The sequence below is a fragment of the Meriones unguiculatus genome, chromosome 5 (genome assembly GCF_030254825.1).
Source record: "Meriones unguiculatus strain TT.TT164.6M chromosome 5, Bangor_MerUng_6.1, whole genome shotgun sequence".
In the NCBI taxonomy this organism is placed as follows: domain Eukaryota; kingdom Metazoa; phylum Chordata; class Mammalia; order Rodentia; family Muridae; genus Meriones; species Meriones unguiculatus.
The window spans coordinates 128,759,352-128,831,440 of record NC_083353.1 but is presented as its reverse complement, the minus strand read 5'-3'; the positions used below and the strand labels follow the sequence as shown (position 1 = coordinate 128,831,440).

The 72,089-nt window shown below is 42.3% G+C and overlaps 1 protein-coding gene across 1 annotated transcript; it reads right to left on the bottom strand.

Annotated features, from left to right (window-relative positions):
• Window positions 1–24,013: 24,013 nt before the first annotated feature.
• Etnk1 (ethanolamine kinase 1) lies at window positions 24,014–69,977 on the bottom strand. Its single transcript, XM_021654378.2, has 8 exons — window positions 69,446–69,977; window positions 54,745–55,004; window positions 46,479–46,619; window positions 43,566–43,708; window positions 34,845–34,928; window positions 32,657–32,817; window positions 29,424–29,497; window positions 24,014–29,185 (listed from the first exon to the last, which is right to left on the bottom strand). Exons 1-8 carry the CDS (start codon window positions 69,851–69,853, stop codon window positions 29,113–29,115), a joined length of 1,344 nt encoding a protein of 447 aa, XP_021510053.1. The 5' UTR covers window positions 69,854–69,977; the 3' UTR covers window positions 24,014–29,112.
• Window positions 69,978–72,089: the final 2,112 nt, after the last annotated feature.

Below are 72,089 nucleotides of genomic sequence, written 5' to 3'. Positions count from 1 at the left end.
AACTTTTTGAATCTTGTCCATCAGTGGAAGACTTGTTCCACTACCACAAGAGATGAATTTCCAAATTGGCCTAAGCGAAGCGTGCGGGTTAGAAACAATATTGTCATTGGCCTCTCGTTGGCAGGATTGGTGGAAAGTCAGACAACTGTTATGTTCTGGAGTTCTTGGGCTAATAGTGCCCTCTGTTTTCTGTTTCTGCTCCCATCAACACAATTGCCAGATGGCCAAGACGCCAGTAGAACAGAAATGAAGACCCAATACAGCAGGAGACCAATCCAGGAACTGCTCAGAGCATCTAGTGGTTGAAAGCAGTGATCTGGATGCTCACAGATGAAAGGGGAAAGGGAAACACAGCAAAAAGCAGCGGCCTCATCCCCCTCACCAAATACATGGTCTATTTAGAACAGTGAACTTACCCCAGATTCACCAGCCTCAAAGCAGCCCACTCATCCCTTCATAAGCCAAGCCCAACAGAGACCACCATCAACAAGGAGAGTTAAAAGATTCCTCCTGGGTCTTCCCAGGATTCTCAGCCAATGAATCCGAGTCAATGAACAGGTGTGTACAGTCTTTAATAATCTTTCCAGAGTTGCTGGGATGGCTCAGCAGGTAAAACATCTTACCACCAAAACTGAGTTCAAAACCCAGATCCCACAAGGTGGGAGGGAACAGACTGCCACAAGGCATCCTGTGAGTTCTACATGCACACTGACTACACTGAAGTAGGGGCACACACACACAAATTAACTAGTTTCTTTATTGATAATAAGCAAACAAATAAATATTTTTTAAAAAAATCTTTCCAAGTGATTCTGCCAAGCACAGAATTCTGGGTCTACTTGCAGGAGGCATCTCAAAAGCTGTACTGAATGCACAAGTACTCAGCTGGGTAGCTCTTCAGCTTCCCACTTCCACCGCAGCTTCCTCCTACCCTGGCAGAGCCCCGGGGTCCTCCTGGCTCTGCCCCTCGGTGCTGGGCCTGGGAAGCACATGCCACCACAGTTGCCTTTTTTTAGTGGGTTCTGGAAGGTCAAACTCGAGTTCTCATGCTTGAAATGGCTGAAAGTCTAGCTACACGGAGGTCAGTGGGTGGACTTCCATCAGAGGTTCGGAGCAGGGCCTGCATTCAGCTGGCTCTGACAGGGACGTCTGGGCAGACCAGAGGCTCTCCTTGGCCAAGGCACAATTGCTTCTGCAGTAATTAGATCTGAAATCAAACTGCCTGTTTGAACGAGCAGCCGTCATCTGTACAAGATAACGTTCACCCAGGGCAGACGCAGGAGAGCAAATAAAAAGCCATGTGTCTTCCACCAGGCTGAATTTCAGTCACTAAAGACTCCGGGAATACTGAACGCTGCAACAGCACACTCAGAAGACTACCAAAGAGGCCAATGAGGAAACACTTGGAAACATCGACGCAGACCCTTTATTGTTTATACCATAGAGGGAAAGAAGCCGGAGTAAGAGGAGGGAAAGAATCTTCTGAGGTAAACTGGAAAGCAAAATCCTGAGACTGCGTTACAGCAAAGATTCTGAGCGTGAACAGGCTCTACAGCTCTGTAACGAGCAGCGGTCATTAGCAACCGCGGGGTGTGACTGTTTCACGCTCTCTGTGTCTATGACATTTGACCACCGCCAATGGCCATAGAAGATTACATTATTGCTTTTAGAGTCCAATTGTTCTTTGGGTCTGGGGGACAGGGTCTCGGGCTGTTGTCCAGACAGGCCTAACACTGAGCCTTCACTACATAGCACAGGCTGGCCTCAAACTCACAGCCATCCTCCTACATCAGTCTGTGGAGAACTGAGGATACAGACATGAGGGAGCACACTGGCTTACTTGTGCCTCCCTCTCTGGTATGTGAGCTGCAGGGCATGGCGATGAGACAAATATATTTTCTTCATCTCCCGGACCTTGGGTCTGACCATGTGACTTCTGGACCAACAGGATGTGAGCTGTTAGAGGTGCCAGTCCTGTTCTATGACCAGATTCCTTTCCTTTTGGTTTGTTTTATAAATTTGTAAGCTGAGTACATAAAAGTCAGATGAAGCTTGGCACCAAGACTAACAAACCAGTGAACACCCCGAAGCAGCTCTGTCCCCAGGAACACACAGACCTGTGAGCTTGGAGGCTCAGTGCCTGAGGTAAGCCTCTGAGCTTCAGCAACAGCTGATTGAGACGTGGGCCAAAGATACAGACTTTCCATGCTTCATTGAGACTGAAATAAATTTCCAAATATTCCATTGTCCTTATGGTACCTTTTGGTCTCAATTTAGATACATCAGCTCCTACTATTGTCACAGCTACAAATTAGACATTTTATTTGGAAAATGAGTTCAAAAAAGAACTCACAAAAAAATCTGAATGGCTCAAAGAACTAAAAATGTACAAAACATGCATGCACACACAGAGAAAGTACATGTGTGCACACATACATACAATCAGATACACATAGTCATAAACACAATCACACACACATACACGCACACACACAACATTTTTGGTGTTTACAGTCTAAAATAATCAGATAACCAAATGGAAACTATGAGCTGATTCAAATAATATGTCAGCCTCTCGATGGACACAATCATCAGGCTGGCGACAATTTTTGTCACAACCAACTATCAACTCCCACAATTAGAAATGTATTTAAAGAAAGCACCATCAGCCTTGATCAGTGGATATTTATGGGGTGTTTATCAGTATGAGGAAGGTAGCTAAAGGTGTTTATGCAGTGTTTATCAGTACGAGGAAGGTAGCTAAAAGCAAAGCCATGAAAGACAGAATCTCCTGTGAGTGACCTGTGAGTAATGCCATCCTCAGACTTAAGCTCCTCCGGACTCAGAGTTTCAAACCCCAAATAAACATCCAGATCTGCAGAAAGCCAGAGTCTGCTTCAAAGCAAATGTCAAGTTTGCTAATGAAAGCATCTATGCCTCCCTCAAAATACAACCTACAGCAAACATCAACTAAGCAGGTTTTTTTTTTAAGTGCTTATTTTAAAGCTAGAAACAAGACTAAAAAAAAAAAAAAACGCCTGATGTCGTGACTTACGTTCGTATCACAGAAGATAATAGAGCCAGTAAAATGTGGGCAAAAAAGAAACCCAACAGAACGGGGGAGATGGCTGAGGAGGAAAAGTGCATGTGTGAGAACCAGCCTTCCAAAGCCTCAGATCTCCAGTCAGCCAGCACTCAGGAGGCGAAGACTGGATCCCAGAGAAGTCAGCTAACTGGGCTAGTCAACTGGCAAGCTCTGGATTAAAGTGACAGAGAACTTGCCTCGATACATACGGTGAAAAGCAACGGAGGAAGACAGCACAGGGTCAATCTCTGATCTCCAGATGTACCCACCCACATGTGCAAACACAGATACACACTCACACACACAAGCCCACACACTGAAACACACAGTAAAACATAAGAGGTTGAAAAGATGGCCCAACAGTTAAGAGCACAGACTCCTCTCGAAGGAGACCCAGACTCAGTTCTCAGCACCCACAGGACTGCTCACAGCCACCTGTAACCCGGTTCCAGGGGATCTGATGGCCTCTTTTGTCTTCTTGAGCACTGCACGAACATGGTGTCCATACATATATGTAGACATTCGTATGCATAAAATGGAAATAAATTATATTTGCAATAATGATATATGTAAATAAATTTAAGAAACAGTTTAAAGATCCCTTTATCAAGAAAAATGTAAGTTAGGTAAGTAATATTTATCACGACCATTGATAATATCAACACATGTGTTACAGCAACAACAATTATTCCTAACTTGTTTATATATTCAAATTAACTTCAATCACAACGGTTTTCTGGGAACTCAAAGTTAATTTTCAAGAAATACCTGTAGATTAATGAATGAATAGAGAGACAGTTGTACGGTAGAGCAGTAAAATTGAAGTGGGAAGTTCAGGGGTGTTTGTGACTATACAGTATCTTTTAAAAAACTGTCCTCATAATCTCACTTTTACACTAGTCACAACAGAAACACAGGAAAATCTTATTACAACCAAAGTAAGGCAGACAGTCCTTAAAAGAATGAAGCGTGGATTGCATGAAGAAACTAGAAGTTGTAATAAATAAGAAGGTACAATAGTGCATGGGAGCAGAAAAGAGTCATTAACACAGTAGACCATCAATGAAAAACTGGTTTATGTCTGATCTGAAACTATAGACGGCAAAGGAAAGGGTGGACGTTTCAAAATTATATGAAAGAAAAGTTTTTATCAATTTTGAATGAAATATCATAGCCAAATTTCCAAAATGCAAATGCTAGACATCAGGAAAATGTAAATAGGAAAACAACATGGAAATTGCACATTGCCCCAGTCAGATGTCTGTTGTCAAAGCCAACAGGGCTAGCGGTGTAGCTCAGTGGTAAGCGCGCTTGACTAATATGCACAGGGCCCTAAATTAATCCCCATAACTGGGGAAGGTGGGAAGGAAGAGAAGAGGAAAGGAAGGAAGGAGCTAGCGAAGTGGAGGAAGCTGACGAAGTTGCAGAGACTGGCTCTGCGCCACTCGGCACGGGTGCAGCCACGACGGAAGTCAGAGCGGCCGTTTCTCAAACGACTAAGGATAGAATCACCACACGATCCAGCTACACAGCTCCCGGTGTGCACCTGCAGGAATCTAAGTCGGCCTGCTTGCTGTCTGAGAAGCCAAAGGCTGCATGTCTGCTTGCCCATCCATGCTTCCTACTGTACTAGCCACAGCAGGCAGCATAAGGAACCAGGCCAGGTGCCCATCAACAAAGGAATGGGCAACAAAAATCTCCCACATGTGCCCAGTGAATTTGTATTCAGCCACAAAGAAGATCAAAATTGCGTCATTTGCAGGAAACTTTGTACCGGAACCACCACATTAAGCAGAATAAGCCAAACCCAGAAAAGCAAACAGCACGTGTTTTCTTTCATCTATAGAAACTAAATTTAAATATATAGTTACATATACATGATAGGAAGAAAAGTAAAAACTATTGGCAGAAGAGAGGGGACAACTGAGGGAGAGAATGAGGGACACAAGAGGGTTGCGTCAGGCACGTGAGCAAAACACAGTGATGTACATTTGTATATGGAAGTGGAATAGTGAAGCCCGCTGCTTTTGTATGCTAGCTAAAAAAAAGTTAAAGTGTTTCTTAAATATCCTTACAAAGTTTTAAGATTTTTAATATAACACAAAAAGCATAAACTCTAAGGTGAAAGACTAGTCATTATTATTACACTAAAATTAAAAATTGCTATGTACCAAAAGATAGCCTTAAAAGAGTAAAATATCCATTCATGAAGGAGTTACTTTTCAACACACATAACCAAGAAAAGATTAATATATAATTAATATAAGATTAATATAATTACAAATACAATTGATAATATATTGCTAATTTAATATCATAAAATATATTAAGGATTCATATAATTAACTTAATAAAATATTTTACAAAATTTGCTTATAAATGCTTGACAAAAAAAGAAAACAACCTTATAGAAAAAAAATGAGCATGTGACAGACACATGGAGACATTCCTCAGAAAATGAAGAACGAAGAGGATTAATCTATAACCATAAGTTATGTGTAAAATGCAAATTAAGACCACAACAGCATTTCGTGTCATTCAGATCAGAAAGGAAACACTCACAAACCTGACAGTGAACAGTCCCGGAATTTACGGATGACTGGAAGTATGAGGTGGCACAACCACTTCAAGAACAGCGGGGAGCTGCGATCGGCAGGAACCAGCGCACTCTTTGCAAGCCAGTTCGACGGGTGGTGTCGACTACCAGCTGGACAAAGGTCTGAATACCTGGGAGACGAGCCTCTGAACACGTCTGGGAATTTCCTTCTTTATTATTTCTGGGTGGGTATTTCGCATGACGTACGTCTGTGCACTGTGTGCGTGCAGATCCAGTGGAGGCCAGAAGCCATCAGCTCCTCAGGAGCTGGAGATACAGAAGATTGCAAGCTACCATGTGGGTGCTGGGACCCAAACCCGTGCAAGCGCAGCCAGTGCTTTTCGCCCAGGAGCCGTCTCTCCACTGAGGCAGGGGTCGTTCTGATCACCTTCACCCATGCAGGAAGACCCTCTCGACTGTGGGTGTGGCCATTTCCGGGGAGGGGGATCCCGGACGGAAATGTACAGAGCAAGCTGACAGGCGGCTTGCGTTCGTCCCTCTGCTTCCCGAACGTGGACGCAGCGCGACCGGATGACCGGGTGCTCCAAGCTCTGCCGTGGCTTCCCCATCATGACAGGCTGTGCCTTGAGCTGTGACTAAAATAATCCTTTTCTCCCTTAAGTTGCTCTGTCAGAACGTTTCAGTGCCGGGAAAGGAAAGGACTCCAGGATGCACAGAAAGCCCGTCCCTACGCTTACGTTACAAAGAAACGTGACTTAGGCTCATAAACTTCCCAGCAGCTTTGCTTGGAACCAATACCAACCCCAAGGGCTGGAGAGAGGGCTCAGCTGTCGAGAGCACTAGCAGAGGACCTGGGTTCAGTTCCCAGCACCCACCTGTATTAGCTCAAAACCACCTGTAACTGCGGTTCCAGAGATCCAATAGTCTTCTGACCCCTGTGTCAATGAGCATGTGTGACACACACGTATATATGCATGCACACACACAGACCTTAAATCAAAACAAATCAATCTTTTCTTAAAAGCTCAGCTCTGGGGTCTGAAGAGATGGCTCAGCAGTTAGGAGCACTGCCTGCTCTTCCAGAGGTCCTGAGTTCAATTCCCAGCACCCACACCCTGGCTCACAACCATCTATGAAGGAATCTGATGCCCTCTTCTGGCATGCAGGTATATATGTAGACAGAGCACTCATACATTAAAAAAAAAAAAAATGAATAAATAAGTCAGAGTGGTCAAGGACACAAGAAAACCTACAGAATCAACCATCCTGGTCCCATAGGACCTCACAGAGACTGAGGATGCATGGGACTGACCGAGGTCCTCTGCACATATGTAACAGTTGTGCAGCTGGGCCTCCATGTGGGACTCCTAAATCAGGAGCAGGGGCTGTCTCTGACTCTGTAACCTGCTTTTGGATCCCTTTCCCCTAATGGGCTGCCTTGTCCCGCCTCAACAGAAGACCATGCAGCCAGTCCTACTGCAACTTGATAAGGCAGGGAGGAATGATTCCCATGTCAGGCCTCCTGTTTTCTGAGAAGGGAAGAGGAGGAAGAGGAGAGGTGATAGGGAGGGACCAGGGGAAGAGGAGGGAGGGGAAGCTGAGATTGGGATGTAGAATAAATAATTAATTGAAAGAAAAAAAAGCTCAACTCTGATATAAAAAAACTAAGCCTAATGTCTGTTAGGTAGGATAGCTAAAAATAGTTAATTTTCATGTATACACATCTTTTAACAAAGGGAATGTTTGGGGACTGTATTGTTGGGTAAATTGTCCATTATGCAAATTATCATAATGTGTAATTATACAAACAAATGGCAGGGTCTGCTGCACGCCCAGGCTGGCTGTGCGTAGCCTGACATAACATATAATACAGAGCCATTGCCTCACAGGAAGAAATAATGAGAAATTAAATCAAGAACAAGAAAAGTGCAATCAAGGGAAAGGGGCGAAGGAAGCATTACACAGTGTTCTGTTTCCTATTTGTTTATTTTTTTAATCTTTTTTTCTTTTTAAGTTGGTTTTTTTGTTGTTTTTTTGTTTTGTTTTTTGTTTTCCTTTCTAAAGATCTTTTTAAAAAAATGTAAGTGTGTGAGGCCTGGAGAAATGGCTCAGTGGTGCTCACTGGCTGCTCTTCCAGAGATCAGTTCCCAGCAACCACATGGCGGCTCACAACCATCTACACTGGGATCTGATGTACATGCAGATAGAGCACTCAAATACATAAAGTAAATAAATAAAATTTTGGCCAGGCGTGGTGGTGCACACCTTTAATACCAGCACTCAGGGAAGCAAAGGCAGGCAGATCTCTGTGAGATCAAGGCCAGCCTGGTCTACCAAGCAGGTCCAGGACAGCCAAGGCTACACAGAAAAACCTGTATCAGAAAATATATATATAAGTGTGTGTGTGTGTGTGTGTGTGTGTGTGTGTGTGTGTGTGTGCAGTGCCTGTGGAGGCCAGAAGAGGGCACTAGGTCCTCAAGAGCTGAATTTATTGGCAGTGGTGAGCCATGTGATGTGTATGCTGGGAATCAAACTTCTGTCTGCCAAAATAGCACACAATCTCTGCCAAGCCATGTCTCCAGCCCCTCCTAAACTTCTTGTAAGCAGAGGTAGATGCTAAAGTAATGATGAAAAGTATAGTAAGCAAATGATGCTGTGACATAACATCTCAGCTGAGCACCTCGGGCAGTCCTCCTGCATACGCTCTCTGCTCTGGGACAGGACTGGCAGGCAATACAGTGGCAGTGTCACTCAGCCCCAGGAACCTCTCAGCTCCATCATTGTTTACCAGGCTAGAGAAGACAAGGCTCAGCTGTTAAAGGTGCCTGCGTCTGGGTTCAACCCCCAAGTTTCACATGGTAGGAGAAAAACGACTTCAGAGAGCTACCTTCTGACCTCCACACGTGTGTTGTGGCATGTGCAAGCTAACACTCATACACACATAAAAGGAAAGATATACTTTATAAGTAATAATATGGGTGGAAGAGATGACTCAGTGGTTAAGAGTTCAGTTCTCTAGCCAGGTGCAGTAACACAGGCCTCTGATCCCAGCACTCTGGGAGGCAGAGGCAGGCAGGTATTAAGGATACAGAATTAAGGATACATAGAAACTAAAGAGAAGCAAGATGCTACTAACACAAAATTTATGGAGCATAGGGATGAAAATAAAATGTGAGATGAACACACAATGAGCTATACAACAACTAATGATAATGGTCTTGTTAATTGGGTGTGTGTACCTAAATGTTCGTTTTCTGAGCACCTTGTTAAAGGAATACATACTACTTGTATGTAACTTACAGCTTTAAGAGCAAGAGAGAGAGAGGCTCAGGAGGCTACCAAAAAGAGAAAGACAGAAACGAAAACCTAAAATGTTTATCAAACCAGTGCTGGGAGGACAGTGCAGCAGATAAACCACTCACTGTGCCTGCAGTGAGGGTGTGAGTTTAGATGCCCAGATGGCACAGAAAAACCAGGCGCTATGGTGCACCTTGGTAATGCCTGCGCTCACAGTGAGGAGGAGGGCAGAGGCAGGAGAACGTGCCTCAGATGCTCAACGTCCAGATAGTAGGCTCTGTCCCAAACAATGTGGAAGGAGAGGACAGAGCTCCCCCAGACCCCAGGTTGACCTCCACAAGTACCCCTGGCAAGAACACACATGCACTGGAGCACACGCACACACACACACACATTTATCAAAGAGGAAAAGTGAAGCTAACTCCTTTGCAAATATTAGTGCTTTTCATACCCTCAAGTTTAAAAGAAAAAAAAATTTAACAGGAAGATGTCAGTGGCTTACACTCCACCAAAAGCTAAAGCTTTTGGGAGCTGTTGCTTAGAGGGTCACAGAGCACATGGAACTTCAGGAACTTTCTCCATCAAAAGTGTATAAATCATCACCATGTGTTCCTGACCTAGGAAACAGCACAAGACTAGAAAGTATGAGCACAGCTGATGTCACAGAGGTCAGCCGGACTGTAACTAAAGACAGGTGTGTCCACGAGGTGACATAGTCCCTCGGTAGCGCTGTCTTTTCTGAGGAGATTAAAAAAACTTGGTGATGTGAAAATAAATACATGTTTCAAAGTTTAAACAAAAGTAGCAAATGACCACATCTCTGTTCCCAGATTCCCTCTCTCCCTTTTCCTTCTCTTCTGCTTCCCTGTCACGTTTGCATCCTTTCTCTCTGTCTTTTCATAATGTTGATCTATCCATGCACAATGAATTAAAATAAAATCAGCAGCCCCAGCTAAAGACAGCCCCCTTCTCCACTGTTTCTGTGGGGCAGGCACCTAAGAGCAGATGGACTAGGCTCTGAGTTCGGGCTTCTGCAGGGTGGGTGGAAGGTGTTAATGAAGAGGGTTTGGGGCTCTGTCTCCCAAGCTCCTTCCCTCTCTAGCTCTTGTGGCTGTACCGCTGAGCTCCCAGGTTCCTGCCGGGACTTTGCTGAGGGTCACACTGTCAGCCTTAGAGACTACCCTCGGGGCTTAGCTGCACAGGCCTCCTACCGCACACAGCTCCTTCCAAGCCCTCTGAGACTCCCTCTGCTGTTTCCCCGTTCTCTCACTTGCTGTAAGCCTTGCAGTCAGGTCAGGCCCTTTTTGGATAATCTCTCTTGTGATGAACACAAAATCAACTGACCTGGGGACCTTAACGACAGCCATAAACCGAAAATGATTCAGCATGCTTGCTGCACACAGTTGGCAGGTGGTACTGAGTGGGAGCAAACTAGAGAGAAAGAGGCCATCCCCTAGGACTCTAAACCACATATGGAATGGAGCCTTTTTCCTAGCAACAGTGAGAAGCCATTGAAGGATTGAAGGGTTTTTTATTTTTTTAAGAAAAATGTTGGACTCAAATGAACTGAGTCTGCATTTTAGAAAGACATTGGTCTTCAGTAAGAAAAAAGAAAAGCCGCACACTCAAAACTTGAATAAAAAAGTGCACAATCTCAGAAACCTTTTAATTTGAAAACTCATTACTGAACATCTACTGTAGCCTCCCAAAAAAATACATAATCAGAAAGCAAAAAAACCTAAGACTTTGCTTGAGCCAGACATGATATACATGTGTGACTTCTCCCTTCCGGGTTTCATTTGATTCTGTTGAGACGGGATCTGGTGTAGCCCGAGATGGCCTTGAATTCACTACACAGTCAAGGATGATCTTGAACTGCTGATCCTCCTGCCTTCCACCTCCCAAATGGTGGGACTCAGGCACGTGCCTTGATACCCAGCTATATACAGGCAAAATGCTTAAGACACAACAGAAGTCAAAACGCAAAACAGGCTACAGTATGGGGGAGACAGATAGCACACTGAAACCCACGCCATGCCTTCAAGCTGTGGTTTTCAGTGCGGACAAAACGCCATTGCTTCCTTTTTGTAAAATCCAAGTGATGTAGTTTACTTGGTAAAGTGTTTATGTCCATGGGATTATTGTTTAGGAGGAAAAATTCTTGCCAGGGAGATTGAGAGACACTTTCCCATGGACTCTCCATATTATCTTAAGCAGAATCCTAGGATCCACAGAGGTCAGAACTGCGAGTGCCTGGAACTCTGTGGGCTTTACCCAAAAAGGTCCCTCGATAAAAGCCTGGAGGGACCAAGTCTAGTGATAAATTTCCCTCTAGCCGTGGCATCCGATTACTGCTCATTTGATTTGTCAAAGGGCTTAGGGGGTGACTAGAGCAGCCAGAAAGTATAATAAATTGCTACCTTCATCTCTTGACTGACTTGTAAATCCTGAACCTTTTCTGGGACTAACCACTTGCTAAATTCATTTATCAAAATTAAAACTAGGTTTTCAGAATAGTGCCTTACAAATCCCAAGGAACTCTAGGAGATTAACCTTTCCGAGATCCCACTAGGCCAAACACCAGTGGGTGACAGCAACAGCGGTGATTAATGGCAGGTACCTAAGGTCTGGGAAGGATGCTGTCAGCCACTTCCCTACTCGGTGCCATAAGTCAGCCACTGATCAAAGTCGGAAAATGCACTCCCAGTGCTCTCTGTACAGATGGGACATTCCCGGCGAGCAGTTAGAACATCCTCTGTTCCATGAGTGGCAGAAGGTTTTTTAAGTGTGCTGGAGCTCTTCTGTGGTGACACAGAATTATTCGTAGTCTCGGCTCTTTGTTTCAGTGTGCACGTGCGGTGCACGTATGTGTAAGCACGCGTGTTTCCGGTGCACACGCACAGAGACCATCCACTGAGATAGTCTTCCTCTGTTGCTCTCACCTTTTGATAGAGCCTCTCACTGGACCTGCAGCTCACTGACTCAAACTCCCTTTCCTGGTTAGTACGATCCAGTGAGCCAACTGTCTCTGTTTGCTATGTGGGTGCCTAGGATTCAAACTCGGGTCCTTGTGCATGTGAAACAGGCACTTTATTGACTGAGCATCTTTCCCCTCCCTGTGTCATACCACTAAAGACTGTCCCTAGGGGAATCCATCTCAGCCAGAGAATAAGGCCTGAAATCCAGAATAAATTGGTCATAGCTTTTCTATGATGCTGTTCTGGGAAAGAGGAGGCCTTTGGTTAGCATTTTCACCCCCAAGGCCCCTGCACCGTTTTCATGGCACCAGGTCTAGACACCCAGCAGTGAAGCATGCTGTTCTGCCTCTTCTCCCCTCACTATTTATAGCCTCCGGTGCTATCTTAGGCCTCCGGGACAGTTCATCCAGCCACATTCACACAGAACGTTCCAGCACCTCCCAGTGTCACTCTTGACCTATTCCCTTCCCGGGAGACACACGCTGTGAACCTGCTTCTTGCTGCATTGGAAACAGCAGCTGAGTGAGTCAATGGTCCCTTCAGATCCTCTGCCACACCCTCCCCCCCAAAAAATAAAAGAGTGTTCCTGGCTCTGAGCAGGTCTGTTGATATTGTCAGCAAAGTGCCACCTCGACTCACTACCCACTCAAAGGCACAGGTTAGACCCAGATGGAGACATGAAACAGCATTTGCCCTACCAGATTATTCCAGACTCCCATAACCACACTTCATGAAATTTTCCCTTCAAATTCTTCAAACTGATGAAGAAACAGCTTTTCCCTTTGGTGGGCACTAGCTTATGGTGTAACCATTAACTGGAGGTCATAAGAATGTGGGCCATACACACCCTGTTGTTTGTTTGTGCTTGTTGGGTTTTTGGTTGGTTGGCTTTTCAAGACAGAGTTTCTCTGTGTAGCCTGGGCTATCCTGGACACACTCTGTTGACCAGGCTAGCCTTGAACTCACAGAGGTCAGCCTGCCTCTGTCTCCCAGACTGCTGGGATTAAAGGCGTGCCACCGGTGGGCTGATCCTATTATCAGCATCTAGTAAAGCCTCTGCCCTTACTAAATTACTATGTAATGGAATTAATTCACCTACTTTTGTCAATATTTACAGCTGGGAGATGTACTCAGCTACTGGTGTCCACTGGAACCTGAAAGACAGACACTGGGAAGGCAACTTGGGCCAAAATAGTGAGAAACAAGGTCATAAATTACACCCTGGTCTCCCAGATGCTGGGCTCCTTCACAGACTCCCTTCTCCATCACCACCAGTGAGGCACTGGACGACACCAAGGGGCAGGTGGCAGACACGTCCCGTGGCTTCATTCAACAGTACATCCATTCCAGCCCCACCTGGGCTTCCTCTCCAAGACAAAGATATTCACAGTCACTGCAGAGTTAGAAGCTGAGTGGTGAGCCTGCATGGGAGTCGGTGAAGGTAGGTGGGCAGGAGGATTGAAGAAAGTGTCTCCTGAGGTCGGGTACCAAGGGTGACCCTCATGGAGAGGATGGTCAGGCCAGGTACTGAAATGCAGTGAGAAGAGGACATGAGACATGAAAAGTCAAGACAAACAAGAGCTGAGGAGCCTAAGGACCTGAGTTCAAATTCTCAGTGCCATTAGGACGCCAAATACAGTAGTGCTTCTCAGTAATTGGGAGGTGGCTATTCTGGAGAAGATCCAGGAGCCGAAAGGCCAGCTAGCCTGGTGTGTGCTGCAGTGGACCACTGAGAATGTCCACCTCAGATAAGGTGGACGGCATGGACCTAAGGCCCAGTATTCAAAGTTGTCCTCCAACCTTTGACGTGATTGCCATCCAGGCTGAGAGGGAAGGGGGGGTGACAGAAGGCAGAAAGGGTTAAAGACTCAGAAGTCTAAACATTATTGTTGATAGAAGGGCACCCATCGCTTTTGCACTGCACTATTAGAGCTGATTTTTGCTGAGTTTTTTGGAATGCTAACCAAGTGGGAATGTGGGTGACCGATTGGGGCAGAAACGCAGCAGAAACACCTGCTTGGAGGCCAGAAGAAGAGCGACAGGGATTCACAGGTTCACCCCTGTCTGAACCGATGGCAAAGTGAGGGGAAAGCAAAGGCCATGATAAACTGTGAAGATTCCCCCACGTCCTTTCTAGCTGTCATTCCTGAGAGGAAACGTCCCCGACGTCAAGAATCCGATGGGGCTGCTCTGCGGGGTTCTATCTGCTGCAGCCGCAGCAGCTCCCTGCACGGCCAGGAAGCAGAGACAGCAGGAGCCAGGAGGCAGGGCCTGCCCCGGTGACGCACTTCCTCTCTCCCGGCCCGCGGGCCTCAGGTTTCCAGGAGGGCCCAGGAAGGGGCTTTCGACCAGAGCCTCTGGGTCACCGCGTGTTCACCCGTAGCGCAAGTTACTGTGTGGTTTAGTTATTGTCACTGCTACATAGGCTCCGTGAGGGCGAGGCTTTGTTTTGTTTTTACTTTCTGAGACAGCGCCTTGAGGCGTAGCCGGGCGGGCCTGGAACTCGCGACGTGGGCACCGCCTCACCTGACAGGGCTCGAGCTTTTGCCGAGTCGCCAGCGCCCGGGACGCAGAACCCGGGACGCTGTGTGGAGAGAACGGAGCGAACCCCCGAGGTCGGAGAGCGGGCCTGCCGAGGGGATCGCTGGGGCGTCGACCGTGGCCGCCGGCGGGATCGGGCCGGCGTGGGGTCGGCGGGAGGCGCAGGGGAGGCCTTCGGAGCGAGGCGGCGGCGCGCGAGTGCGGGCGTGTGCGCGCGTGGCGCGCTGAGGGCGGCGGCCGTCGACTGCACCCGCGAGCCTGGCGTGACGCGGGGCGGCTTCGATCCCCTCCGACCCCTCGCCCGGCGCGCAGAAGCCCAGCAGCGGGAACAAAGAGAGAGAGCCCAGTGCTCGCTTTCAACCTAAACTTTATTTAGAAAATTACCAAATGTTTCACTACCCGTTTTAAGAGTTGACAGCAATCAGGAAAAGCTAGACTGCGGGAAGCTCACAGAAACATAACTTCGCCCTCTCAACAAATAAACTGCAGCAGGGAAAGACAGACAGAGGGAAGGGGGGAGGGAGGGGCCCGCAAACCAAATCCCAGCACAGTGGGGCGGGGGTGGGCACGAAATTCCACCCACAGCCGAGCCGCCCTTCACACTGGCAGCCTCGAGGAAGGGGAGCTTCAGCCTTCTTTAAGTGTGTGGCCCCCGCCAGGTTGGTCACCCTCCGTGGATGAGCACATACCCAAGACCTCATGCGCAGCACAAATTGGTCTCAATAGATTAAAAGAAAAAAGAAAAAAAAAAATGTACAGAACTGGGGCGTTGGGTATAGGAGGAACTGAGGAGGGGCGTGGACAAAATACAAAGTATGAATTTCTCAAAGCATCATTAAAAATATTTTAATAAAGCCTAAAAAATAGTTTGAAAACAAAAGGGGGGGCTGGTGTGATCAGTAACTTGTAACCCCAGTACTCAGGAGGCTGGGGCAGTAGGATCGTCATCAGTTTGGGGCCAGCTGTAGTGAAAATTTGTCCCAACAACAATAATTAATAATTGAGAAAATTGACTAATCTCAATATGTGGGCTTTATTCAGATGTGAATTGCAAGAATCAAAATATATTCTTTTTAACGTATGAACTGTTGGAGCTTTGGATGCTAATTGAATTTGTAGTATTAAGGAATTGATAATATTTAATGCTGACATTGTTATGCTGAAGCTTCTTCACGAATGAGAGGTGGGCTTACATACCAACCTGAACATCCTTCGGAAACGTGGGAAGTAGGGGTGCGAGGCAGGGCCACAGAGCTGCCTTGGGTTGGGAACTCGGAAGCTGAGTGATGGTCTTGGAAAGCTACATTTTGCTTTTCTCTGCGTTTTCACACAGGTCTCAATATTCTGTAATAAATTTTACTGAATTTAAAAATTTAATGAATTCTATTCAGCGAATAGTGTAAAAATCATGATAGTTTTAATGGACAGCTAAGGAGAAATTTAAAAGGAGAAAACAATTTGAAAGGGTGCAAAAAAAAAAATTTGTTTTTAAAGGACTAACCCGCAGATTAAAAAAGGGAGGAAGCATCCAGAATGAAAGACTCCAAGACAGACTTGTGACATTATATCACCACCTAGTGGTCTGTCGGGATACTACTCGTGAGTCCTCGAATTGGGGCACTCATGTCGTTGGCTGTGTGCAGATCCTAGGCGCCCTGAGCACAGAGCAGCACCTAAGAAGCCTCAGTCTGGGGAGTTCTTATCTGTGCGACTCTCTCAGTCACACTTCATCTCTTGTCTTGTCATGAGCCTCAATATTTACTAATCTTTATGATTCCACGTTCCCACTTCAGTAGTTCCTAATTTGACATTTCAGAATTCTGTGAACAAGCCCTTGCTCACTTTGTAAACCTTGATGACAGTTTGCCTATGATTTTATCATATCTTGTCACTGCAAGCCTGGTTAGCCTTCAGCTCCGTTAGCTCCTTGAGCATTCCTCTGTGTACTGAAATTCCAAGAGAAAAGGCTGCACCCGTGCTAGACAGCATGCAACACAAAACTTATGCAATTGAGAAGAGTTGGAATGTTGCAAGTCTGGGGTCTGTATTTGAACATGAGCTATCTTTAGCCCCTCAACAGGCATTCATTGCCCACCTCTGTGTTTGGTCCAGTATCCATATGATTATCAGGTGAAATCCTTTTGGAACCATCCAGCAACCAAAGACTATGAATGCCAGTAGATAGCATCTGAGGCCCATTACAGATTTCCTACTCTTCTATAAACCTTTTACCATAGGCTGCAGATGTACCCCAGCAGACAAGTGCCTCCCTAAACATGTGAAAGACTCTAGTGCATGCATGTATACACACACATACACAGAGAGAGAGATTGAGAGACCAAAACTTTCGAGAAGAAAACAAGATACCATTTCTAACAAATAGCGTCAATGACAATTAACTAATATTAACCAGATGTGGCAGTGCTCCCTTAATCCCAGCAAGTCCAGATCCTCAGCTACAGCTGATTTAAACCAATTTTATAAGCTACAGCCTGAATGTGAAACCTGAGCCCAAGACTTCAGTAAGTTCATCAAACTGTGCACATTAAAACCAAAACTGAAAATGGGAATGTGTACAGAGACGTAGAAGCAAGAGTGTGTGTCCCAATCATGCCACTATCCACAAGGAAATTCAAAGGTAGGAACGCATGGAGCTCAGTGGCCAAGCATCTGCTTAGCGTGTGCGACACACATTCAGTCTCTGAAAACAGGGAAAAAGGAGAGGGGAGGAGGGATTGAAGGGGGGAGAAATGGAAGGAGAAAGAAGACTGAAAGTTAACCTTGTGAAAAGGAAAAATGGGGGCTGGAGAGATGGCTCAGGTTAGGAGTGTGTGCTGCTTCTGTGTTGTTGAATATTTATTAATTCTAGAAGCCTCTACTAACCCGACTAGCTCCCAGAGAGTTGAGACAGAGACCCATTGATTTGTTTAAACAGCTTTAGCACACTCACTAGGCAGATTCTATTTAAACTAATTTTCTAAGCTAGTTTGCCTACCTCCCAGCCACACTCCCCAAATTACTTGCCAATGTTAGTCCTTTCTGGGCTAGATCTGCTCCATGAGGCCACATCCTTTCTCTCCATCTTCCTTTCCTTCCTCTCCTCCCTCCTTGTGGTCCCTACCTGAAACCCCAAGCTGAGGAAGCCGAAGGCCCACCTACTTCTCTTCTGCCCAGTTACAGGCTGTCCAGCCTTTTTTATTAACCAATCAGAGATGATTAGGGAGCAAGATTTACACAACAAAATCCAGTGTAGTGAGAATGCACTCATCTGGACTGGAACCAGATCATGGGGCCCAGAATTCAGCATTTTTATAAACACACCACCAGACCAGCCCCCAATACTCTTGCAGAGGAACCAAGTTCTGTTCCAAGCTTGTATGTCAGCCAGCTTATAATCAGCTGTTTCCAGCTCTGGGAGCATCCCAAGCCTCTGGCCTCCATGGGCACACACATTCACACACATTCATTCCTACATACTCCCATACACACAGTTAAAAAAATTTTTTAAATAAAAAAGGCCAGTATGAAATAACTGTGGTCTATTTTCTAGTTTGTGTGTTTATTTCTATTAACTATTGAGATACACAGAAATGTGTACTAATATACAGATGCCTGTGCATAATGAAAACCTGAAATCTACACTATGATGTTTTTACATAAGGCTACAATTTAACCTTTGATTTCTCTAAAGTCGCTTATTTTTCTATAGTGAACAAGTACTGTGTTTTTAATAAAGGAGAAAAATAAATATTTTAAGATAGAAAATTGGGATCTAGAAAAATAAAAGAGAATACAGGAAGCTGGTCCGAGTTTTTAAAGCCCAGCCTCTTAACGGAAAGGCCAGTGGAAGCCGTACAGAGGTTAAACCAACTGGTTGTACATATCTGAGTGTCAAGTACTCGGATCAATGTGTCTCTGAGGTCAATGTCTGTGAGTGGAAATTGCTTGGAGAGAAGGGAGGTGGGAGGGAAAGGGGTTCCCTGAGTTGGGTCAGGTTCCTCCCATAACCCTTGTTCTTGTGTTTCCACACAACACCTGACTGCAGGACTTGGAGCATGCTCAAGGACATCCGTGCAGAAGGCACAGGGAACTCGACGCTGTGCGTCCCCTCCTGGTGGCACTTCCCACCTCTCACCAGGCAGATTTTTTGTAAGGTTAGATTTCAGCAAAGAGTCCTACTGATTGGTTTACAAGGAAAACTCCTTAGTAAAAAGAATCTCTGGGGTTGGGGTAATGGCAGTCAGTGAGTTGCTCCTGGGACCCCAGCTGGGGGCCGGTTTGCCACCTTCCTTGGCCCCTTACCAGGAAAGTGCACATTCGAGGGCCTTTTCCTGGCAATAAGCACGTGTTTCCAAAACTAAAGGCTCACCCTTTAGTTTTCATGTCCTTTTTATTTTAGTTAATTATCTGATACAGCATTTCAGGTACCTCATGAGGGCTGAGTCACTGAATCAAGAATGACCTTGAAGCTCTTCTTTCAAATTTTAATTATTTATTCAGCATGGGGGGGGTGACACATGCCATATTGCACATGTGTCTATCAAACAGCAACTTGTGGAAGCCAGTTCTCTCCTAGCACATGGGCTCCCAGGACTGAACCCGGATCCCTAGGCTTGGCAACAAGCACCTTCACCTGCAGGACCATCTTGCCCCTGTGAACTTCGGATCCTCCTTGGCTTCAAAGGTGCTTAGGACTACAGACATATGCCACCATATCCAATAGATTCAGTGCTAGGAACTGAACCAGAACATGCTAGGCATTCTACCAACTGAGCTACATATATAGTACTATAAAAATTAATCTGTAAAATATCATGCATAGTAAAAAAAAGAAAATGAGAATGAAATGAATGAAATAACATCAGTTAGGAAAACTACAAGGAAAGTGAGGGGATGAAGAGATGACTCAGTTGTTTAAGGAGAACACTGTCTCAGGGAAAAAAAAAAGTGAGTTGAGCTGGGGATAAACCTTGATGACAGAGCATTTGCTTAGCATGTACATGGTCCTGGATTTGACCCCCAGCACTGCTTCCAGAGACAACAGCCAAGTGTGGTGGCATGTGCCTTAGCGCCTGGAAGACAGAGACAGATTTCTATATGAGTTTGAGGCCAGCCTGGTCTACAGCCAACACTACATAGTAAGACTGTCTGAAGAAAAAGAAAAGGAAGGACAGAAAGAAAAAAAGAAAGAAAAAAAAAATCTTGTCATTGACATGTCAGCTGCCTTCACATGAACAGATGGGGAGACAGACATTGGGCACATCCAAACCTGTTTTCTAGATGTTGGTGAGAGAGAAACATTGGTGAGAGGGCACTTGTTAAAGATGCTGGCAGGAGGCCCCAAGGTGGCACATGAGAATCCAGGATCCCTAAAGGCCAAAAGAAGGAAACAGAAATAAGAGGTCCCTGTCGTAGAAATCAAAAGGGCTATTAACATTTAGAATTAATTGCCTGTAATTATTTTGGTTATTATTCAACTGCCAGCATTTAAATAAAAGCCACAGTCTCTACCTGATAGATTTTTAATATGCTTGTACACTGAAACTGGGCAGAAACTAGCCTCCTAAACTACCCTTTGTGTCCCAGTCCCAGTTCATGCATTGCTCTAGGCGCCCCTACCCGGACTACTTCCCATCCAGCCACACTTGCACATGCTTTCCATCGGGGCAGCTCCTCTCCAGCCACACTGATCCTCAGAGCAGGCTCCTCCCCAGCCACGCAGGTCTGCCTTCTCCTCCCCGTACCCAGACTCCCTTTCCTCTGATCCTCCTCTCCTCGCAGCCCTCGAACCTTGGCCCTGCCCACCTCACTTCTGCCCTGCCCAGGTGTAGGCATCTATTCAGCCAATCAGAGATAATTTGGAGACAAGGTTACACAGCATCGATTTGGTACTCTTGATGGTAGAGGGGAGGGTGTGGAGGGAAGCAATTAACATCTGAATATAAAGCACCAAACAATGCTTTTAACAGATCCCCAGTTGGAGGTCTTAAAAGCAGAGTGTTTAGCAAGGTAGGGAGAATATGGCAAAAGCTGGATAAACTAGACTGTGTACACAAAGACTGCAACAGTGAAGGCTTCATATTTTCGAGATTCACACAACACCCTGCCCTAGTGTTTCATTTTTATTTCCAAAGATAAATGAAATAGTGCTGTCAACACTTGGGACAACCGGAAGACAACAGGATTCTGTTGTTCTGGTAAGGAAGTGAGCACTGGCAAATACTGGCGTGTACTTAGCATTTTCCTTCTCATTAAGTTCCCTTAGACTTCAAAGTGGGGACTCACAAATCTTTGAGTAGGGTAGCTTTAAGGCTCTTGTTAGGGATGTCAGCAAGACAGCCTTTTTCATGGCACGTACACAGCCTTCTGCCACCATGCAAAAAGATATATGCAAGAAGCACAATAACATTTTAAATTTTACCCTAGTGTTACAAAACGAGAAAAAGAGAGCAATTTGAATTATCATCTTCAGTGTGGTGTGAAGATTGAAATAGCATTCATCACCAACTAAATACTAAATATAGTATTTTTGTAAAAAGGATTAATTTTTTTCAGCTATTAAGATTCACAGTACAAAATAGTTGAGAAAACCAACTAGAGAGATCTAGTAGGGATGGGTGTTTGATTTTGATTCATGGTCTTACGCTGAATTATTTTTTCAAAATGCCAGTGTCAAAAGAAATTTTAACAGCCTTGTTAAAAACCTCAGTTGTCAACTTTGTGAGATCTAGAATCACCTCTGGGTATTATCTATGGGGAATCATCTCCATTAGGTTAAGTTGGGAAGACCCAGTCACTCGCTGGGATGGAATCCTGGGTATGAAAAGGAAATGAACCTATCACAAGCATTTTTCTCATGCTCCGTGACTACACATGCCACGTGATCAGCCACCTCAGCTTCTACCACTGTGACATCATTGCAACGATGTGCCGTCCGAGTGTGAGCCAAAACAAACTAAGTTGTTTGCCAGGGAACTTTAAGATAGCAACAGAAGTAATGAAAACAGGCTGGCTCCCCACCTTTGTATCAAAGGTGATCTTCCAGGAGGGTGAAAAGGGCATTTACTGCTTTCACCTTCTTAAAACTAGGCTGAGCCAGGCATGGTGGCACAAGCCTTTAATCACATTTGGAGACAGAGATCATGGGATCCCTGGGGGCTGGATGCCAGTTTGGTCTAAATGATTCTAGGACAACCAGGGCTACATAGATACCCTGTCTCAGCACAGGGTAGGAGAGCACAACAGGTACAGCACTGTGTCTCCTGACTTGACCAGCAACTCATGGAAGAAAATTTATTTGGGCTTATGGGGCCAGTGAAAAGGCAGGCATGGCTTCTGGAACAGCAAGCTAAGAAGCTCTGTCTTGAACCATGAGCAGAAAACAGATCTAGCACTGAGAATAGTGAGGTTTTTGAAAATCACAGCCCATCTCCAGTAATACACTTCCTCCAGCAAGGCCACAGCTCCCAAACATACCCAAACAGTGCCACCAAGCAAGGACCAAGGATTCAAACATGAGTCTAGGGGGTAGCAGTGTGAGGACATTCTCATTTAAACACCACTGCACACACAACTGTCCTCTTACCCCCATACAGGTGCAGTGGTGCATGTACCCACGTACAACACACACACAAATTTAAATATGTATTTAAACATGTAAACTTCACTTTCTGTAAGCCTACTATATACATTTAAAGTATATTATATATATTTAACATATATTTGTATATTTAATATATTAAATATATTATACATTAAATACATATTTTATATATACTTATTAGTTGAACGTTGAAAGCTGTTAGAACACCAGAATCTAAGAACACTGAATTCTGGTCATCTCTGGAAACTAACTGCAGTTAAATATATATATTGCTCTCAAATAATACCAAACCAAGTAGACGGGAAGGGAAAGAATATGCTCAACTAACTTCGCCTTTAGGTTTTCTCCCTGTGGGTATAATACTGACCCAGAGAAGCTATCCTGAACAACTTTGCCAAGGTTTATGCTCCCTGCAGTAACAAATCCTGCTTTCCCACTGTTTTCCTGGAAAATGTTTCTCTGCTTTTTGATACTTTTGTGTGGGAAATGAAAGTTCATTGTGTACCTCATAGCACTGTAATAAGACTACACAAATAAAATCTTGCTAGGAAGCATGGCTGTCACACAAGAAAACAGGTCCCTAAAGCAGAGGACATGAGTTAAGTATATTGACAGGAAGTGTCTATGGGCACTGCAGCAAGGCAAGGAAACAGTGACAGAATGAACAACTGCCTATGCAGAAAGATGGCTTTCTCAAAGTGAAACTTCCCAAGTAGTTTGGGTTGAATCTTCAGAGATTTTAAGGGAGTAAGAATTAGCCTGATAGGGATCCTGAGACCAGACAGATCTAGCAGCTGGGAGGTGTGGCTCAGTTGAAACAATCCAAGTTTTCAAAGTTTTCACAACATTCTGCAAAACCAGAATGAGTGTGGTGGTTTGGATGAGCTATGTGCTGCCACAGGCGCCTGTATTTGAACACTTGGTCCAGCTGGAGGTTATCTGGAGAGGTTCTACAGTCTTTAGGAGGTATAGCCTTGCTGGTAGAAGTCTGAACCTTGAGAATGTATGGCCTCGTCCCACTTCCCTATGCCCTTTTTCTGTGACTGAAATGTGATCAGCATGCCTTGATGGAGGGCATCTTTGATTCCAGCACTTGGAAGGCAGAGGCAGGCAGCCTGGTTTACAGAGCAAGCTCCAGGACAGCCAGGGCTTCAGAGAAACTTTGTCTCAAAAACCAAAAAAAGAAAAAAAGAAAACAAATACGAGATAAAATGTGATCAACCAAGCTTCCTGCTTCTACCACATCTTCATATAGGAAAACAAAATTCTTAGGTTGCATCTGGCCATGGTATATTATCATAGCAACAGAAAAGTAACATAATAAGAAACATAAATCAACCCAAATATATTTACATGCTACTAAAAAAAAAAAAAAATGCTGGGCAGTGGTGGCCCACCCATAATCCCAGCACTCGGGAGGCAGAGGCAGGCAAGCCTGATCTATAAAGCAAGTTTCAGGACAGCCAGAGCTAGTGAAAACCCTGTCTTAAAAAAAAAAAAACAACACAAAATTACATGCATGCACATGAGTCCATGTGTCTACACATGAGCAGGCCAGAGGTATTCCGTGTCCCATCATACTTCATGTGTTCGAGACAAACTTTCTTTGAACCTGAGCTCACATTTTCTTGGCTAGGTTGGGAGAAAGCAAGCCCCATTGATCACCTGTGTCCACATCCCTAGAACTGGATTACAGGCATATAGGAACACTTGGCTTGCTATGTAGATGCTAGGATCCAAATTCCAGTCCTCATGATTGCTAGGGACTACTCCCCTACAGACAGCTCTCCAGCCCTCATTACTAACTCTGGAAACCCTTTCTTTGTTCTCTCTTTTTAGGGATCAAACCTAAGACACTGAACTTGCTAGGCAAACAGCTACAACGCTTTCATGTATTTCGATATATTCTACTACAGAAAGTCTCCAAATTGCTTATAAACAACATGGACACATTATGGTTAGAACTCAACTTTATTGTTACAACCAATGTTTATTTACAGAATATAAATCTCTTCAAAAAGATACATTCCTTCATTTAATCAATGGTAGAAAGCCTTATTAAACAGAAATAAAGCCTAAGCCGCACTTGTATCTTAACAGAACCACGGCTTCATTGCAAGTTCATGAACACAGAACACAAATGTACTTCACTTCAGCAGCATGAATGAGGCTGCTTATTTTCACTGGCAATGCCACTTTATCCATGGAACAAATTTTACTTAAATTAACAGTAGTAAAAATTAAATTTCAAACATAAAAATATGTAACAACAAAGGAAAAAGCAGGAAGTATCTCTGCTAGCAAACAGATAAGCAAGTTCTCCAGCACTCAGACACTGCTGAGGAGTAGGGAAACCTAGGACAAAGGCTGTGTTCATCTGCGAGGTATCGATCCATGTTCAGTGCCGAGACTATCCATAGCACTTACAGTCTATACAAAGCAGCATTAGACTACAATTCACATTTGAGAAACAATTTTAAAATCCTATGCCACAGCTCCCCAATTCAACAGACAGCTAACACAACAACAATCACTCATTCCAGCTTTTTCCCTTGCATATGGTAATACCATGTCTTCTTCCTTCAATCAGGACAGTTGACCTTGCTGTACAAAAGCTCCTAAATACAGAAAAGTTTTGACAGGTTCCATTAGTTTACAGTTACTTTAGTACAGGTAAATACAGAGGACGACCTTCAGATTTCTGACAACGAACACTCAGTATGTCGCTACCTACACACAAACAGCAGCATGCCACAGTGCAGGCTTAGAGAGCAGAGGCATCTGTTCCCTCCACAGCTCTGCGGGTATCACTGGGTTTCAACCTAGCTGTTTCTGGCTAGGAAGCCTGTAATCGCAACTGGCTAGGTTTTCCTGCTCCACTTTCACAAACTAGTCAAAAGACAATAGGATGTTTTCAGTTCTATAAGCATCTAGTGTTTTATTAAAATGTATTAATGAGATCCAAATTACAACAGTGGGTAAGATAACCGAAAGATAAAATTAAAACTATTTTAAAGAGTATTTTTGCAAGTACATAAACCATAAAATGCACAATGGAGAAAGGTATGTTGGTGGTACCAGAGTGCACAGTCCAGGAGAGGAAAAGCTGCCAACAAAGGAGTTTAAAGTGCTTATGAGTCAAGCATCATTATGTTCCTAATCCAAATACTCTGGGGATTCTTCCCATACCAAATTAAGCCAAAAATAAATTTTTCAGCACAAAAACTATTAAAATAAATCTAACGCATTTTGTAGCATGTCACTGAATTTAGCCTTCAAGAATTCAAAGTAATGCAAAACAAACCTCCAGTATTTTCTTTTACAAAAATATGGACTGAAGTTCCAAAATTGGGGATGTTTTGTCTGGAGCAGCTGATAGCATTTGTCAAACCCAAGACTGAACACTGCTGTCACTGTGGGGAAAGGTGGCTCACCACCCTCTACCCTGCTTCTCAGAACAGGACAGGCCTGAAGATGCAGCTCCACTTCACAGTAAAGGCCATCCGTCATTGTGACAGAGAGGAACACCCCCGGCAGCTGAAGCCAGTCACCCAGGCTCTCCACCTGCGCTCACCTTCCCTGTGAGGTAGCACATGCTGCTGCCACTGGACAACCCCAGGACAAAGCACTGTCCACTCGGGCAACAGGTGGCAGGTTAATAGGAAAATATTTAAGTCTACAGTACTCTGGAATGCAGTAGAAAATGCTTAAAAGCAAGTTAGAGAAAAGAAAAAGCAACGTGACACTACTGCCCGTTATATGCCAGCCAGTGAAATCATCAAGAGGCACAGAGACTTCTGCCTAACACGGAAAGCAAGGGAGCACTGTTCAAAGTTTCCAACTTTTCTTTAGTTAAGGGAATTCTTCCTTTAAGTCGAAACTTAGTAACACATAAAGTTAAAATAAACACGAGGGGGAGAATATCTGTCACTGAAGACCTTTTCTCTCACAATCCCATACTGAACCACTCTAGAGAAGCCACCTGACAAACTAAGATACTGTTTGCCCCAGATCTTGCATGGATGGGATTTACATTCACAATGAATTTCAAGTTTTTGTAAAAAATGTCAACAAACTCTGAAAACAAAAGGGGACCACAGTTCAGTTTACAAACATCAAATTACATTTTTAGTTTCCTTTACCTTCAAATTGTGGTTCAAAGAATGAACTCTATAAATTCACTGCTTCCCAGAATCTAACCCACAAAAAATTAATAGACAAGTTAAAAAGGGGGGGAGTCTTGTTAGGCACTGAGAGGCTAAATAAATAAATACCAACATAAACTAAACCCAATAAATCTTCCTTCCAGTTCTTGCTATCTCACTGCACAGCTAGAGGTGTGCACTGTTCCCAGCCAAACACCAACAGGCTGGATCATTTAGTGACAGAAAAACTTCTACAAAGGAGAATGCAAAACTACACACTCTTGTCTGCATGACACAACTCACACTAATTACAGCTGCTTATTTACACTGTCCTATTTACACTCCAAGCAGACCTAGTTGATGAGGTTTGTGCTCATGTTGATCTCAGGCGGATCATGTCAACAGTAAGACGTGGCCACCACATCTCACTTCCAGAAATGGTGGTAGCACAGAATGGAGGGGGGGAGGGGTATCAAATATCATTGGTCAGGTTCAAGATCATACAGTGTGCCAGGGAGATAGGATGGGGGTAGAGGGCAGAAATGTAAAACTTTGCTTATTAAAGCATCCAGGCCACTACGGTCTATTGATTACATTGAACATCCATGAATGCCATTTCTAACATCCACTTTCATATTTACAAAATGAGCTTACTACCAGTTGAGTGATTAGGTAAGGCATTCAAGTTCCTTAGCTTAATGAAAGAAGGCAACTGACATCCTAGCAAGCCAGAGGACACATTCCAGAAGGATGCTCTTCAGAGCTGTCCCAATATACCCTCCTTAGAATCCCTTACATGGTCAATACAATGGAAAGACATTTTGAATCCTGTTGATAGTCTACACCATGATCCCCAAAAGCTGTTTGAGAAATAGGCGCATAAGAGCACCCAAATCTGGCCAAGGAATGGGGGCAAGAGTTTGTTTACATGTGCTAGTCTTTTCCCAAGATCCCTTGTGTGCTGGCGGGGTGCACAAGATGCCAGGTTGTCATTGCATTCAGTGCCACAGGAGTCTCTGGGGCAGTCACATCTCAGCTGGCTGCTATGCAGTCCGCCAGCAGCAGCAGCAGCAGCAGCACAGTGAGCCTCCATTCAAAGCAGGAACAGACTAGCAAACACTGTCTTCTCCTGTGTTGCCACATGACAACAGACTCTTGGATTGTAAGGAAGAAAGCAAAGAATCAGGAGGCTCACATCTTTATCGTCTATGACAATGTTCCAACCATGAATGAAAATTCCACTAAGCCAGTTTTTGTAGGTTTGCTTTGACATTGTAAAGAGTTAGTCATTATTTGTTTCCATTCAAGGAAGTCGGTAGAATTGCAATGTGGTTCATAAAAACAAAAGTGAACATTACAGCATTGGGGAGGTAGAAACCAAATCCAGGTCTAACACTGTTATAGACACATACTTAGGAGTCTATTTATGTGGCTAAAATTTACCATCTCAAATGGCCTGTGTTTCTAATTAATTAGGTTTGAACACCTTGAAACAATCCAAGTATTTTAAAGCACTTGTCTGAGAACACAAGCCATGTGGAACAACACCAGACAATGTCTTAGGATAGATCTGTATTGCATACTTTACGTATGCAGATCCATGGAGCCAACTTTGTACATAAGCACTTATGTGACCAAAGTGCAAAGCCTGTCTGAATAATCTAAGTTAGCTGTGACTGTCCAAGCCCACAGAACAGTCTTCAAAGATTAAAGCCTTCCTGTCTACCTCAAAGACCTAACTTCCTTCCATGTAATAGTTGCCTCCCTTACACCTACACAAAATAAAACTAGACTAACAAAAACAAGATAAATCAAAACAAGTCCTCCTACCACGACACTGTTTAATTCACATTTCCTTATTTGTTAGACATCTAAGTATTCAAGCTCAATGACCTACCTAAATGCTCCTTACTGATTCTGTAACTGCTTTAAATAACACTACTCTGGAATTACATGTATAAGGAATCATTTGCTGACTCTACAGACACAAAACCAACCTAAGGAATGAATCTGAATAGAAAGCATCTAAATGATATTTCTTGCTTCCAGGTATGATGAACTCTGTATGTTTGTTTCAAATACTAACAATACCAGCTATTATTTTAATGAACAAAAACAGAGTAGCTCGATTAAAACAAAATTTTTGGTTAGAAACAATTGATACATAAATTCTAAAAACTGGGACTAATACCTTAAATGAGTATATCTAGTATTTGAAAACATGACTTAATACAGATTTTAACATTAAACTGTTATACTTATATTCCAGGATTATACAGTAAATATATTTTATATTGTCAGGCTACGTAAAGAGATAGTTTAAATTTAAGTTGTATTCCCCAAAAAGAAATTATTTCCAATCTCCAATTCAAAAAAGTTTACCCCAAGAGACAGTGACTGCCTTGCTCCCTCTTTAACGGGTATGTCTCTAGAACACCCTTAAGTTACTACTGAGGCAGTAACTGCCATTTCGAGAGTAAATGATTCATTTTACAAAGGTTACACTGAACAAGAATGTTTTTCTAAAATTACCCCTATTAACAAAACTTTTTAAAGATCTCTACAACATTCTCATTTCATATACTGAACCAACAAATGAAAGCTCAAAGTAGTCAGTCAAGTCAAATCTGTAATAAATAATTCACATGTAACATGGACTGGATTGCCAAAGGCTAAAGCCAACTCTACTCTCTCTGCTGATGGACCAATCTCTAGCTCGCCACATACTGACAGCAGTAAGCATATTCTCAACATCATTCTATTTAAAATAGATTGGCTGTTTAGAGGCATAATTTGTAAAGCAAGATAACCAAATTAAATGAGTTTTAACAAATATTGGCTTTTGAAATTTCTTAGAAACATCCACAAGCATCGCTCAGCTCCTGGAGACCAGCGAGGCTTCGTCTTTACTCGGGCATTTTCAGCGCTGTGACCTCGGGCTTCATTTTAAAGTACTGGTTAAAGCGAACGACAGCATACCTGGTGAGGAAAGAACAAGGCACAATGAGCTGACCTCAGTCCTTCAGTTGCTTCCCGCACCCCATGCTTTAGCCTGCTGCACCACCTACTGGACACTTCCCATGCGGGCACCTAGCAAATAAGCTTCCTACAGCTTCTAATGCCTGCTAATGCTGGCTGAAACAGTCATGCTCTTGTCGTTTCTACACGGTAGTTCAACCAAGTAGGAACAGACAGTACCTCACAGTTATCATCTTACCCAAGGAAATCGAACTCGATCGTGGAGTACTTAGCTTGTATCAAAGCCCACAGTCCCCAAAAGAAATGAGAAGCCTTAAAGAGAAGAAAAATCAAGAATTATGAAAACAGTTTTGTACACAATACAAATCTGCTAATTTTATGCTCTTCATCAATTATTTTTTTAACTTTTATTAGTTACACTTTATTCACTTTGTATCCCCCCATAAACCCCACCCTCCTCCCCTCCTAATCCCACCTGCTCTTTATCAATTACATGCATGGTACTTTTTCCTCTACTTTTAGTAAAGAGTGAACCTGGGTCTACTGAGCTACCTCTCTAGCCCCTAAAATACCTTTGTTCTTGTGTTTATTTTTATACAATAGGTGCTGGATAGCTCAGCAGTTAAGAGCACTGGCTGCTCTTCTAGAGGACCTGGGTTCAATTCACAGCACTCACACAGCAGTTTACAACTGTCTATAATTTCAGGATCCAACATCCTCACACGGACATACATGCAGGCAAAACAACGTACATAAAATAAATGAATTACTAAAAAAAATTTACGCAACATATCCAGAACAGAACACACAGAAGCGTATGAGTAAACTCTGGGTCACCACTGATGACACTGTCCACACTAAGAGGTGACAAGTCACAGCAACGTGGAAACTCCAATCTAGTAGTTTCAGTAACCTTTGTCCAGGGCAGAATTCACTGCTCACCATAACACAGACAGGAGTATTAGTTCACATTCTTCCATCTATTTTATTGGCTTCGTTATACACACTAATTACAACATTGATGAACAAGTTAATCAGTGAAAATTTGATCTTGGAACTTAAAATTAATGTGATTCACAATTACAACATAATTGTATGTGTTTTTCACAATCAATTTTTTTGTTTTTCAAGTGAGGGTTTCATTGTGTAGCCTTGACTGTCCTGGAACTCAACCCAAGACCAGGCTGGCCTTGAACTCATAGAGATCCAGCTGGCTCTGCCTCCGTAGAACTGGGATTAAAGGCATATGCCACCACTGTCCAGCCACAGTGAACTATTTTTAATGACTGACATTTTGATTTTACATGTTTGAGTGCCTCCATGTACCTATGTGCAGCATAGTGCTCAGAGTTCAGAAGAGTACTTTATATAATCTGAAATTGGAGTCAGAGACTGTGGTGTGCCACCATGTGGGTGCCAGGCCCCAGTGCCAGGTCCCTCTGGAAAAGCTCTTAACCAATGAGCCATCTCTCTAGCCCCTATTTTCTTTTTGAATTACATTTGAGTTCAGTGAATAAGTGAATATGTATGTGTTTGTGTACACACGTATGTGTCAGACAGAATTCAGTTTTCTCATTCCATCATATGAATTTCTAGAATTTTACAATGGCCATTAGGCCATCTCACTGGCCCACAATTTTCACTTAGACATGGTATTTTAAATTTTGGCTAACACAGGTCATCAGCAAGATACTTAGAAAGGGAAAAGAGCTTGGAGTTTGATCCCAGGAACTGAAAGGAAGAACCTCCCAAAAGTTGTCCTGACTTCCAATGCACATATACATCCATGTATGTACAGAGGTACACATACACCCACACACAAATGATAAATTAAAATTTTTAAGTATTTTATGTGCATATAAGTATTTTATTGCCTGCATGTAAGTCTATGTGAGGGTGTCATATCTTGGAGTTATAGACAGGGGTAAGCTGCCATGTGGGTACTGGGATTTGAATCCACGTCCTCTGGAAGAGTAGTCAGTGCTCTTAACCGAGCCATATCTCCAGCCCCTTAAGTCATTTGTTTTTTGTTTTTAATATTGGTAACACTGGACTGTCCTTCCAGAGAACCCGCTAAGATTGCTAGCACCTATACAGCACCCACAGCGCAGCTCACTACCATCTGTAACTCCAGTCCCAGGGGATCTGATGACTTCTCTTTACCTCTGTTGGAACCAGGCATACAAGTGGTACTAAAGACCCGAATTTATTTCTGGAAAATCCTCTAAGGCAAAAGCAACAAAAAGGGCCAGTGAGATTGCTCAGAGGGTAAAGTGGCTTGCCACCATCAAGCCTGAAAATCTCTGGTGGGCTAACCAGAAGGCTAACCAGAAGGCCCAAGAGATTCACCTGTCCACTCCCTAGCAATGAAATTACAGGTTTGTGTCATGCCACTTTTACATGGATGCTGGGAATCTAAACACAGGTCTCCATGCTTGCACAACAAACACTTTGCTACTGGGTAATCGCAGCTGTCCTCATATAAATGGCATTTCGTGACTGCTTTAGCCAGCACAGCCAACTATACCTGTAACCCCAACACCAGGGCTGGACTATAAGGCAAACACATGGGACCAAGCAAATATACTTAAAGTACAGTTAAGATCTTTGTTTATTGTGGCTTGGTTTGTCTTTTGAGATTAGGTCTCATATAGTCCAGGCTGTTCCTCCTTGCTGTGTGGCCAGACTGGTGTTAAAACTCTGGATCCTGCTCCATCTGCTTCCCAAGAGCTGGTACTGTAGGCGCTACCATGATGTTTCCCCCTTCAGTCACATTTACATGCATTCCTAATTATACTTTGCTGAGAATTTTAAATACATTTGGGTGTTAAGTTATAAGCATTCTGAAGGACTTTTAATATTTGTAAGCTACAGTAGCAGTAAGTGCTTAGCATCTGATTAAGGAACTGTGTACAGATATAATCCTAGTATCTAAAAAGGCTTATGCACATTACAGGAACCCCACCTCACTTTCTAAAAGTGAGTATTCAACAGCAGCCTCCCCACAGGTCTGGCATCAGACAACAGTTATCACATATGAGCACACCCTCAGCGGTGTGCTGAATGTCTCTGAGGCATCGGTGCCGTGGCTAAGACTACCAACAGTCTATCTGTGGGCCATCACTGCAGTCTATTTGAAAAGACAAGATGGCCAATACTCCCAAAGTCAATTTTATAAAATCATATTAAAATTTATAAAGTAGCTGAAGAAACTGACCTAATATTCAGTATTGTCTTAACACATCACTTGCAAGCTATGCTAGATAACTACTTATTGTCAAACTAAACTCAGGGTAAGATAAGTGGATAAAAAAACAAATATATCCTTAAAGCAAGGTAATGAATGAGGGAGGATGTAAACAATCACATCTTTCATTATTTTCAACAACAAAATTTGCAAAACTAAAAAAAATTTTATAAGATGAAAACTTAGTTGCATTAAGAATTTTTATTAACTCTATTTAAACTTACCAATGCGAACTGATTGACTTGAATGAAGAGTGTCTCTACTTCCTTCTCAGTGACTTCACAGCCAAAGCCCTTGAACTCCTTGTAGGCTTCAAGGTAAGAGCGCAGCCACTGGCCCTGGAGCTCTCTATCTGGATAGAGACTATAGTCTACATCGCTGACACCTGAGGAGAAGCAGACCACTGAGAAACAGCCTTCACTATGCCTAAGTACTGCCACCAACTTTTTAACTGAAAAGTAATGAGGCCTTTCACTTCTGCTGGCAATCCCTTATTACTAAACAACCAGCCATTCAGAATCCCAGCTGAAACCTAGGGCACACAGCTGCTGCTCATCTTAGGAAGCTGATGATGTCACTGCTTCCCTTGAGCCATCCACAGCAGAACCCCCAGTCTACATCTGAACAAGCGCCCCTGTTTTTAAGCACTAAGGGAAGAGCAGAACCTCAAGCCTGGCCTCCTAACAGCTTTTGGGCACATTCAGCATAAACATTTTTCTTCCAACATAGTATTTTTTATTATTTGGGAATTTATACAATGTACCCCCAATCACACTCACTTCCCAGTCCTCCCAGGTCCAACCCTAACCCTTGTGCCCCGCCCCATCCCCCCAAAAAAGAAATGACAAAAATTATAACAGGTCCTATTTGTGTTGTCCATATACTCACTGGAGCATGGGCGATCTCCTTGTGGCCAGCCTTTCAAAGAAAACCAAGTCCTTCCCCACCCCCCACAAAACCCATTTACACTATGAAGAGCTATACTTCCGCATCCCTACAGCATATTCTTTACTGAAACCTTTATCCCTACATTAACTGCTATAAAGTTTCAGAAAACATTGTATTTACTATCGTTTATCATCCAACTCTGGTATTTTAGATTTCTATCCTTTCCATTTCTTTTGAGGGGAGAGGTGGAGGAAGGGAAGGAGACATGCAAGGTGGGCCATTACCACAGTCTAATGGCATACCCTAAAAGTTTCTACTGTTCTTTCCTGACATTTGGGGTTCTTCATAAATATTCTAAACCCACCTCTTCAATGTAACTTTTGCCTCTCCTTCCAGAGCTGTCTATCCTACAGACACATGTTAATGCTGCCTCCCTCCCGTTCCAAATACTACCTAACATGTAGGTCTTAATTCAGCTTTACCCCACAGAAGTTCTGAGACCATTGTGCCCTCCTCCTTCATAGCTAGAACAGTCTCTGTGTCGCAAACCTTTAACCTACAGATTCATTCCTGCCTACAGGACAATGTGTGACAGTATGAGCAACACAAACATGGGGCTCTGTGCTACATGTAGGGTAAACTTGGTGGAACTAATTAACTAAAAACAAAACTTTAACCAATTTTCTTTACTAGCCTCATAACCCGAAATATATATATATATATATATAAAAAAAAGAGAGAACAATCTGTTCCAAGTGCAAGTTCAGTGATACAATATCCTCACTAGGAATAAGACACCCAAAGCATTTTCTATTCATTATTTTTCGGAAAGTTCTAAATATAGTCGTGTTATTATATATTCTACTTACATAAAAGAAACCTAAAGTTTTGTAAGTAATTATAAAATGAAATTCAAGAGGGAAAAATGCCCAACCTTTCAATAGTAATGAAGTTTACACTGGTGGTAACTCATAGGCAGGCAAGAGTTCACTGTTGACACAGAGACTGTTCTAACTATGAAGGAGAAGGCCACAACAATCTTGGAACTTCTGTGGGGAAAAGCTGGATTAAAACCTGAATGTTAGATAGAACCCGAATATGCAAATGGAACAGAAGGGAGAGAAGCACCATTAAGATGAGACCGCTATCCGGAGCAACCGAAACCAAAACATAAAAAATTTGAGTGTTTTGTTAAGAAGCATTTCAAGAGCCATGTTATTTTGTTGTGCTGGGGATGGAAGCCAAGATCGTCCCCATGTGATAGGGACGTGGAGCCCCAGCCCAGGCCTGCACATGGTCAGACCCTGAGTTCTTTCTGCAGTCTCAGGGAGCTCTTCTCACATAAGCCATGATTATCTCCTTTCTTGTGTTTTCAGATGGCAAATAAGGGGAAAGCTCTTTTCTCCAGGAGCAAGTAAACAAAGTCAGGAGGTCAAGTGGTGAGCAGGACACTCCTGCACAGGTAAAACCACCCTGAAATGTCACTGTTGGTAGTTGACCCCAACACTGAAGTGTGGGTCTCACCTGCAAATTCATTGAAATGGTTTCCAATATCATATGCCAGGTAGTTGTATCCAGAATACTCATAATCAATGAACTGTACATCACCTATGTGAGACACAAAAACAAAGCATATAAGAAATCATCTACATGATCAGAAAACCCCTATGCTACCTGTAATTCAGTCCTTCTCATACTTTGTCTCAAAGCGTGTGCTTGGTTACATGCACTTCTGAGACAACACAGGGTGAGGCTGTGGATTTTATGGCAATGAGCTTTACAAAATTCAAATTATGTCAACAGCATTTCAAGAACACTATTGTCCACTTCTGTTAAAATGAAAATATAATCATTTCCAAGTTCTAAGACACATATGTTTTTCACCACATGAGGGCATCGGTAACTTAAAAATTCATGTTTACTTAGAAATAACCCTGTGGAAACTGTTAACAGCCTATGTTAAAACATCATCTATGACACACTGTATACTAGCAAGCTTAACTACATATAACACAAATTCTGAAAACCTGAATTCTGTGGCTCTGACAGTATGCTAATTTGTGATAAATAATTTGGTATTATCACCAGTTTAAGAAGTAAGTTGCTATCTAATTCTTATGTTTGTTTGGTATAATTACACAACTGAGTTTTCCATGTCTTAGGGACGGTACATGAGTTAAAATTGAAATGACATTTGTGTTTGTGTGTGTGAGCATGCGTGCATATGTACAATCCTGTCCACCTTTTATAAGTGAGTACTACTACTTAGGAATTTTTAATTTTTAAGTACTCGTCATGGGGTGATCACATGTAAATATACAAGTTGAATATGAAAAAAAGTTATTAATTTTTTTAAAAAACTAATGTATGTCACTGTCTATACCAAATATGTGTGTATACACCATGGAGCTAAGCTACAGTGGACACAAGATTGGCCACAGCTATAAGAGTCACTTCCAGGATGCTCAGGTTGAGAAAATACATGTAACAATAATGTGGGCACCCCATCTTGTAACCTGTGAGCTGAGGTGACAAAACAGACACAGTAGCATTTCTCAAATAAAACAGTGTCTGAATTTTAACGTCTTAATGTAAGAGATCTGTAGAGTTAATCCAGAAAAATATCTTAGGCATATTCAATCAACAAGAAAAACAAAAACTTATGACCAAAAGATGTGAAAAATATAACTTTTCAGAAAGCAATTGTATTTAACATAATTCTAAAACTGTAAGAATGGCCAGGGGCTGGGGAGCAGCTTGGTGGTGGGGTACTTGCCCAGCAGGTACCAGGCCTGGGTGATCCTCAATATTAGGGGGAAAAGATCTATTGGGAAAAGTCACAATGATCAAAGTATATTTCAGTTTGCAAAACTGAGTACATATTGTTACAAGAAATGTTAAGTTTTCTTAAATGTTAATGAGAATAAATCATACTGCAAAGTCAGCCACAGGTGTGACCTGCTGCAAGCCCAGGGCTACTTGACAAGCACCACACCCATAACTCAAGGACTTCACTGAGCAACAGAAGGGTACCAGTACTGGGACAAGGCTGGCAACGAGAAGCTGCAGACAAGTACCATGGCAAGTCCTTGACAGACAAAGCCAAACAACAGCTTTCAAAATTAAGTCTAAAATACAAAGTTCTAAAAAGGGATGCTGCTCAGCTAATACATTGTGATGTAATTTATAATAATGTGTCCAAAAGAGCATACTGAATACAGGGCAAAGATGAACTGAAATAAACCCAAACAAAATGTCAGCTCCTTTAATTACAGGTAATATAAAGGACTTTCCCTTTAACTTTTCTTTTTTTTCTTTTATAACTTCTTTACAATGAGCATTTCTGAAGAAATCATATTATTCTTAAAAAGAAATGCTATGGCTATTCTATAACAAACTGTCAACAAGTAAAACTAAGTAGACTGGTCCAGAGCATACCCATCCCTCCATGCGCCTTCAAAGAACAGAATCCACATTTACCCAGGTTCGTAAATGAGCCAACCAAGCACTTAGCATGGAAGTCGTAAATGCGGCTGTTGATGCGTGGCTCTTTAAGCACAGCCTCTTGTAGAGCTCATGTTAACAGTTAAATGCCAATAAAACACACAGCCCAGTCCTGAAGCTCACTTTTGCCACATAAATAAAAGCTTCAACTTTCACAATTACATTTAGAATTTGGCAAATACAGTTAAAATGGCAGGTAAAAACAGACCTGCTTATACACATAATTTAATTAAAACATAAATCATTTTAAGAACAGTTACAATCTGTTTCAGCATGAAAAGTTTTAGCAGTGACTTTTGTAGTATCGTTAACTCATTAACACTGGCCTTTATGTTTAAATGCTATGTTGAGTTTATAGTGAAATCTAAAGATAAGAAAATGAAGCTAACAAAATACAGATGGGGCTGTTACCAGGCTCCGTGCATGTGAACAAGGCGACAAAGCTCCAGTCAGTGCGTTTAAGAAGCACGGTGCGCCGCCACATGGCAGCAACAATGGCATACCTAATCTGTAGCAGATGAAGAAAATTTGGCAAACTCACATTGTACAAGACACAAAGCTTTAAAGGAAAGAAATTTTTAAAAATCTGCATTAACTATTCTTTTTCAAGTTATTACAAAGTGGAACTCAACCTTAAATTTAAGATTCTGCAACAATGAAAATTACAGAGGCCTACTATCTTTAGGGTGCCAGAAAAATCAAATTACAGTATCGGAAAATGTTTTCCTAGCAACAGAAATATATATTTCTTTATCCAGTAGGTTTAATTTTTATTTCTAATATTTCCCAATATTAATAATGTTCATCATTATTGTTAAATAAGTTTTAGAACAAAAATTTCTTCTTGAGGTCTCAAAGGTTAACTGATAATGAAAATACTCCCCACAATTTTATGTGCATGCTCACTTCCCAAGTAGGGGCTTTAAGATCATCCAGATTTCTAAAACATCCTTAACTTTTAAAAAGAACAATTAGCTTAAGGGCTATCATTGATTTTTTTTATTATCTTTAAATAACTGTATCAGTGACATACAATGTACATAGCAAATGATGGATGAATTTGAATTTTCAAAGTATTTTTTATTTTTACTATTGTTTGAAGCCCTTCACCACTATAGGAAAAATCCATAGTTAAACTGTTCAAATCTCATTACAAGAAAAAGTCTTCTGATTATGAAAGCACTTTAAGGCAAAAAAGATGAGTTACTACCCAAGGCTATGTAATTATAACAAGACATGTCTCGACTTTATCTTGTTAAAAAGGAAAATTAATGTTATCAATATGAGAAGCTGAAGCCTTTCCAGTCCTCCACCTGCTCTGCTGTTAGACATTGAGGAACAGCCGTGAGAAAAAGTCACAGGGTCCACAAAAACATGGTCTGTCTCACACGGTACATGGCAGCAGGTCTGGGCTAGGAAATATCCAGTCCTGCTTTAAACTGCTTCCATCAAAGCAAAAAATAACTCTAAATTTAAGAGCTAGGGACTGGCAACTGCTATGTGAATGCTAGAAATGAGGTTCTACCACAGAGACACTGAGACACAGTAACATGTGAGGAGGGGTTGCAAAAGAGCATTTAAAAAAAAAAGAAGAAAGAAAAATGTGGTATTTCTAACATTCTCATTCAAGTATGACTCAAATACAGTAGGCCTCAATACAAGGGTTTTAAAATGGCACTTAGCCCCTCAGACTGTGCTCATGCAAACAAACCTAGTTAAAATTCAGTGGGCCACACACAAAAACATAGAAAAAAGAGGAGGGGAAGCTTATTCAAAAGAATGAGTTCGGCAGAAATAGAAAAAGAATTTAAAAATAGTGGAGAAAGAAATGACGAAAGTACATTAAAGACGTATGAAATTGTCAAAGAGTAAAAATAAATATTGAAAACATCTAGCAATATCTTAGTCATTGTTCCTTAATAATTAGGAATGGCGAGGACTGTTTGCTTGGTTTTTAAAACAGGATCTTGCTAGGCAGCCTGGCTGGTCTGGCACTCGCTATGTAGACCACATAAGCCTCAAACTCACAAACTCCATTTCTCAGCCTCCGAAGAACTGATTATACAAATGGACCTTCACATCTGCCTAGGGTTCAGCTTTACAACTACCTGGCTTCGGGATGTTTCCCTTTCTTACACAGTGGTCTGTAACAAATAAATACAGGATGGTATTACTCTTTACAAGAACATGAGGCTCTCTCCAAGATGGTAGAAATGTTCTACACTTAAGGGCGTCCAAGTTATAGGGGTACAGATGCCTGGCAGGTTCACCAAGTAGCATCTCCTCTTCTGTTTTCAAAGCACATTTCCACTAGGTTGCCTAGGATGGCCTTGGACTTCTCAGGTTCCAGATATCCTACTCTTCAGTTTCCCAAATGGCTGCAATTCCATATACACATCACACCCAGCTTGATATACTATGATTGGCACAGTACAGTTCAGTGAAACGCTGAGCTCTAATGATGCTATGCTGCTGAAGAGCTTGAGCATGGAAGCCACTCATATCTGCAGCTCTGTGAAATATACATAAAAAGTAAGATGGGCTGATGGATGGACAGGTGAAGGGTGATAAAAGCCCAAACTTGTCAATTCTAGACTCTGGGTATCAGTGCATGGGTAATCACTACACATCAGACATGTGTTCTTTATAGAAAGATTTATGTTTGTATTTATACTTGTAGATATTTACACCCAATATTATATACATACAGATTATATTTTAAAGGTATGGTGGTACTCCAAGTAGGTAAGCAATGCCATACATGTGTATGAATATATTGGTTTTTATAAGCAAACATGTTTATATGTTAATGTAACTATTTCTAGTTATTTCATCAATGTTTACATTTGTATGTGAGATTATTTTTCAAAGACAGCATTTTGTTTATTTCTTTTTTTTTCCTTAAATAGGAATGGGTGGAAGAGAGAGGCTCAAACCTATGCAAGGATGACCTTGAATTTCCCACGCTCTGGCCTCTACCTTCCAAATACTGGGATTACAGTATTGCTGCACCCATTTATGCAATACTGAGGATGGCACCCAAAGCTTGGAGCATACCAAAGCTTAGAGCCAGCAACGTACCAACTGAGCTACAACTGCAGTATCACAAGGACAGCTTTACTGAGAGGACATACAAAGCCGTCTCATTCTAGCTGAAGGGACTAAGAAATCTCTATAAACCTCTTAACAAGTCATATCGTTATTAAATTTTAAAATAAAAATCAATGGAAAAGTATCTTCTAAGTCATTAAAAATGACAAAGCTTTGCATTAGTAAGAGTAAAATGGCTTAAGCCAATGAGGTGACTCAGGAGTGGTGACTTCCCTACCTATGTGCAAAACTCAAGATCCTTCATTTTATTCTATTCCTTTGTATTGCCTAAATGCCTACCAATCAACTTCTTGTATTTTACTGAACAGAAAATGGACAATGATTAACATCCCTTAAATTTAAACTTATAGTTAGCCTTATATGTAAGCTCTTATAAAGAAATGGGGGTGGAGGGAAGAAACAAATTAACTATGAAAAGTCACTAAAGAACTAAAGAACTTTCTAACAACAACAAAAAGACATGAGCACAATCTCAAAAACTTCAATCGCTTCTGATACATCAGCAACTAAAGATACTACATTGGAAAGCAGTCAATAAACATTACAAGTTCTTCACTCCAATCAAGCCTGTGAGATTAGCATGATTAAGTGATTACTGTACAATGCTGTCTTGCTGCTCTGAAGGAAGAATGTCTGTTTCCCAATTTATTACAGACTCTATCTCATCATGGGGAAGGACATCACTTCATTAAAGCCAGGAATGCGCCACTGTTTAACAAACAACTAAATTCTGATGCCAACTTTTCAAATCCCTGATAGCAATCCACTTCAGAAGGACACCTACTTTGTCCTGCGTCCTCTAAGTGCTGTCATCTCACAGTTTGAGCATGTAGCAGCAGCATTATTTTTAATTTTGCTGTGATAACCTATGCACTCCTCTACATTTACACAGAATGCCAGTAAACACAGGGTACACTGTGCATGAATACTAATTCAGTTAAAAAACTGGATTGTCATCGATCACACACAGGCCACAGTGCTAAAAACTACCCTTCACTGTTTTGATCAGATACATTCTATAAAATGCATACTATAAGCACATTACTAAACCAGCTGGCAAACTATGTATGTATATTAATGCCAAATCCAGTTCGTCACAGTAATGTTTTAAAATATATGCAGATGATAGTGTAAGGAATTTATTAAGTTAGCTTCAATTTATGTGTTGGAGAAAGAGAGCATTATGGTATCAAGGCCAATGTCTTCACTTCATCATTTTATCTACTTAGTCATTCGAACAACAGATCAAATGTGTATGTGAATAAAATGCAAAATGTATCCATTATTCTAGGTGCCTTCAAAAAATCTCAGCTTTCTTATGCTACAGCAGAGGAAGCAGCCAAGGTAAGATCTATAGAGTCCATGTTGCCTTTTCTGTTATGAGCCTAGCTTTTAATGGCCGAGCCCTCTCTCTAGCCCCTTCTTTTGATTTCCCTCACGCCTACTCAAGATGGGGTCTCACTGTGAAGCTCTAGCTGTCCTGGAACTAAAGTAGACCCGACCCGCCTGCCTCTGCTCCCAAGTGCTGGGATAAAAGGTGTGTGCACCCCTGGCTCCCACACTATCACCTCTGGAGAAGCAAAGAGATGTTCCAGGGCCAAACGCATAAGCTTACCAAACTGTTGGAATAAGGCATGGTATCTTCTACTTGTAATTATAGATTCAAATAGGTCATATGGTTTTGTTACCTCAAAACTACCAGCTTCTCATGTGAAACATCACCAAAGGATAGAAATAGTCTACTTCTGGTCAGGTGTTCTTGAACTCCAGATTTTTCCTGAACATTCTAACCACAGTACAGACATAAAACTACTGACTGATAAAGAGAAAACACATACACACAGCCTTTCCTTACTAACACCCACAAAGACAAGAAGCAAGCAGTACAACATGGACTCCTACTGGAAGGAAAAGGACAGAGACAGAAAGGGGCACCTTGACCTCTAACGCCAAATTAAAATCTAATTGTTCTCTTTGAAATACAAGTATTTTCATGTAATTAGCAACAGCTGAGATTGACAATTGTTTAAATGAAAAGTACCTATGACAAAGTAATCTGATTTTTTTGGTCCCTTATTTTTTAGTTTTATAAACAAGTTTGTTCTATGAAATGAATATGCAAAAGAAACATGAAAATTAAAATAATGACAAGTTAAAATTATATTCCAAAAGTAAGAAATTCCCTTTGACTTGCAGTTAAAAATAAAGCTGAGTGTCCACTTCAAATGTAAGATGAAGTCCCTTACTTGAAATTCCATTACACAAGTGTGTTATTAGGTCTTGCACTGAATGTACACTAGCACACTCTTAGGCAAAGCTAACGCTCCTGTCTCAGACATATGGCATTGAGATTTGGTCACCACTCATTTACTGTAACAATTATGTACAATCAATGGATAGTAACTCATTAAAGAACACTGTCAAAGACTTAATGCTTAGGGTGTGCTTAAGGCTTAAAATAAAAAATGATTCCACACAGAATTAACGTGATTCAAAAGAAAGCCTTTAGTGTTTTCTAAACAATCTCTTTAAAGGCATTAAAATATCAAATATGAAAGATAAATGTTTTTGAAAATATGGCTTAAGGCCACCATCCTTGACAGTGTCTCTTTAGCTAGGTTTCAGGTTAAAGTTAGCCATAATTATAACAATTCTTTTATTAGAACAGTCTCAACTTTGGATATATAAGGTCAATAGTAGTAAATTTAATATATTTATAACTACAGCAATAGTAATTTTTTGACTTTAGTATATCCACAAAAGCACTTTTTTCTTTAAAATATGGTCTTCCAAATATAACTACTTTCAAAAATGGGCCTCCTCTGAAAAGCAGCAGCTCCACAGCTCCAAGCACTTTCCAAATATTAATTTGAACACAAATTGTACTTTTAAATATCAATTTGGTATTTGAAGGTGTTTCTTGTTGAGCAACCAAACCTCAAACCATTTCACCCAGTGATCTAATAATGCAACCAGTGACTCTTAGTTCTGAACACAAAGCATCAAGATATGAACAGTCACACAAAGTTACACCAGAAGTATCAACTTTTGCCTCAGAATATTTTCAGTCTATTTACCAAGACTATTTTCTTCGTTATTATCTCATTTGCTATAAATATGGACAAAGACCATGTGCTCAGTCTCTCCCTAATATACCAGCACATACAAAGGAATTGGAAAGCCCGGAGATATGAAGTGCTGCTAAACTCACAGCACTGAGGGGTTCCCACAGAAATCCAGCAGTGCATAGCAACCTGTTGACTTCCCACACTCCCCATTACAGCAGACATGCTTTCAAAATCACAGACATCCAAACAATTTCTAGAAATATATATATTTATATGTATATATTTATAAATATATATGCATATGCACACACACAATCATTTCATCATTTTACATTTAAAAAGCCAACAAGAACCACCAACTATTTCTATAAACCAAGTTTTAAAGAAATTTTATTCACATTTATAATATATATATATGTTCCTAATAGCAATTAACATGATTTTTATAACCTCAAAAGAAAAGTCTTTGTTTTTTAAATTCTTGTTTACTGATACAACAAGAGACCATTAAGAGCATACGAGCAATCAATCAACTTACTTACTGCTAAGGTCAAATACCTACCTTGTTTCTCGTTGTAGATTATATTCTTACACAACAGGTCATTATGGCAAAGTACCACAGGTGAGCCCAGGTTGGACAGAATCTCCTTCATCCAAGTCATCTCTTCCTGAAGAAGCTGAGGGCTTGGGATATCACTTAGGAACCTTCCCATTTTAAAAAGAAGAGTTAGAGCTTTTTTATCTGATTGAGATTTCCTTCAAATTTAAAGTTAAAAATCTACTTCAAATGTTTTCCACTGAATCAACATATATTCCTCAATTCAACAATAGACCATTGCGTTCCAAAACTTGAAAAAAGAAAAGCTTTATAATCAACCTAAGACAATTAAAATGTAGAGGAGAAAACTAAAACTTCTGACACATCAAAACTGGGAGAGGGACATTATAAGCATTTAGCAGCTATTACGGACCATTCCAAACACCTTACATTTACTGCCACTTTATATACAGGTGAGGGAACTGAGGCACAATGAAATCATTAAGAGGTTTAAGTGTATTATTTAAAGTTACAGACAGAAAATACTTATTCTAAGCAAGCAAAGATGAATGCAATAAAAATGAGTTCAACTTTCAGAATATCCTAGACCACTATCTGAAACACAGCAATGCACTCTTATTATCTACTTAAGAGCAAAGCTATACAGTTTGCCTCAGTGCAGCTGGGGATACAGTTTCTTTTTAACATAAGATTTTTAAATTTTATTTATTTATTACAAGTTATTAACTTTGTATCCCGACTGTGGCCCCCTCCCTCATCTCCTCCCAATCCCTCCCTCTCTCCTTCTTCTCTCCCTATGCTCCTCCCCTAGTCCACTGATAGGGGAGGTCTTCCTCCCCTTCTATCGGACCCTGGCCTCATGAAGGCTGGCGGCATCATCTTCCTCTGTGGCCTGGCAAGGTTGCACCCTCTAGGGGGAGGTGACCAGAGAGCCTGCCACTGAGTTAATGCCAGATTACAGCCCCTGCTCCCCTTACAATGGACCCCACTTGACGACTGAGGCTATGGGCTACATCTGAACAGGGTAAGTTTTAGGTCCTCTCATGCATGGTCCTTGGCTGGGGTATCAGTCTCTGCAGAGACCCCAGGGCCCAGGTTTTTTGTTCTATTGGTCCCCTTTTGGAGTTCCTGTCCCCTCCAGGTCTTTCTATCTCCTTCTTCTTTCATAAAATTCCATGCACTCTGCCCAAAGTTTGGCTATCAATATCAGCCTCTGCTTTAATACCTCAATCAGTAGCTCAATCAGTAGAGTTTTTCAGGGCCCTCTGTGGTAGGCTCCTGTCCTGTTCCCTGTCTTCTCCTGCTCCCGATATCTATCGCATTTGCCCTTGTGAGTGAGGATTGAGGATCTTCCATAGGGTCTTCCTTGTTGTTTAGCTTCTATAGATTTCAGTATGTTTATCCTATATGTCTAATAACCACTTATGAGTGAGCATAGTGCTGGTGGGAATGTAAACTTGTACAACCACTTTGGAAATCGATCTGGCGCTTCCTCAGACAATTATGAAAAGTGCTACCTCAAGATCCAGCTATACCACTCCCAGGCATATATCCAAAAGATGCTCAACTATACAACAAGGACATTTGTTCAACTATGTTCATAGCAGCTCTATTCGTAATAGCCAGAATCTGGAAACAACCTAGATGTCCCTCAACGGAGGAATGGTTACAGAAACTGTGGTACATATACACAATGGAATACTATTCAGCTATTAAAAATAAGGAAATCATAAAATTTGCAAGCAAGTGGTAGAAACTAGAAAAGATCATCTTGCGTGAGGTGACCCAGAAGCAGAAAAGACACACATGGTATATACTCACTTATAAGTGGATATACATAGATTTTAAGGACAAGAGTTAACAGAAAAATGTCTGGGAAAAAAAGTGGAACCCCAAAGTATGGCTGTGGGTAGTCTTATTTATATCAATTTAATAGAAAATAAAAAGGTACAAAATGGGCTATCTCCCCCACTTTGCCAAGAACACTATCAAATACTAACTGCTATTCACATACTCTTTCCCAGAGAGCTGCCTATTCTCTTGGTTCTTCATCTTAAGTCTATCAAAACACTCTTTGCCCCACAAAGATCATCTACGTGGGCAGACCACCAGCAAACCCAGCTAATAACCCACAGTATTCCCTCTACCCTTGCTAGGGGGACATGACACAGACATTAGCTGGTAACCAGGCCAGACCGGAAGCACAGTCAACTGCTTCTCACTCAACTTAAGAATTATTCTTTGTGTGTTTGCATGTACATGTGAACTTAGAGATCCTATGTGTGTGCACTGTGAGCATTTATGAATCCTGCAGCCTTCACACACTTTAGATACAAAACATAGTAAGATTTTCAATTTTTATATTAGTAGTAATAGCATTACTCATGATTAGTCTTTAGATCTTAAAGACTAATCTATAAAAATCTCACATGAAAAGTGAAATACCACAGGCAGTTTGAACTTGGGAGTCAATCCAAAAGAACTAAAAGATCCCAGAAAGTGAATTTTCAACCTTACGATCAGTCATTTAAATAAACACAGTAAATTAGGATGACCTAAATTTACAGTCCCAATAGACATCTCTAGGTGTTTATAGACAAAAACATTTACAAGGTCTCTATGGTCAATCATAACTGGTACCGACATAGCATTTCATAGTATTCTTTATATAATTATTTCTAAATAAATACTCTGAATTCATCTCATCTCCATCCTCCCTTTATTGTTGTAAGGACTTTTATTTTCAGGGCAGGGAGCTTTCAAAAAATAGGGAGTCCATTTTTAGTGTCACCTGAGAGTGAGAGTCAATTTCTGTTCACTTTTAATACAGAGAGAAAGCAAACCAGATTTTATACGAGCTTTGTTATCTTGCAGTACTTACTAAAGCAAAGCAATGCAAGGACCAAATTAATTTACCTTTTATTAATTTCTTCATCAGCAAATCCTGTAGGAATGAGAGAGAAGTATTTCCCCATCTTTAGCCACAGGTTAGATTTGGGGATCCAGCCATTGTGTGCATGGATAGCATGGATTTTAGCAAGCTGACGAGCTATTAGCCTGTTTAAAAACAAAACACCAAAATTTTAAATTAGAATAAAGTTATCTACTTAGAAAGGATTGTCATTTGATCACTTTTAGTCAGATTTCTCAAATGTCTTCCAAGCACTTCTGAGACATTTCTTTCTAAGCCCCCATTTTAACAGTAACTCTGCCAGGTCAGGTCAAATCTGCTTCCTGCATGCCTTTTTAAGCTTTGTTTATTATGTATACAATGTTTGTTGTGTCTGCATGTGTGCCTGCACACCAGAAGAGGGCACCAGATCTCATTATAATTATAGATGGCTGTGAGCCACCATGTGGTTGCTGGGAATTGAACTCAGGACCTTTGGAGGAGCAGCCAGTGCTCTTAACTGCTGAGCCATCTCTCCAGCCTGCCTGGTGGGACTCTTACGCTGCACCCCTGCTGCACCTCTAGACCTGGTTGCTGTGGCTATACAATCCCTTGACTCTTGATGCTACCATACAGAAACTTTGACCCATCAACATCACGTCCAGTTCCTGACTACAAATTCCCACTGCACACCTCTTTTCATGTTAAGCCCAGTGTCTCTTCTCCATCTGAAAACGACTACCTCTGTTTCTACTATAATTATGATCGCCAGACATAAAGACATAAATTAATGGTATTACTGAAAATTATTTACTATCCCCCCCAAAAAATCAATCTGATTTAATGTGCTTGGTTGGGTTCAAGCTAATGAATGAGAATATTTAAAAGCTTCCCTGATAACCCTAACATACAAAAATATTTGAGAATTCAAACTACGATTACAGAGAACCAAGTGTTATAAGCTTATGATTAAATAAACACTTTTACTAGAAATTTCTACTATCTTTATTGTTGTCTGATTTTTTTTTTAGATGAAATGTCATGTACCCTAGGCTAGCCTTCAACTATGTAGCAGAGGATGGCCTTGAATTTCTGAGCCTCTTTCATCACATACTGAGATTACAGGTAGGAGCTACCATGCCCTATTATGGAGTGCTACGCGGGCTTCACTTTACCATCTGAGCCTCCTCCCCAGCCCTCTACCATGAACATTCTTGAGTTTTACTCAGGTGATAACGCTGACCTTAGTCCTAAAACTATAACCCAACTGTGGCACCACACAGACTATGTCAAGCCTGTATGCAGAGCATGGCTCAGCGGTATCTTACTTGCCCATGATGTGTGAAGGAACAGAAAGGAAGTATATCAATCATAGTATGCCTTTTAGAGCAACGATGCATAACCCTCTTTTGTTGATATTTTTTACTTAATAATTTTCCAAGCTAGTGATCAAACCCAGACAAGCACTCCTACACCCTCAGCCTTTTCTGATTTTTGAGATAGGGCCACATACTGTTATACAAGTTGACTTATGTGGAGCCAGGGAGCCATGCTCTGTGCACAATGAGCCTGGATAACCAAGGCGAAAGCTAACACAGGGCTAACACAGAACTCAACTGTAACTCAGGCTGGCCTTGAACAGTTGCAATCCTGTCTCTGCCTCCAAAGGGCTGGCAAATCAGGCATGAGGCACCCCGCCCCCTCAGGGTTTGTTTTTGTTTTAGATTTATTTTGTGTTTAATTTTTAATGTGTATGAATGTGTATATATGACTACATGCATGTGCGTGCCCAGAGGCATTGTATCCCCTGGGTCTGGAGTTACAGGCAGTTTCTGAGCTGCCTGACATAGATGCTGGGAACCAAACTCAGGCCCCTCTACTCTTAACCACTGAGTCATCGTCTGCAGCCCCAATCAGCTTTAAAAACATAAAAATAAAATTATTTTGTTGTTAATGCTCTAGTGTATCACATGCATGCACGTGTGCTTCTGAGGTCAAAGGAGAGTTAATGACAGGCCGGGAAATTCCTCCATAGCTGAGGATGACCTTGAACTCTGGTCTGCTGGTTTCCGCTCAGAAGCACAGGTGAGCTCCAAGCCAGGAAGGACTCGTTGCTACCCTACTTCTCATCTTGTCAGGTGAGGACGTCAGATCTGCTCATGCCCTGCTATTTGTGCTGCTCCGCTGGCTCTGGGGATTTGGCTTGTCCTTCATTTCTTTCAAGATCCAGTAAAGAGCAGAACTTCCTACCTATAATCATTTCAAAAGAATTTATGATTCACACATACTGACTCAAACTTGCCTTTCCTGTTTCTTGTAGTTTCTGTTTTCTACTGGTTAATAAAACCTGCTAAGCATTTCAAAATGCCATGAAAGATTTACAACACGATCTGAAAGAACTAAAAAAAAAAAAAAAACAAATATCAAAGGTACTCCTTGAAACACCAACTCACTTGATTCCTATCAGTTTCTTCTTTTTCTTTTTTTAGCCTCATTTTCAAAAAACAGTAAATCAATTCAATACATCACTACTGCAAACCAGATGTCACACAATATTCTTAAAGACTCCATTCCTGGTTTCTAACAGAACACATTCTATCTATGTAGTAAATGTGCGGCTTCTTCAGTATCATCAAATGTATTCTAAATGAATAGATCTAACTAAAAATACAAGTATGACCACTTAATCAAACATGATTATAAATACTGAAGTCAGCTTTAACAAACCTTCACTAATAACTGTCGTCAGCCTTCCATGTCTGTGGGTCACACATCCATGGATTCAACCATGCACAACCAAAATGACTGAGAAAAAAAATAAAACTCACCAAGTTATAGCCTATTACACATCAAATATGACATATTCCATACATATTATACTGAATTGTTACAGTGATGTAGCCTTCCCAAATCCCAGCTGCTCTCTCTGCTCTCTCTGCCCTCTGACACTGTCTGCCTGGTGTCACTGTCACATTCTGTGTGCTCGATCGACGACCTATCTCAATGGCTCATCTGCACTCAACATGTACACATCTTATACTCAGATGCTGGGCAGTAAATCCTAACAGTTCTAGAGGGCTTTTGCACTGCCTGTGGAAATAAGTAACACAAGAGACAACTAGTGATGGGAAGCACACATGTTCCCCACAAGTCGTCATACAAAGGACTCAACTGAGCACCACAGATGTGGTATGGGGAGAAGGAATCTTAGAATCAGTAACTCAAGTACATTAGGGAAGAACTATGTAAACATTCCACTCTTTCCACTTAAGGTTACTCACAAAAATTATAAAGTTGCCTTGATAAAAAGAAAGTCAAGGGCAGGCTTAAGTATTATGTAATTATGAATACTAAGAGAGCAATAGATTACTCTGCATTCTTTTTTTTTTTGAAACAGGGTTTCTCTGTGCAGCTTTGGCTGCCCTCAAACTCACAGCAACTCACCTGCCCCTGCCTCCCTGAGTGCTGGGACTAAAGGCATGTGCCACCACTTCTGGCTTGTCTGTTCACTTTTGAGTCTAGCAATGTCATCACTTTCTAAGTAGCATAACAAAGCCCTATTTTCCTTTATGTTCTGCTTAATAATAAGGACTTAGTCACCCATCAATTGTATTCTTTCAGCATCTACTTGTGTTAGCCATATGGATCAAAGGTTAGTGACTGAAATATCTCTATATCTTAAGTTTGTTTTCGCATTTATTTAAGCAAGCTTATTAATATCTATCCCCTCGGGTTATTTTGCAATGTTATTAAATTAGATTTAGACACTACGAAGTTCCCTATTCGGTGTTCTATCAGTATTAGCCATCACAATCATTTGATTACACCCAACTTTAATAAGTGAATTGACATTTTTAGAATTGTAATATGCCTGTTAGAAATATTTATACTGTACTAATTAAAATTTAAATGAATTAAATCTAATAGTATCAAAAGAGGCATAGCTGGGCACAGTGACTATATGTGGGTGCTCAGGGACTGATGGTCGAGAACTGCTGTGCATTTAAAGCCAGCCTGAGCTGCCATGAGCTTCCATCGACCAACACCCCCCCAAAAAAAAGGGGGGGAAACAGAAAGAAAAAAGATTAAACTAATCTACAATGTCCCCAAGCCTCAGGCAGGAGGTTTTATGTGGGATTTCCCAGTTAAAAATTAAGGGCGGGCCTGCAAAGATGGCTTGGAGGTTAAAAGCACTGGCTGTTCTTCCAAAGGTCCTGAGTTCAATTCCCAGCAACCACATGGTGGCTCACAATCATCTATAATGAGATACAGTGTCCTCTTAGTATTCAGGTATATATGCAGGCAAAATACTGTATACATAATAAATCTTTTTTAAAAATTAAGAAGGGCAGCTGGGCAATGGCACACACCTTTAATCACAGCCCTCCTGAGGCAGAGGAAGGTCCATCTATGAGCTCCAGGCCAACCTGGTCTATGGAGCAAGTTCCAGGGCAACCAGGGCTACAAGAGAACCCCTATCTTAAAACACAAAATAACAGATGCTGCGGGAGCCCCAGGTTGCCGTGCAAACATAGCCAAGTCCAAGAACCACACCACACACAACCAGTCCCACAAATGGCACAGAAATGTCATCAAGAAACCTGGTCACAAAAATAGGAATCTCTTAAGGGGTGGAGCCCAAGTTCCTGAGGAACATGCGCTTTGCCAAGAAGCACAACAAGAAAGACCTGAAGACGATGCAGGCAAACAATGCAAAGGCAATAAGTGCGCGAGCAGAGGCCATTAGGCCCTTGTGGAGCCTACAGCTGTTAAGCGCAATATGCCAAAGGGCCCTGGCCACAAATTCAGCCATCTGGTTTTCATCGCTCACCTAAAGCTTGGGAAGTGGATTCGAAGCTGCATATATGGACAAGGGACATAGCCTCTGCCAACCAAAGCCCAAGATTCAAACCAAGGCAGAGGCCATAGCTCCAGCTTAAGGCCGAGGCTTCAGCCGCAGCACAGGCTCCCAAAGGTGCCCAGGCCCCTGTGAAGGCCCCACAGGAAAGGCTTCTGCTAATGTGAAGACAGACAGACTGGTGTGATACACCCACCTTCACACTATTTACAGATGACCAGTGTCCTATGCTGTTTTTACAAATAAATGAGGCAAGATCTGTTAAAAAAAAAAAATGTACTAAGCCATGAGTTCAACCCCTGGTACCAACAATAATGAATGAATGAATGAACCAAAAAATAAAACAAAAACAAAAATGAAACATGCATGTGTGAGAAAGTTCCCCTTTCAAAAAAGGGTAGAGGGGCTGCCCCTCAAGAAACTAGTAACATGATCTGAAGCTCACGTTCCCGGAGGCCTGGCTTTGCAGGCCTGGCCTCTAATCAACTATGCCACTTGGAGGTGTTGGAACCTTTAGGAGGCACTGCCCAGGACACAGAGCCTTTCACAGACCTCTCTGCTTCCTTGCACTGTGAGAAGATCAACTCTGCTCCACCACGTGACCCCAGCTATGCTTCTCTTCTTACCACAGCACCCCAAAACAACAGAGCCAAAAGACCACATATTCTAACTCTTCAAACCATAAGTGAAACCAAGTCTTTCCAACTTCACAGGTATTCTGTTAAAGCAATGCAAACCTGGTTCACAGTCAAGAAGCATTCTGAGGTCTCATGTAGGATCCAGGACGTTGACTGTCATAAACTAGAGAGGGGTTAGTGGCAGCTATCTGGCCATGCACGTGCAGTTTTCACACACTTGAGAAAACACTGTCCAGTATGCCACCATCAACAGTTCCTAAAAACGAAAGTTCTGAGATGGGACCTTGTTATTTATTTTTGAACCCTCCAAGCCTTTCAAATCCCTGGGCTCAAACAATCCTTCCTCAGCCTCCTGAGTAGCTGGGATTACAAAGCATGCACTGCTCAAAGTTAGGTGTGAATTTTAATTTTTTTTTTAATTTGTGTATGTGTACGTGTGGTAAATGCATGTATGGGACCATGTGCCCACCTATGACTTCACAGGACAGAGAATGATGACAGGAAATTTCTTCTTTTAATTACCTTTTGGGTTGTTTTGTGTTTTGTTGTTGTTGTTTTGATTTTGTTTTGAGATAGTCTTTTACTCAACCTGAAATTCCCCACTTCTGCTTGGCTGGCCAAGGAACCCCCAAGGACCTACCTGTCCACCTTTCATCCACCAGCAGTGGAATGCAAGTGTGTGTGGCACCCCTTGCTTTTATGTGGGTTCAGGAAGTAAAAACTCTGGTCCTAAGGCTTTGCAGCAGCACTGAGCCTACTCCCAGCCATCCTTGTTTGGGGCAAACAAAGAAATCTCACATAGCCAAGATTAGCATCCTGCTTCTACTTCTCAAGTGGAACCACACTTGAGAATGTACGACACTCAGCTAAAAACTTGGAAGAATATCCTTCCAAAAGCGTAATGAAGGTAACCAAGTGCATTATCTCTAACAATTTGCCAAAAAAAGTATTCTTAGTAAAAGATACTTCTTAGTATCCAAGGTGTTAGAATTGTAAACGTTTGGCTAAGAAAACACAAAAATTATAGGCGTTGACACACAATACTTAGCAGTGCTCTAAACTCCCCACACAGACAAGCTGAGCAACCTTAGAATAAGGACACAAACAGGAAAAAAAAAAAAATCCCATAGCTACCTTTATGACAGGTTGGTCAAATCAGACATCCTCAAAACCCTGTATCCAACTGCCTTCTGGCTCTGTGTAGCATGCCCATACCCAAGCATATGCATCGATTCTGTGTTTACAGTTGGCCCCACCCCAAAGACATTTGAATGTACAAATACTCCAAAGCCAAAAAATATCTAGAGCAATAATTCTGGCCCAAAGCACTGTAGATAAAAGAAATTTAACCTGTGTTTCTGTATTAATAAATCTAACCTTTACAATAATCATGGAATTAGGTAATTACTCCTATTGTTAAGGAAACTGAGGCAGCAAATTCCCATACCTCATGAAGGTGAGGTGGCCTGGCTCTACACTAACTATATGCAAATTCCCATGGCTCAAAAAGGTGGCAAGATGGCTTTATAGTATACTCTGAATAAAAGTGACATGATGTCTCATTTATCTTTTCAACATGGCCCCTCACAGCACACCGTCCTACCATTATCAGCAAAGAAGAAAGCATAAACTCCCTACGTCCGGTTTCCACCATTAGATTTGGAAAGTAAAACTCTCCTAAATCTAAACTCCTGAGTGATCTGTTACCCAGTTTCAACGTGACAATTTAACAGTCCTAGTGAAGTGTGGGTTCTGAAAGGGAAGGAAGATGCCCATGAAGAAATGAAAGAACACGGAGCAGGGACTACGGTCCCCGGCACTGAAAACTAACCTGGTCGACATGGCCTGTTCCAGGCCAGCCAGGACTATGTTATGAGACCCTGACTGAAAACAAAAATAAAAACAGCGTGGGAGCACACAGCTGCCTCCCAGCACTTGGAGATAAATGCAGGAGGGTCAGAAGGCCCAGGTCATCCTCAATAACACAGTAAGCCTGAGGCCAGTCTGAGATCCTGCCTCCTTAGAGGAATAAAAATTTGTATTACAGAATTCCAGCACAAGCAAATGATATGGCCCATTTCATTTCTAATTAGTTTTCACTCAAATTTTTTTAAAGTACAACCCAGGACTCCGTTCAGGAAGGTTCCATGATAAAACCCTGTCATTAGACATTATTTGCCTCGCTCACTCTTGTTCTCCCAAGTACTGCTGTGTGGAACTGACGTCACCAAACTGACCGCTAAACAAGATGTCCGCCCGATATTCTTTATGTTCTAAAAAAAAAAAATAAGTTTCAACTTCTAACATAGCAGATATTGGTAAACCTAGATTAAACACTAAAGCAAAAGTCTGGGGCATGTTCAAATACTTTCTTTCTTGGGAGGGCCACAGGGTCTCACGGAGCCCAGGCTGGCATCAAACTCCCTAGTTGGCTGAGGATGACCTTGAACAGTTCCTTCTGGGATTACAGGTGTGAGCTACCTCACTCAGCTGTTAAAAAGCATCTAAGAAGCCAGCTAAATGTATGTCACAGCAGGTAAATACATTTGCTATGCAGCTCTGATGGCCTGAATTTGATTCCGGAAATCTACAATGAAAGAAAATCCCACTCTAACAAGACGTTCTGTGACCACTAAAAACACCCGAATTCATACCTACATAAATGCTTTCCTCTCCTCCCTCTCACAAACACACAAACTCTCTCATACGTATACAAATCATGTAATTTTTTTAAATTTTAGTGTGTTTCCTTAGTGCACATTACGCTCTTTTCAGGAGAAACTTAGAAGGGCTCACCTGAAAATGGCTGGGTCACAGACATGCCGGGGGTCTAAAGCTTCGCCCTGTATAAACTCGTAGCACAGTCCATTATTAAACGTGCAGTACAGCTGAGGGGCACAGCCGTGAGCCTGCAGCACACGGAAACTTTTCACTTCTTCATCTCGGTCCACTAACAGTTCAGTCTTGTTGCCATAAATTCTCACCAGAACCACATCTTCCATGGTGTCACCCACGTAGCAGGCAATGAGCTTATTTGTGATCCCATCTGTAAAGAGCTACCAGAGAAAAAAAGAGAGAGCGATGCAATTATACGTTTGTAAGGACGGCACTAGAGGTAACGTGAGCATGTAAAATGGTAATTGGAAACACCACAAGTTTGAGAACAGCTTAAGTGTACATGGTTAGCATACAAAAGACCCTGGGCTCAATCTCCAAAACCCAGGAAAAGCACCTACTTCGTAATAATAAAGACCCTTTTGGAGAACCACAGCTCAGAAGTAGAGTGCAGGCAAGTCTTTGTCTGATTCCTGGGACCACTGCGAAGGACCTGAGGAGTGGCAGTGAGTGAGCCCACTTTGAGAAGTCAGACTAGCTTGATATGCATGTATGGCAGTAAGACAAAGGAAGGGGAAGAAAACTCATTTTTTTAAAGGTATGGCTCTAGTCAGCAAGCCGGGTCCAAGAGTGAAAGCACTTAGCAGCACAACCTGACACTGTAGCTCAAACCCAGGAACCAGCTGAGAAAGGAGAACACTCACTGACAGCTATCCCTGACCTCTGCTCATGGGTCACAGCATGTCCATAGCCATATACATACACAAAAGAAAAATAGAGATATCTAAGAAACGCCAGGTGTGATGACTCTTACAATAATATCAGCACTCAGGAGGATCCTAAGGTTCAAGGCTAGCCTGGGCTACACAGTGAGTTCCAAGACAAGAGTGAAAAACTGTCTCAGGCTCTACCCTATAATCCCCCTACAAAACAAAAACAGTTTGCAATTATTTAGATTAAATGCTTAAGAATACAATAATTCTATTAAAACACTAAATATGGAGGAAACTAGTACTTGCTCTGTTAATAGAAAGCTGATGCTACTACCTAGACAGGGAGCAACACATTCTTATGAAATAGTACTAAGACTGGTCAAAAGGATCTTAGTTTGGGGGGGTGGAGAAATGGCTCAGAGATTAAGAGCATTGGCTGCTCTCCTAGAGGTCCTAAATTCAATTCCCAGCAACCACACAGTGGCTCAAAACCATCTATAATGAGATCTGGTGCCCTATTCTGGCATGCAGGCATACATACAGGCAGAACACTGTATACATAATAGATAGATAGATAGATCTTTTTTAAAAAATCTAAGTTTACCAAGATTTAGCATCGATATCTGTAGGTACTAATACCTTTAAATATATATCACCTTTGGGAGGCAGAGGCGGTCGCTCACTGTGAGTTCACTGCCAGCCTGGTCTACTAAGTGAGTTGCAGGACAGCCAAGGCTACACAGAAAAAATTTGTCACAAAGAAAGAAAAAAAAAAAGTGGGGGCTGCAGAGATGGCTCAGTGGTTAAGAGCACTGACTCCTCTTCCAAAGGACCTGAGTTCAATTCCCAGCACCCATATGGCAGCTCACAACTGTCTGTAACTCCAATATCTGACACCCTCACACAGCCATACATGCTGGCTAAATACCAATGCACATAAAATAAAAATAAATTATTTTAAAAAATTTATGTATGTATGTATGTATGTGTGTATGTATATATATGTGTACATATGTATGTATCTAAAACACCTTAGTAATTGTTAAAAAATAAAACACCTTAGTAATTGTTAAGAATGAGCATAGCTTGGCAGAGTATAGGGAATCATAAGAAAGAAGGGGAGTTAATCTGATGGGGAAAGGATAGGAGCTCCACAAGGACCAAATATATCTGGGCACAGGGTCTTTTCTGAGACTGACATTCAACCAAGGACCATGTATGGATATAACCTAGAACCTCCACTCAGATGTAGCCTGTGGTAGCTCAGTAACCAATTGGTTTCCCAAAGTGAGGGGAACAGGGACTGTTTCTGACAGGAACTCAATGACTGGCTCTTTGGTCTCCCCACCCCCGAAGGGAGGAGCAGTCCTGTTAGGCCACAGAGGAGGGCTTTGCAGCCAGTCCTGAAGATACCTGATAAAACAGGATCAGATGAATGGGGAGGAGGTCCCCCCTATCAGTGGACTTGGAAAGGGGCATGGTGGAGATGAGGGAAGGAGGGAGGGAGGGACTGGGAGGGAATGAGGGATCGGGACATGGCTGGGATACAGAGTTAATAAAATGTAACTGATAAAAAAAAATAAAAGAAAAAAAAAAGAAAAAAAAAAAAAAAGAATGAGCATAGCATTCAAGCCCTGATTTTCAAAAAATAGAGAAAAATGATTACATGTAAGTGGTCAAAGACACTCTAGGATACTCACCACCTTCAACTGGACACACCTCCTCCTCTCCAAAGCTACATGAGCTTCCTGACTAAGGTGATTATAAAGAAGACCTCAGTGATGCCAAAAGCTTAAGATTCAAGAACACTTTCTCAAACAGAGGATCTGAGCTACACAGCAGCAAAATGTGTACACACACCTCCAAGTAATAAACAGTGAATTGTTATTTTAATCACAATGTTTAACTCTTTTAGAAATGACAAGTCCATTAGAAAGGAATCCAATGAGCATGCATCTAAACTGTCTATGAGAGGAAGACATAAACTGGATGGGAATTAAGAAACATGTCAGGCCAGATGTGGTGGTGCATGCCTTTAATCCAAGCACTCAGTTCAAAGCCAGCCTGGTCTACAAAGTTAGTTCCAGACAGGAAGAGCTACACAAAGCAGCCCTGTCCCAAAATAAAAGAAAAAAAAAAAAAAGAAAAACAACCAAACAAAAAAAAAAAAAAAAAAAAACAAGAACAAAAAAAGAAAGAAGTCAGACCACATAGTAATAAACTGTCAAGCGAGCGGCATGTTCTCCCATCGTCAGGAGTAGAGTGTGTTAGCCCACTCTCTCCTGGCATTGGAATCACCACAGAAGCACAATGAGCAGCCAGGCTCTGAATGGAACAACACTTAGTTCAGAGAGGAGACACAGCAGTATAAGTTTCCACAGTGGCCATCGGCCCCATGCTGAGCAGGTGCCTCCTAGCAGCAGGTACACACAGTGGGCTTGCACATACCCCTGTGCTCAACAGAAGCACATGTCAACCTCCCAACAGAAGACACACTTAAGTAGGTTGTCTCTATCCCCCTAGAAGCTGGCACGGTGATAGATCCCAGGCATGCTTAAACAAAACAAAGGAGCACAGACTGATTCTGAATGTCTAGATTACCACATGCAGTGACAAGTTCAGCACAGGCAGTCTGCGTAAACTACGTCAGGCCCACGGCCAATTCTTGTAAAATGAGAAAAGGCAGTAAGAGTGCATGGGAGACTGCCTTTGCCAATACATAGTAAAGGATATGTAAGTAAAATAAGTTTAATGTATCAGAAAAAGAAAAGGGAATGAAGGAAAAGAACAATGAAGAGAATAAAAGCTCAGCCTCATACTTGTATCATTAGGAATACTTCCAAATAGAAAAAGAACCATCTCCCAGGCTCATGCTAAAGCTCAGCAAGACATTACAAAAGGAACACAGCATAGCAAGGTCTCTTCTGACAGCACACCACTGTAATCCTAATAGCCAAGAAGCCGAAGCAAGAGGAACATCAACGAGCTGGAGACCAATCTGTGCCAACCTTGTCTCAAAAGAAAACACAAAAGTAAAATCCTTAAATTAATAATACAGGCACATATCAAAACAATATGGCCTCTCAACTAAATTTTATTTACTCCAGGAATGCAAAGGTGATTTACTCTTTAAATTTTCAAAATCAATGCATATACCTCAGTAACGAAACATGAATACACTAACTATATTAAGTTTTTTTGTGTGTCTGTTAAGACAGGGTCTAGCATAGCCCAGGTTAGCCTTGCACTTGCACTAGAGGCTGAAGACAACCTGCCACCTCCACTTCCTCAGCGCTGAGATACAGACATGCCATAATGCCCAGCTCTCTCTGGTTTTCTTATCTTTAGCTAATTTTTTATGTAAGAGTGTTCAGTCCACATGTATGTGTGAATGTGCCTAGTGACTGCAGAGGACATCATATCTCCTGGAACTGCAGTTATGGACGGTTGTGAGCAACCATGTGGGTACGGGGAACTAACCCAGGAAGGGCAGCCAGAGCTCTTAACCACTGAATCATCTCTCCAGCCACATCTTATTTTTCTTAAAGAAGGAAAATATATATGGACATAAACATCTATTTGCATATAACTTATACACAGAGACTGAGCCATCTGCATCTATGGGTCACACATCTGTGGCCTCAAACCTTAGATCAAAAATATCTGAGGAAAAGAAACCACGCCCATTCTCAAGAGAATGTAGGGCATCACTCCCTGCACATGACAGCATTACAGTGTACTACACATGAGTAACCAAGGCCACCTAAAGGGTGGGAGAGGATGTCCACAGCTTACTTACATGCAAGATCTTTAGACATCTACAAGGAGCCCTGAAACATCCCCACAGACATCAGAGAGGACGCACCAAAGAAGTAAAGCTTCCTTCTTCAGGGCAGAAACTTTTCACTATTTCAATGGTTTGTGGTGCTGAACTCAACCTTGGAAATTATCAATTTTTAAATTGATAATTGATAAATGATAAGAGAAAATCATGTCAATGATAACGATATCATACTTACCTAAAACCAGAGAGTAATATAATCCACTTAACACCTGATGCTATGATTCAAATGTTTAGGTCAGCAACACAGTCCAGTCATTCATTACCCGGCAAGAAGAATCACAGACAGGAAACAGTGATTCCCTGAGCACTAAGGGCTATCCTGTCAGAATACTGCCAACTGCTAGCAGAATATCAAGGTGAGCAGAATCCAGCAGTGACAGGATCAACTCCAGAAGAGCTGGGTCACTGTATCTACAATAATGTGCAAAACACTGAGAAAGTGCTTTACTCCCTGGCTGTTTGTGTATGTGTGTGTGCACACGTGAGCATGTATACATCTATTTTGTAAGCCAAATTTCAGGATATTTTTCACACAACCCAGTTATAACGATAATAAGGAATCCAGAACTTACTACTGAAGAATCCTTGATAGCTGAGACAAGTGCCAGAATGCTGCAATCTTATTCCAAGGACTGCTAACCAGTAAAATTAGTAGAATTGGCTAGAGTTTAGAAACCTACCTGTCCTCGCTCTCCTGTCAAAGTGAGGAACCTGAGCTGTGCTCATAAGTACTGGCTTGGCTTCCTATGGACCAAAAGCTCAGTTGTTTACCACAGTCCACATCCTGGTTCAGAGTGATCAGATAAACTCCATCCATCTTTTAAGTGCCACTGTGAAAAATGCTCGGTTCATGGGGAGAACACACACATTTGACTTATTATTCTATGTAACTTGGAAGCTGAAGACTCGTAAAAACAAAAATAGGCATTCCTAAAGATTCTGCTTCGAGACTGCACTATCAAATTACAGCTGAGTTTCATGCTGCCATCTTAGGAATTACAGACCTACCAGCTCTCAGTTAAACTTCTCCAGAGATCTCTGATACAGTTTATCATCTTTCCATTCCTGTAAGAGTGGAAACACTCAGAAAATTCATCCAAATTACAAAAACATCTATACAAGTAGTCTGCTAGAAGAGTTTTGACTATCAAAAAACTGAAACAGCTTCAACAATGTCAAAGGTAAAATAAATAAATGAAAGGACAAGCCATGGATCAAATGCTTGTAATCCTAGTACTTGGAAGGCAGAGGCAAGGGGATTCTCATGCTCAAGAGCAGCCTGGCTACTTATGACAGGTCACAAGAAGGCATACAATTACATGGTCGTTGTCCCCACTCCCAGTTTTTTGAAAAAGGTTCTTTTTTATATATCCCTGGTTGTTCTGAAACTCACTATATAGACTAGGCTGGCCTCAAACTCACAGCCTCTGGGATGTTGGAATTAAAAGCATGCACCACCACAGCTGGCAAATAATATATGTTTTACATGATCAAATGTTTGCATCTATCATACATGTGTAAATTCTTCTGAAAAGACAAAGGACAGGCAAAATGTCTCAGTGGGTACAGGCACTTGCTGCCAAGCCTGAGGACATGAGTCCTCAAAACGGCACTAATCCACAACAATCCATTTTGTGGAAGGAAGGGAGGTGCTGCAACTGTGGTCACCACTAGAGGGAGGGCAAGTTTAAGACCAGAAAGTGAATAACGGAAAGTTGCTGGAATTATTTCTTGCCCAGGATTTGGGCTATATAAGTACAACTGTTTCATGAATTCCTCTCTAACTTCTGAGAAGGAATCTTGTTGTGCTGCCTAGGCAGGCCTTGGCCCCCTCCTGATCTCAAGCAACCTCTCATCCTCCTGGGGAGCTAACCCTACAAGTGACCACCACCATGTGCTATAAACTTTTAGTGAAAAGAAGAAAGACACCACCTGATGCAGCATATACTTTAGATATAAATCTAAAACAAGCCTCACAGCGTAACACCTTAATTTTCTGTTAAGTTCCCAGATATACTTTTCTTTGTATGTGGGCCATGTATGTGAATACTCACAAGTATGCAGGCACACATGGAGAAGCTCAAGATCCACAGTGCTCCTCCTCCGTCTTACTCACCTGAGGCTCTCTCAAGTGACCACAGGGCTAGCCATACAGGTAGTCCCAATGGCTAGCTTGTCCCAGCAATTCATCTCTAACCCTCTGATGCTGGGATTACAAACAAGCCCGCAAGTGCACTCAACATTTCTATACAAACCGGGGTCAAAACTCCAATCCCCACACTTACACAGCAAGTATTTTACTCAAGAGCAATATCTGCTGAGCCGTCTCCCCAGCAATGATGCATCTTCTTATCCTATATTAATTTTTTCAAAAATGTGTATGTGTTTTGCCTGCCATGTAAGTCGGTGCATGTACCCACAGGAGGCCAGAAGACAAGTGTCAGATCCCCTGGAACTAGCTAGAGCTACAGATAGCTGTGAAGTGCAGTGTGGGCGCTGGGAATCCAGGACCTCTGAAAAAACAAGTGCTCCTAAAATCTAAGCCCTCCATCTAACCCCTCTAATCCTATCTTACCATAACTCATCTTTTCAAAAACCATTCTTATCTGTGTGTACACATATAGACCAGTTGGCAGGAATCAGTCCTCTCCTGAGTCAGGACTCAAACTCAGTGCATGAGGCTTGGCAGCAAGTGCCTTTACTAGCTGGGTCATCTCAACAGCCCCTAACTCAGTTTGTAAACTGCAGCTGTCAGGGCTGGAGACAGCTCAGCAGTTAAGAGCTGCTCTTCCAGGGGAGCCAGCCCCATCTTCTGCCCTCCATGGGTACCTGCACACACTTGGCATACACAGAGACATGCATCCATAAATAAAATTAAACTTGCCTCAGCCCCCATTATCTACTTGACATTCTATTACTGTGTGGTAATCATAAGGTTTAAAATCTGCCCAAAGCAATCATTTATTCCCCAATTCACTTTTATCCTGAAGCCCCAGTGTGCTGGAGGTATAGAGGTCCTTGTGCTCACAGATGAGTAGCAGAATCTGGAATGTTAAGCACACAAGGCTATTTCTTCAAAGGCAGAGGTGCTATCCACCCAGAAGGCTGGAGGCTGACATGGTCAGAGCCTAGTGACCTTGGCTCTATCTATATGGCCAGAGACCACATCAGATCCTCCCCAGACCCTTATTGTAAGCTTGTTTCTCTCAGTCAATCTAGAGATCCAGTCTTTATGGGGTGTCACATGTGGTCAGCCTATAGAACCCATCTTTATGGAAAGTGTCACAAGTACTTTCCAGAGTCTTGATACAGTCACGTCTAATCTTTGTTTATCTCACTTTGTGCTTTATTGTGCACATGGGATTGAGTTGATTATCACCAGGAAATTTTTCTCCAAATTGTGCTGTACTTAAATATGCCAAACATAAACTACTCGGAGCCAGACTCCCAGAGTTTGATAACTCTTAGATACAATCCATCCATAGGGATCACAGTACCCTAAAGCCTTGAATGGTAGCATGTGATCCAAGGAGAGGCACCGTACCAGGATGAAGAAAGGCTTTGCCAGCTTCTCAGGAATAAGGAAAAACCCACCAACACTCAGTTTTCTATTCAGCTAAAGTTCTCAAGTGTTGGGCAGAATAATATCCTAGTCTGGTGATAAATACTTCATATGTACACAGAGGTATCTCCTTAGGACATAGGTAACCCAGTGGCACACCCCACTCTGGTGTTTTACTTTTGGGCGGTTGTGTTTTTCCACACAGGGTTTCTCAGTAGCCCTGTCTGTCCTGGAGACCAGCAGACCAGGAGCTCTGCCTGCCTCCACTTCCCACTGGACTAAAGTCATGTGCCTCCAAGCCTATATGGTATTTTACTTTAAAGCCATAAATATTTCTCTCAACAAATGTTGTCTCTGTATTGTAATGTGAGACTTCCCTTAACAACAAAAAGTTTAGAACCTTCACTGCTTTCCCAGTGTGCCTTTACTAAAAAAATATACTAACTCCCTAGTGACCTACAGATCCTTAATGCCCAGAAATTCCCACTCGCACCATTCTGCCCAAAATACTTTGGGCCTAGTTTAATAGTCTGTGTGAAATCCTCCTTGCCTAGAATCATAGCTTTTCTTCAAAAGAGCTCAGGGGTTGAGGGTAGGTCAAAGCAGTGCTTGCCTATTACACACACGACTATGACTCAGTCTCCAACACCCAGGCCCCCACATACACAAACCCCACAAATGCTTACATCAGGTTTCCCCTACCTTTATGGATCATCTTCCCAATTCTCCTGGGGCTGCCTTGGGCTTTAACATTATCCAGAGTTTTAAAATACATTATCAGCTACTGAATTTTAAGAACTTAGGCCTTTAATCCTTTTGTGGTATTGTGTACTTGCTACTGAACTATACATACTCAGCCCTGAAACATGAGTCCTTCTGCTCAATTTCCCATTTACCAATGAAGGTAATGGGAACTGAGAGACAGGGAGTACCACACTGCCATACACTTAATTGTAGGTATTTTGTATTCATTTTCCTGAGTGCTTTCTAAGATACAAAGCACTACCTATGTTGTGTTTTGTTGTTTTTATCTGGTTTTGTTTTGTTTGTTTTGTTTTGGGGGGTAGGGTCTTAACCTGCAATCCAAACCAGCATGGAAGTCAAAATCCTACTATCTAGACCTCCTATATGCTGGGATTACGGGAATGTACAATCTCTCCAAACATTTTAAGAGATTAAAATACTTGCCAAGAGCCAGGCATGGCAGTTGTGTATGGCTTTAATCTCCAAACTCCAGAGATGGAAGCAATTGGATCACTGAGTTCAAGGCCAACCTGAGTACAGGACAGCAAGGGATACTATACACAGAGAAACCCTGTCTGAGAAAACAAACAAAAACAAAAAATCACCCATCATTCTAAAGCTACTTCTTTCTACCACAACAATGAAGGTCCCAAAGAGGGGAAACAGTTTGCTTAAGCCAAATCAGTTGTTAATATCTGAAAAGTAACTAACAATTAAGTCCTCTAACCATAATTAAATCACTATAAAACACATGAATAGTTTAAAAAGTCAATAAAAATATTTGAAAGCTATCAAATACTATGTGGTTTTGGTAGAAGTTAAACACCACATAATATTACCCACCCTTATGAACTGTTTTCCTAAGACATTAAAAAGAGAAAACTAGGAAACAGACAAATGAAATTAAGGTAGAAAAATGAGCTAAGAAAAAAAAGAAAGAAAGAGAGAGATAGAGAGAGAGAGAGAGAGAGAAAGAAAAATTTGTAAATGGAAAAACCCACAATGAAACCATAATTTTGTATGGTGGAAAGATAAACTTAGCTTATGCTTAAAAACCAGAGATTTCAAAAACATACAGAAATATGGACGAATCTGGGGATGTAGCTTACAGCACTTGCCTAGTGCACAGCACTGGGGAAATGCACAATCTTATACTGTAGGAGCAGTGCAAGTCTAAAATGTTTTTTCATTATCTTTGAATGTGAAAAAAAAATATCTGAACATTCATTCAAAAAACATTACATTACATATTCTGATTTGTCTCGGGCTGGGGACTTCAACGAGCAGATGCTTTTGATTTAGGCCCTATACAACCTGTGCTCAGCAGCATAACTGTCATGAACAAGCATTTATTACACCTCACAGACCTCAGGGACAAGCAACTGTTTATTGAATCCATTTTACAGCTAATGATAATGAAGAGCTTAAAAACGTTTAGAAAGTTGGTCAGAACTAGGCAGTAATGTTGCAAATGCCTTTAGTCCCAGCACATGGAAGGGAGAGGCAGGCGATCTCTGTATGTTTGAGAACAGCCTAGTCTAGAACAGCCAAGACAAGAAATCTTGTCTCAAAAAATAAAAAAATAACATAAAAAAAGAGAAAGAAATAAAGTGCAGAAGGCAGGCTTTGTCGTACCTGTAATACCAACATTTGGAAGGCTCAGTCTCAAAAAGAAAAAGACCAAAACTTGAGCAGTAAAACAAAGCTAATAAAGTGAGAGGTACAGACCCAAACCCCATGTTCTCTACCTTCATTAACAGCTACTGAAAATGATGAATGGACTCAAGGTACCAACTTCCAAGCAAGTTTCCTGAGATCCTATAGCACAGATGTTGGGGGAGGGGGGAGTACACACAACTACATTCTTATTATGTGTAAGGGCACATACACGTGTAGCAAAATGCAAGTGTGTATGTATAGAGGCCCAGAGTTGATATCCTCAAGCTCACCACATACTAAGGCAGGGTCCCTCACTGAACTATGAGCTGAATGAGTCTACTTTCTCCAAGAACCCCCTTTTCTGCTTCGGGAGTGCTGGAACAGATGTTAATTTTGTAACAAAAAATGGTCTTCCTAGCCCATGAAGCCTTTGCCATTATAGCATTATCTACTGTGGATCCCAAGCTAGGGAAGAATTTACAAAGTGGCATGCTAATGGCAAACACTCTGGCTCAAACACTGCTGTAGACAAAGTCACTGGATATTCAAGAAACTGAGCCAGCTTTTTCAAAGCGAAAAAAAAATTGGCTGGGCCTGGTAACCTGTAAACTTAAGAATCCTGCTGCTGGGGAGGCTGAGGCAGGAGGAGCTATGAAAATGACAACAGAAAAGAAAAACAATTAAGTCTCTTTGATCCTTTACACATGACTATCCCCCAAAAATACAGATACATCAAAATCCACATTCAAATAAGGGAGATGCTGCATAAGAAAAGAGTTTGTCATTTTCTAAAACTACAGCACACATGGTAGAAAACGCAAATGTGTTCAAGAGAGCTCAAAGTAGTCCTTTCCTGAGCCACAGCAGTTTTTTAGGAAATTAATCTTGCAAGGCATGGCTTCCCTGTCTCAATCATGACACATACCCGTAGCCTTTCTAGGTCAAGAGCAGTAATTCCTAAGATAAGTCCTCTCAGATCTGTCACTTAACACAGGCTCAGTATCACTAACTGCAATACTCACTTGCAGTTCTTGCCCGTCCCTCCCAGGACAGCTGGAGAACATAGGGTGGAAGGTTTTGTTTGTTTGTTTGTTTTTTGGGTTTTTTTAGACCAAGGCAGTATGAAACAAAAAACATTTGGTTAGTACCGACTCAGAACTTCTCTACCCATTGAGAAATCTACTTCCAAAAACCTCATGAAACCCCTCCTTAGAGTGTGTTTTTACTTCTGATGAGGACAGCTCTATCCAAAACACGGACAAATTTCACATGCTGTTTAGTTCTAAGTAGAAACTATCACTTGGGGTACATCTAAGTCTCTTTGTTTTTAGCCTGTTTCTATTTTTTTTTTTTTTCACTCTCCACATTTGGTATTAGAGAACTAACAGGAAAGATAAGGGTTGTCACAAAAGCTTCCAAAATGTGTTTAGAGAATATTTTTAACATATTTTTCTTTGGGGGGGGGTGCTAAGACAGCATTCTCAAGTAGCTCATGCTGGCCTGGAACTCCTTATGTGAAGCTAGGAACAACCTTGAACTCCTGACCCTCCTGCCTCCACTACAAGAAGCAGAGAAAAATTTTAAGTTTTGAGGTGTGGGGGGGGGAACAAACAGGTGAGTGTTTGGGGGAGTAGCCCAGTGGTAGAAAGCTTGTATAGCATGAATTATGCTCCAGCTTTCATTCCAAGAACCTCACACAGAAGAGGATAAAAAGAAAACATACCAAAAAGGCTATTATTGATAACAGCTGACCAAAATTAATTACCTTTTGGCTATAGGGCACATATTTCCCTTTCTGAAATGAGGTAGGAGTATTACCTTTACAGTTCAAGGGAGATAAAATTTCGAAACAAACTGTAACTATTATGAAATACTAAACAGAGCCAGGCACAGTGACACACGCCTAGCACTCTGGGAGGCAGAGGCAGGTGGAGTTCGAAGCCAGCCTGGTCTACAAAGTGAGTCCAGGACAGCCCAGGCTACACAGAGAAACCTTGTCTTGAGAAACCAAAAGAAAGAAAAGAAAGGAAGAAAGGAAATACTAAACAAGCAGGCTGAAATGGCAAAAGCCTTTAAGCCTAGGGCTCAGGCGGTGAGTTCCAGGCCAGCCAGGTTTACAGAGCCAGCTCCAGACCAGACGGAGCTACAGTCTTAAGAAAATAAAAAATAAAAACAGAATTACTAAACAAAGCACCAAGGCATCACTAGTTTGTAATGTCCTAGCATGTGCAAGTCCCTCTACGGAGCTGGGGCTAATAAATAACCATAACCTTGGCTTGCTGATGGCTGGCTTCTGATCCAAGAGCTCTGCTCACACAAGGAGGGAAGGAATTTCTAATTACTGAATCTAGACAGAAGTGAGTGACATGATCACTTTCAACTATACATATTATAAATTCAGATTATAAACCCAAAGGTTAAAGTTAACAGTCACAACGCAGGATAGGATGGTGACGAAAACATACAATCCCACCACAATGGAGCCTGAAAAAGAACTGCCAGTTTAGTGACCAATCTAGCCACCTTGCCTCAAAAGAGTAAGTTGCTACATATAAATCATGATTTAACCTGATCTCCTATGCAACAACCAGAAGTTTTAACTTTTTTTCCTTTTTTACATATCCGCTGGCATTCCTTCACTAAATTTCACATGAACTAAGAGATAGCACTGAGGCAATGATATTAAAAAAAAAAAAAAAAAAGAGCTCAGTCCAGCACACAGCACTCCATCCAAGAGCTACAGCCACTATTCTACACACAATTAATGAAAATTCCAAGCTTCAAACTTTAAGTCACTGCTAAAAAATAACAAGGAATACCAGCACTGCAATTTACCAGGAAGCAGCACTGCTTTAATTAGTAAGATATTTTCCAGAAATAAATGTCAAGCACTCTCAAACAAGCAAGTTACCACATACTATAGTAACAGTCTAACCTGAGGGCTACAGACGTAGCTCAGTGGTAGAGTATTTGCCTATGATTCAAAACAGCCTTTCCTGCACTGCAAAAAAAAAAAAAAAAAAAAAAAAATACACAAACATGTTTCCATTTGAAAAGCACTTCCTTGAAGGAAATGTATTTCCAAGTCACACATAAAAATCATTTTGAATCCACTATTTCCTACATACTTAGCCAATAGGAGTGCCTTAAATTTCAAAGCCTTTTGTTTAACAAGTTTCTTCCCCAAAACATATGGGTTCCTTTAATCTGCTCAGAACCCTTCTGGCAAGAACCGAAACTAAAACTCTTGAAAGCCCCAAGTGTCAGGATCTGCGTTGGGACCTAGACACTACTTGTGTTTTAATTATATTAAGAAATAATTCAGCAAAAAATTAAATTAATAAACCTTGTATAAATCCCACAATGTATTGGAGTCATCAAAGTGAGGCAGACGACTTGGATAATCCAAATAAATGTTACAGCATTACTGCTCAAATCTAAAACAAGCCTAGCCGTTAAGAAATACTATTTTGGTTGTGGGTTTTTTTTGTTTGTTTGTTTGTTTGTTTGTTTTTGTCTGTCTGTTTGTTTGCAAGGAAAAGGAAAATTCACCTTTTAATTCCTAAAGGTGCGCACTGCAAAAACTAAAAACAATCAAAACAAATAAATCCTGGGTACCGGGAATCATAACTTGCAAGAGTTTTGTGTGTTTTGTTGTTGTTTTATCCTAGATCTTTGGGGTATTTCTTCTAAGAACTGTCTTTAAATACACTGACTCAGGAAACTGTTCCCAGGCCACTGCTCACTCTAACCTAGGGCACTAGTTCTTCTAAGACTTTACAAATTTAGCAACAGCGACTCAAGCCTTCAAATAACGCCCAGAACAGCGTTCCCTAGCATCCTGGCGTGGGCAGCGGGTCCGCGGTCATCCCGCTTCGGAACGGAGTTCTCCCGGGGCCGGCTCGGAGGATGTGGGAAGATCCCAGGCTGGATAAGGCAGGGATGGGAGGAAGCGCCGGGGAGGGAGGGCTGCGCCGTGAGGACCGCGGGAGGCGGCCGGCTGCGGGGTCTGGGAGGCAGAGGAAGGAGCCCTGGGCTCGGCCGGGCCGCGCAGCCATCCGCCCCGGAGCCTGGCCCGGGCCGGCGGGCACCGCTGACGCGGCGGCGGCCGGGGGAAACGCGGCGGCCGCCCGGCCTCACCTGCAGGGTCACCTCGCGGGGGTCCCAGCGCGGCCGCAGGTGCCGCAGCAGGCTGAGGGCGCCGTCGCGGCAGCGCTGCTCCTCCTGGTCCTGCACCGTCACGTCGAGCTTGGGCACCTCGGGCGAGCCGGGCGGGACGTGGATGTAATTGGCCATGGCCCAGGCGACGGCGGACACGACCACGACGACCACGGCGACGGCGACCACGAGCGCGGCGGGCGCCGGCAGGCTGCTGGACCCTTCCGTGCCGGGGCGCCCTCGGCGGAGGGCTGCGGCCGCTCGGACGGACGGGCGGGCGGCGGGGGGCGGCGGGGCGGCGGGACGGGGTGCGCGGCGCAGCGACGCGGAGGCTCGGCCGCTCTCGGGAAGATGCCTCAGTGAGCTCGACCGCGGGCGGCCGCGGAGCATGCCGGGACTGGCCTGACGCTGGCGTCACGCCGGGGGCGGGGCCTCGGCTGCGTCAGGCGGCCGGCGGGTGGCGAACCCCGCGGCACAATGGGCGGGCCGCGGGGCTCTCGGGGACTGGGGTCTCGGGGAGCGCGCACCGCTAGGCGCTCCCGCTGCTGGGGAGCTGCCCGGGCTGCTGCCCCCGAAGGAGTCCGAGTGGTGCCGAGCCCCGCCGGAGCTCTAACGAGCCTTGCCGAACTCTGCCGAGCCCTGCCGGGGCTCTAACGAGCTTTGCCCGAACCCTACCGGAGACCTTCCGAATTCTGCCGAGCCCCGCCGGAGCACTGTCGAGCTTTGCCGAGCCCTTTCGGGCTCTGCTAACGGGCCGTGGGGGGCTGCCCAGCCCTGCCAGGCGTTAATAAAGCGTCACCTCTCTAGGTTATTAGGCTCTGCTTACGTAGGGCTGAGGTTTTTAGGGGACGCGGGAGGCACGTCCCGAAATAAATCTAAATTAGGCGGTGAGCTTGGCGGGACTGAGTATTAATTTGGTCATGTACACGGAACCCACATTCTTGGTTTAGCAACCAAATCACCTTTGGCGCTAAGTAGAGATCACAGTACTTGGGACAACTAGGTAAAATAAGAGTAAACTGAGGGCGGTGGTGTGATAACATACACCTGTTATCCTAGCTCTCGGGCAGCTAGAAGCAGGAGCGTGGTCACGAGTTCGAACCCAGCCCGGACTACATAGGGAGTTCCGGGTCTACCAGGGCTACTTAATCGCCCGCCGTCGATAATAGGGTACGACGACAGCAACACTTATTTTAAGGGCCAGGTGCTTGACCTTGCTGAGAGCTATTCTAACAGACTGCAGGCGGGTCCAGTCCCAGCGGCCCTGGGATTCGCGGAACTGCAGGAAACCTCCAGCGCCTGCTGGAAAGGCTGCTCTGTCAGAGGAATAGTGGAAACCCCTCATCTGCAAGCACTGGGTCAGCCCGTAACGGCTTTCCTTTTATGACGGAGACAATGGTGGCAGGTTTCACCTCGGCTCTGGCTTCTCTGGGGATTGAGGACAAAGTGGACACAGTTCTTAGTGTTCAGTACTCTGCACGCACGCACGCCCCCCGCAACCCTCCCCCACGCACACACACGAAAACGAAAAAAAGTATTACAGGAAACACTAGGTTATGCATTCCATCTAGTTGAGAATAAAATGACAGGACACACCGATGCTTCCATGTTTTAAGTAGTAACTATTAAACCGTGACATCTTAAGGATTATATGGAATATTTTATAACTAAAACATCTAACAGCAAATTAAGTTAAAAGTAAAACTTTTAAAAAGCATACAAAAAGTCAGGCATGGTGGCACAAACCTGTAATCCCAGTACTTGGGGGCAACGTAGAGGGATCAGGAGCCCAAAGCCAATCTCCGCTATGTAGAGAGACTATATAAGACCCTATTTCAAAACAAAACAAAACAAAAAAAAAAACAGTTTTTAATTTTTTTCTCTCTCTTCTTTTTTTTGCTGTTTGTTTGTTTGTTTTTGTTTTTTTGAGGCAGGGTTTCTCTGTGTAGCCGAGGCTGTCCTGAAACTCACTTTGTAGACCAGGTTGGCCTGGAACTCAGAGATCTGCCTGCCTCTGTCTCCCAAGTGCTGGGACTGAAGACAACACGTCCTGCCCAGTGACAGTGACACACGCCTGTAATCCCTGTACTTTTGAGCCAGAGGCAGGTGGATCTCTGAGTCTGAGGCCAGCCTGGTCTACAGAATGAGCTCTAGGAAAGCCAAGGCTACACAAAGAAACCCTGTCTCAGATAGATAGATAGATAGATAGATAGATAGATAGATAGATAGATAGATAGACAGACAGACAGATGCACCATGTCCAGCCTTTAAAAATAAAATAAAAAGAATCTTATTATGCATTCATTGCTGACCCAAACTTGCTCTTTAGATCAGGCTGGCCTTGAACTCAGATATCCTGCCTGTCTCACAACTGACTCCAGCTCCAGGTGGTCTGATGCCTTTTCTGCTTCCATGGGCATTACAGTTATGTCCACAGACATATACAAACACACATAATTAATGCATGGTGGTGGTTAGCACATGCCTTTAATTTCAGCACTTGGGAGGCAGAGCCTGGCAGATCTGTTCAAGGACAGGCAGATGTGTTCAAGGACAGCCTGGCCTACAGATCGAGTTCCGGGATACCTAGGGCACAGAGAAACCCTATCTTGAAAAGTGAAAAATC

What these genes read in the sequence shown, in the direction of transcription:
- Etnk1 (XM_021654378.2), bottom strand. Translation starts at nt 69,853, where the DNA reads ATGCTCCGCGGCCGCCCGCGGTCGAGCTCACTGAGGCATCTTCCCGAG. An exon ending in AATCTACAACGAGAAACAAG is followed by an intron (nt 34,929 to 43,565) that starts GTAGGTATTTGA and finishes TGTCTCACATAG; the next exon opens with GTGATGTACAGTTCATTGAT. An exon ending in ATCGAGTTCGATTTCCTTGG is followed by an intron (nt 29,186 to 29,423) that starts GTAAGATGATAA and finishes TTTCCTCACCAG; the next exon opens with GTATGCTGTCGTTCGCTTTA.